At 38.7% G+C, this 72,089-nt stretch overlaps 4 protein-coding genes and 2 long non-coding RNA genes across 7 annotated transcripts in view; 4 read left to right on the top strand and 2 right to left on the bottom strand.

The window, feature by feature from the left end:
• Positions 1-20,415: 20,415 nt before the first annotated feature.
• On the top strand, positions 20,416-22,368 carry LOC112176875 (cinnamoyl-CoA reductase 1). Its single transcript, XM_024314978.2, has 4 exons — positions 20,416-20,603; positions 20,861-21,403; positions 21,605-21,797; positions 22,119-22,368. Exons 1-4 carry the CDS (start codon positions 20,486-20,488, stop codon positions 22,252-22,254), a joined length of 990 nt encoding a protein of 329 aa, XP_024170746.1. The 5' UTR covers positions 20,416-20,485; the 3' UTR covers positions 22,255-22,368.
• An 11,705-nt stretch (positions 22,369-34,073) lies between these two features.
• LOC112176874 (uncharacterized protein At4g18490) lies at positions 34,074-41,044 on the bottom strand. Its single transcript, XM_040511153.1, has 15 exons — positions 41,029-41,044; positions 40,003-40,121; positions 39,783-39,909; positions 39,259-39,507; positions 38,381-39,163; positions 37,862-38,050; positions 37,686-37,787; positions 37,344-37,475; positions 36,702-36,869; positions 36,433-36,610; positions 36,205-36,272; positions 36,051-36,087; positions 35,772-35,927; positions 34,895-35,188; positions 34,074-34,796 (listed from the first exon to the last, which is right to left on the bottom strand). Exons 2-14 carry the CDS (start codon positions 40,118-40,120, stop codon positions 34,922-34,924), a joined length of 2,574 nt encoding a protein of 857 aa, XP_040367087.1. The 5' UTR covers position 40,121; positions 41,029-41,044; the 3' UTR covers positions 34,074-34,796; positions 34,895-34,921.
• A 4,567-nt stretch (positions 41,045-45,611) lies between these two features.
• On the top strand, positions 45,612-48,017 carry LOC112176878. The gene is made up of 4 exons (XR_002927182.2): positions 45,612-45,807; positions 45,907-45,998; positions 46,110-46,178; positions 47,510-48,017. It is a non-coding gene; the product is annotated as an uncharacterized LOC112176878 (long non-coding RNA).
• A 1,398-nt stretch (positions 48,018-49,415) lies between these two features.
• LOC112176879 lies at positions 49,416-50,081 on the bottom strand. Its single transcript, XR_002927183.2, has 3 exons — positions 49,897-50,081; positions 49,751-49,809; positions 49,416-49,660 (listed from the first exon to the last, which is right to left on the bottom strand). It is a non-coding gene; the product is annotated as an uncharacterized LOC112176879 (long non-coding RNA).
• Positions 50,082-50,963: 882 nt separating this feature from the next.
• Positions 50,964-53,442, top strand: LOC112176876 (cinnamoyl-CoA reductase 1). The gene is made up of 6 exons (XM_024314979.2): positions 50,964-51,436; positions 51,522-51,694; positions 52,131-52,316; positions 52,466-52,637; positions 52,826-53,015; positions 53,129-53,442. The coding sequence occupies exons 1-6, from the start codon at positions 51,322-51,324 to the stop codon at positions 53,271-53,273; spliced, it is 981 nt and encodes a 326-aa protein (XP_024170747.1). The 5' UTR covers positions 50,964-51,321; the 3' UTR covers positions 53,274-53,442.
• Positions 53,443-69,795: 16,353 nt separating this feature from the next.
• LOC112178654 (RNA-binding protein 24) overlaps positions 69,796-72,089 on the top strand; it is a 5,219-nt gene continuing 2,925 nt past the window's right edge. The window contains exons 1-3 of one of the 2 annotated variants that reach the window (XM_024316824.2): positions 69,796-70,155; positions 70,315-70,438; positions 70,690-70,819. In XM_024316824.2, the coding sequence (XP_024172592.1) occupies positions 69,916-70,155; positions 70,315-70,438; positions 70,690-70,819 (494 nt within the window). In that variant the 5' untranslated portion in view covers positions 69,796-69,915. The remainder of the gene's footprint in view (positions 70,156-70,314; positions 70,439-70,689; positions 70,820-72,089) is intronic. The other variant, XM_024316822.2, reaches the window with a different exon arrangement.

The raw sequence follows: 72,089 nt of genomic DNA, 5'->3' as shown, positions 1-72,089 counted from the left end.
GAAAAAAATAAAAATACCTTGAATTAGGTCACCGGAAAATTTGGCCGAAAAAAGTCGCTGGAGGTGGCCAGAAAAAGTCGCTGGAGATGGCCAGAAAAAGTCGCCGGAGGTCGCCAAAAAAAGTGGCCGGAAACTAGTCACCGGCAGTGGTCTGCGGTGGCCTGAGGTTGGCTGACGGTGGCTGCAGGTGCTGTACAAGGCTCTTTATGTAGCAGGTATATTAGCAGGTGTTGTCAACAAATGCTGCAGGGGTTGTCAACAAATGCTGCAAGGATATTAGCAGGTATCTCGGCAGGTGTTGCAGGGTCTCGGCAGGTGTCGGTAACAGGTGCAGAGGCACGCGCAGGGGCAGACGAAGGCTTGTGAGGGCTGCCCGTAAATGTCGGCAACTGTTGGCAAGAGCTAGGTAGATGCATGCAGCGCTCTCGGCAGGAGTCGGCAGCTTTTCGGTAGGGCCTGGCAGAGGCTAGCATATCTAGTTCTGTAACTTCCAACAACCGGTTCAGGTAGATTCCGGCCGGTTTTGGGGGTGGTGCCTTCGGTTTTGAGCTCCTGGAGTCTGGGGCTTCAATATATGTGGCGGTGGTTGCTAGGGATTGAAGGCTACTAAATTAAGGTTTCAGGGTTAGGGCTTTGTGCTGATAACGTGTTTTAGGGAATCAATATTTGAGAGAGAATTGATGTATGTTCTCATTGATAATAGGGGCCGATAATTACAGTGCATAGAATCTGAATTGTACAAGGAAAGGTAATCATACATTGAATAGATATCTCTAAGATTCTCCAAGATTGTCTCTAATTAAAACCCTATTACCACTAGGTCAAGTAACCTAGAGTTTGGGCCAGACTCAATCTTGATTTACTTAAACAAATTGTCAGTTAAAATTCTAGCACAAATATTGACTAAGAGCATCTTCAGAACATCTTTAGCAGACTCTTTATTTGGCTCCGTAGCTATTTTGGAGAGCATGTGTCATGCCCCAAATTTTGAATAAAGAAATTCGAATCCGAACAGTGATAACATAACAAGCACAAGAAAACGCTTAGAAATTTTTTCATTTAAACTAAGCAACAAAACAAACCGAGCTCACAAACGTCAATACAGACTCGTTCTTTAGAGTCACATATTACATTACAGAGAGTTTACAAATTAAACCGAACAAAAATTCAATAAGTAAACACACTCACTATACAGAGAAAGACTAAAACCAAACGTACACGTCTATGTCCAAGGTACGACAACAACAAAACCTCAGCTTTGATGACTGTTACTCTGACCTAAACAGTAACCTCTACACCATGGAATAGTACACTGGATTGAAATAACAAACTCAATAAGCTTTTGCAAGCTTGTGTGAGTAAACTCAAACAACCGCAAACTCACATTTTCGACTCAAGAAAACAAATCAACACAATGATTATTTTCAAAATCGAAATCCTTTTTTTTTTAAGGAGAACACAAGTCACCACCGTGACAAACCAAATCATTTGAAATCTCAACTACAAATCCAATAAATCACTTTTCTTTCCTCTCGATAGGAAGCATTTATCACCACATTGTCATGATAAAGTATTTCTCCACTCACTAAGGGTCTCAAAAACAATTGTACTCACAAATTTAGACTAAATATAACCAGTAATCCCTACATAGAAAATTAGTTTAGGAGATCACCAAAAAGCACACAATCCAAAACCATAGTAATCCCTGCATACAGTTTAGTTCAGGAGATTACATTAAAATCAAACAAAAGAAAAGAAAAAGAAAAATAAATAAGGAAATCAAACAACTCACTTTAAAGCCAAGAAATCACTCTTTCCACTCGAGTGTAAACTCCCACAATTTAGTAAGAATCCAAGTCCCTCATGGACAATAAAAAAAAGAAACCACTTGAAACTCTCTTTTAAAAACGTGTACTCATGGGTTTCAAGTAATCCATGTGTTACCCCCATGCAATACAATGACAGACAGACTAGAGCTCTAGTTGATCGTAACCACTCACCCGGCCAAAGGCATGGTTCCCAATATATTTGCCTTTGTCATCACAGTGACACCAGATCTATAGACTAAAAATATTTAAAAAGTCCCACATGACTCAAAACTTTACACCAATCTCTATAAATTATTCCCTCGGTACGAAGACCAAAACATTTAAGGAGATCACACAAGACCGAAAATGTTACACCACAACTTACATTTCAAAACAATATAAATCAATATTCTCAAGTATATTGTTTTCCCTCGAAAATCAGGTCGCAAAACCATCAATAAACACATAGCGAAATTATACTTTTCACAATAACCGGTTTTACAATTGAAAACTAAATTAAAACAATGTAATTGACTGCAACCAAAATATTATTTTCAAAACTCAATTATTTATTTAGAACATCAAATTCCAACACTAGGATGGTTGATATCACAAAACATACTAATTCTACCTCACTACACAACTGCACCAATATATACGTAGTCATCCGCTTAGGAATGCTACAAATACCAACTATAGTTCACAAATACAAAACTCGTGAAAAAATATTTTTATAATAAAAACTTCATTTTAACTTACCCATGAACCGTAAACGATCAAGTTCATATAATTTAAAACAAATATTTAATTCCAAAAACGATTTCACAATTTATCAAATAATTCTGAATAATAAAGTAACTCTATTCATAAATGAACCTCGTGAGATTTACTCAGCTCTAAATCCCGCTACGTCTTCACACGCCACATGAGATAAAGCTCGAACCATCAAACTCCTCTCAACAACATCGTCATACCTAGTCACAACAAGTCACACTCAACAAAATACAACGTACGCAAGCCTTTAAATTTTGAAACCCACAAACTAAAAACCAAAGACTACGTCCAACAAGACGAAACTTCCTCTGAGACCTCCAAAGGTCTCCGGAACACTTCTAAGATCACTTTCACAAAATTATACAACAATCCAACGGTCGGATCCTCATGGATCGTAAATTGAGAAAAACAAAATTACATAAAAAAAAACCTAACAAATCAAACGGTCTCCAAAAGTTACAAATCATATATTAAAATGCTCTTATCAACAAGTAGATGACAACGAAGTAAGAAATTGCCCATATATGGCCGGACGAGCCGCCACAGGAAGGTCCATGTGGGCTCCACGCGTCGTTGGACCGACACCAAAAACTGGAGGATCAGCTCTACCAACTTGTAGAGCACATCAAGGGGAGCAACTTACATACCTGGGACTCATGCCAATTCGGCCTAGATCGAGCTAGAACAAGCTCGAAAATGCTCCACCATTGAACTTCAAATCGTGATTTCGGCCACCACACTTCGAATCACCTTGCAAGGCTAGTATGGATGTGATCAGGAGGAGGAGAACGTCACAACTTGACTGGTTTCGAGCTGCCGCCGCCGGAATCGGAAAATCCGACCGGGTTCGCCACCTCCTAAAAGTCAGTTTCATTCGGCTTCTTCCAGTGGACATCGATGCCAGAGAATGCCATAGGGAGGAAGAGGAGAGGCCGGCGAGTCAATCTGGACCGGTGGCATCATCGGAGGTCGCCGGATGGAGAAAATAGAACCGAGTCGAAAAGCCAAGTTCAGGTCGGGTTGGACGGAAATCAAAGAAAAATAGGGTTTCGGCTGAGAGAGAAAAAAAGAAGGAAAATTTCCAAAACATGAAATTTGGAAATTATGGGAAAAAAATTGGAAAAATCCAATTTATAGGAAAATTTCTGAAAAAGGAAACTTTTTCCGTCAGCCATAACTTTCTCATATGAACTCCGATTTTTGAGTTCCACATGTCCACGAATTGTATCAGCGCGTTTTACGACTATTGTGAATGAATTTTTTAGAGAAAATCAACGAATAAAAAGTCAACCCCTTGACTCCTAGAAAATAAAACGTTTTCGAGTAATTAATCGTCCAAAATACTTTCGCTCTACCCTCAGACCATGAAATCATTCTAACAAACACTTTATTAATTCCAGAAAATTTCAAGAAATTAATAACGAATTTCCCAGGTATTATAATATGTTTAGCTTTTTATCTATTTTAGCAGTTGCACAAGACTCCCGAGTGACTTTCCATTATAACTTTTAACTATCCCGCTCTTAAATATAGACAGCGAGATGAGATTCTCTATAATTTAAAACATTCCTTTTAAGTTATTTTATATAGTTTATAAATACATTTAAACTATTTAATCTTCATTTAAAAAATAATATAAATTCAAAACTAGCTAAAATAGAGAGCACTGATGCAGACATATTTCTAAAGTTGCTAGCTAAAATGACTTTTTAGCTACTTTGGTTAAAATTTGACTAAAAAATGGCTAGCATTGGTAAAGATGCTCTTAGCAAATTCTCTATTTTGGCTCTTTAGCTATTTTAGAAAGCATGTTTAACTTTTTATTTATTTTAACAACTGCACTAGACTCCTAAGTGACTCTCCATTAGAACTTTTAGCTATCTCGTTCCGAAATATAGAGAGCGAGATGAGGCTATCTATAATTTAAAACATTTATTTTGAATTATTTTATATAGTTTATAAATATATTTAAACTATTTAATCTTCATTTAAAAAATAATATAAATTAAAAACTAGCTAAAATAGATAGCACTGATGCAGACTTATTTCTATAGTGTGGCTAGCCAAAATGACTTTTTAGCTAGTTTGACTAAAATTTGACTTAAAATGGCTAGTATTGCTAGAGATGCTTTAACACCATAATCGTTTCTATATTGAAGGTATGCAAAAACTTCTTATGAAGTCTATAATAAAGGTAGCTGCGAATTGAAGAAGTAAAATTAGTAAAACATAAAAATGAACTAAGAAAGGAGAAGCCACACATTTGGAGAGAAAATGAAAAAAAAAACAAAAAACAAATAAAGAAATGAGAAGTATGTATTGAGAAAAAAGATAGCCATAGAAGGAGAGAAAGAAAGAGATAATTCAGTAGGAAAAAGAAGCAAAATGCTGAGATTATATGTGCTTAAACTAATATATTAGCAGTTTATAAAAGGTTAATACACTAATAATTAACTTTAATTAAAAAATAGTAATTTTAAGAAACCTTGTTTAGAAAATAAATTGAATGTTATATCATTAAATCTTGTTTGACCTTCATTAATTATGTTAATTAGGATGACAATTTATATCATTTATTACAAAATGTTCAAGTAAAATCCCTATTTTGTGTCTAGCCCAAACTCTAGGTTACTTGACCTAGTGGTAATAAGGTTTAATTAGAATAATCTAGATATTCCTATTCAATGTATGATTATCTTTTCTTGTATGATTCGGATTCTATGCATTGTAATTTTCTATATAAAGAGGCCCCTATTATAAATGAGAAGACACATCGATTTTCTCTCAACTCCTATTTCTCTAAAACATGTTATCAGCACGAAGCTCTAACCCTAAAAACCCTAATTCTGTAATCCTCAAAATCCTGCAACCACTGCCTCAAATATCGAAACCCTAGTCCCAAGGAGCCCATAACTAGCGGCGGAACCACCAGAACCGGCCGAAATCCCCCTAAACCGGCCGTCGGAAAATGTGAACCAGCCCCTGCCCTGTGCCTGCCCCTTCAGCATCTGCCGAGCCCTGCCGAGAGTCCCAGCATGTACCAAGACTTGCCAACAGCCCTGCACAGCCTTCACAACTACCCTGCACTGTCCTGCCTAGCTCCAGCCACCACCGCCGACCACCAATTTCGGGCCATGTTTCCGGCAACCTTTTCCGACCATCTTCAACAGCTGTTCCGGTCAAGATTTCCGGCTATTTTTCAAGGTAATAAATTTTTCTAAAAGTTCCCATTTTTGAAGTTTTTCATTCTTTTCTTCTTTTTCTCAAGGACTTGCAACCTCCCTTCTTCTACCCCCCCCCCCCCCCCTTCTTCTTCATAAGGGAGACCAAAAAGCCGAACTATGGGGGTTCATGCTCACTCCAAGCTTGGATCTTGTAGAATCCTCCAAACTTAGAGTTTGGTGAGATAAAAAGATCAACCACAAACATCATTGTTTCGATCTAATCCAACCCCTCTCGGAATCAAATTTCTTGAAAGTGACTACGCTAAAAAAATTTCAATTTCTTTTAAGCGACTACGCTAAAAAAAATTATTGTTTTCGTGGTAGCCTATTTCTCTCCGAAACTAATCCTACTTTCTTGTTGTTTTTTCAGGATGAGTAACCTGAACAAGTTGAGCTTCGCTCCACTAGAGACAACAGGCACAGGATACCACAAGTGGGTTTGTGATGTGCGCCAGCATCTTAAGGTTGATGGGATCCTGAGTACTATCCAAGAGCCAAGTCAGGACATGCTTATTCCTCAACAAGCTGTTGTTTTTGAAGCAAATAGAGCTACGAGAGAGGCGAATGAAGCTAAGGTAATCATTCTCATGACAAGGCACATGAATGACGCACTCCAAAATGAGTACCTCAATGAGGAAGACCCAAGAAAACCATGGGTAGAACTCGAGCAGTGTTTTAGCAACGTTCGTGACTCCCTGCTTCCAGACTTAGAAGTGAGATGGCATATCCTCCGCTTCTGTGATTTCAAGTCTGTACTCGACTACAATTCGGAAGCACATCATATCAAGTCTTTGATGGAATTCTGTGGGCAGAAAATCACTGATACGATGTTGATCGAGAAGACTCTCTCTACCTTCCCCGTCTCTGCATTGATGGTAGCCAAGAACCATAGGATTGATGTCAATGCTAGACGCATCACAAAATTTCATGAGCTTATTGGTGCCATGAACGTAGCTGAAAAGCACGATAACATACTTGTGAAGAACTATAACTCTAGACCCGTGGGAGCCAAATCAATTCCGGAGTCTAATTATAGTCGCACCCCTAAAAGAGGTCGTAACGAGAGAAACCCTAAGGGTAGGGATAATTCTTGCCCTAAAGAGGAAGGAAACCACCAAGATAGGCGTGCACGGAACCGTGGTTGTAAACGTGTGAAGAAAGAGAGAGGCCAAGCCTCCGGTTATGGTGGTGACGCCACCAAGGAAAGAAACTATCTCCAAAGCACTTCCAACTCGCCTCGATCAAGGGAACCTGACTATAAAGATGCTTGTCTTTGATGTAGACTACCTAGACATTGGGCAAGGGCATATAAAGCATCCCAGAATGTTGCAAATGCATACAAAATGTATCGTGAAGCAAGGGAGGCAAATTACATAGAACAAGAAGATCAAGATGGCGATCTCAATCTAAGGGTGGAAGACTTCAAGGATGAAGACCCAGAAACTGGCGATTTTGATTAAGTCCTTTTATTTTCCAAGAGATGTAGGCAATTGCCATATTATTTTTATAGTAGATGCCAATGGTTTAATCTTTCTTCAAAGTAGGCATACCCAATAAAAATGTGATGTCTAGGAAGGTTTTGAGATTAGTGGTACTTAAGAGAGCCTTGCTCCACCGACATCTCTCTACTCACCTGGTCACATTTGCGTTGGAATTACCGAAAGAATTTAGACGGCTACCATTGTTTTGCATTAGCTAGTTTTTGGGTTACATTTTCTCTAGTAAAAGAGACTGATGTAATCTTGTTGGCTTATTAATAAAAGTTGAGTTCTTTTCTTTATGACTTTTTTTTAATTACGAGCTTCTCTTTTAGGAATGGATTATGGAGAACTACAATGTCTTGTGGATAGTGTGACTACGCACACCATTCTACGCCATAGGCAATTATTCTTAAAGATGTTGCATTCATATTCCTCTGTGACTATGATGGTTGGGCCATCAGGTTTAGTTCAAGGACATGGAATGGCTTAATTCCTATTGTCAAATGGCACCTTGATTAAAGTCGCAGAAGCTCTCTATGCTCCTAAGGCGAATCGAACCTTATTGAGCTTTAAAGATATAAGAGCCAAAGGATTTCATGCGGAAATGCATACTGAGAACGGAAAATAGTTCCTTTGCATTACCTCTAATGATTGCGGACAGAAACGCATCTTAGAGGAGCTTATGTGTCAATCTAGTGGACTTTATGTCACTACAATTCGACTAATTGAATCCAATAATGTAATAAGAAAAGATCTCTTGGATTCAGACACATACTAGCTTTGGCATGACTGACTAGGACATCTTGGTCGTGATATGATGCTCCGTATACTAAAGACTTCACACAAACATCCATTCTTCAGAGTGAGAAGAAGCAAGAATCGAAAATTGATTCCTAGACTTAGCAAGACCTCAACAACCGCAGCCTCTGGCGCTGTTGCTGTCTTGGGCCGCCAGAGGGCCACCCACGTCCCTTATGACAACGCCATAAATGGCGCCCACCATGGCCATGACGCCATGGATGATTCTCTCCATGGTCATGACGCCATGAATGCCACTTTCCATGGTTCCAACGCCATAATGGGTGATGTAATCACATATTTTGCTTCTAATAGTGCTACAAACGCTCATGCCCAACCAAAATCCTCATTAGTTGCCTCTAAGGTCCCTCGCACATTTTACAAAGCCTGTTCCTTCGGGAAATTAGGATCGAGACCGTCCTACACAAAGGATCCCAAAATACTCATTCCATTCTTACAGAGAATCCAAGGGGATATCTGTAGACCAATTCAACCATCATGCGGACCTTTTAAATACTTTATGGTATTGGTTGATGCGTCGACACGCTGGTCACATGTCGCGCTGTTGTCCACTCGAAATGTTGCTTATGCTAAACTCCTCGCCCAGATTATCCGTCTACAGGCTCACTACCCTGACCATCCTATTAAGTCAATTCGACTTGATAATACTGGGGAGTTTACATCGAAAACGTTCGATGACTATTGCATGTCACTAGGGATTGATGTAAAGCATCCAGTTCCCCATGTTCATACCCAAAATGGTCTCGTAGAAGCTGCTATCAAACGACTACAGATGATAGCACGGACATGGGTTATGCACACCAATCTCCCTGTTTCTGCTTGGGGAGATGCAATATTGTATGCAGCGATGCTAATTCGTCTACTACCCACTGCAACCCAATCTTACTCTGCGTTACAGCTAGTGCCTGGGTACGAGCCTGATATCTCGCACTTACGCATTTTTGGGTGTGCCATTTATGTGCCTATTACGCCGCCACAACGTACTAAGATGGGTCCACAACGACTAGGGCTGTCAATGGGTCATGTCGAGTTGGGTTCGTGTCGGGTCAAGGTATTTATCGCGTCGCAAGATACAAACCCAACCCATTTAATAATTGTGTCAAAAATTGAAACCTAAACCTAACCTATTTATTAAATGGGTTACCCATTTCCGACCTGCTTAACCCATTTAATAAATAGGTTGTGTCATGTTAGACAAAATGACTCATTTAAGGGTTAACAATGCAACTCATTTAACTAAAAAAATGCATAAATTGATTAAATTCACTAAAACTCCACAAGACGAAGAATATAAATAATTATATATAATTCATAAATAATTAAATTCAATAATTATAAAGCAAAATATTTCAAATTATCTAATCCTTTGATCAAATACTCCCAACGTCTAAAATTTCAAGAAGAAGTATAGCATAATTGGGTAATACGGGTTCACTTCGTGTTGGCGGGTTGACCCGTGGCAGACCCATTTATTAAATGGATCATGACGGGTTGACCCACGGGCGACCCACTTTTTAATCGTGCGAGTTCAACCCATTTTATTTTGTGTAGGTTTCAAGTCGTGTCGGAATTGACAGCCCTAACAACGACGAGTGGGCATCTATGTTGACTATGAATCTCCAACTATCATATGCTATCTTGAACCCTTGACAGGCGATCTCTTTACCGTTAGATTTGCGGATTGACACTTTAATGAGACAGTCTTCCCATCATTAGGGGGAGATAAGAACACAGATATTCAACAGGAACGACAGGAATTGTCATAATCTGTCCCCACTATGTCTCATCTCGATCCCCTTACCGTACAGTCCGAACTTGAAGTGCGACAAATAATCGAGCTTCAGAACATAGCAGATACTCTACCTGATGCTTTTTCTGATGTTGCCAAAGTGACGATATCACACATATCTGCTGCAAACGTGCCTGCAAGGATTGACGTCCCAAATACTAGACGTAACGCCACCCTTGTGACACCAGGAGATGGCGCCATTTCCTAGGATGGCAATGATGTGGCATCTATAGCCGCAGGTCCCGCGAGGAAGCGTGGTAGACCAATTGGTTTGAAGGATACTCGCCCTAGAAAGAGAGCGAATGAGGCACAAACAAATCCTTTGATCATCAATACTCAAAATATGTCTCATGAGAATGTTCCAGATTATGGTTATGTCCAAGAGATATCATTGGGAGACGCCTCAATGTCAGAACCTATGCCTGAGAACATAGAGATCTCTGTAAATTACACTAGTGTACATGGGACGTGGGAAAGAAGCTCCATCATCGTTGATGATGTATTCTCGTACTCCGTAGCTCGTGAGATTATTGAGACCGATGACATAGAACCATGCTCCGTTGATGAATGCCAACATAGAGTCAATTGGCCAAAATGGAAAGATGTGATCCAGGCAGAACTTGATTCTCTAGCGAAAAGAAAGGTATTTGACAAAGTTGTACCAATACCGCCCAACACCAAACCAGTTGGTCACAAATGAGTATTCGTTAGAAAGCGTTTTGAGAGAAATGAGATTATAAAGTACAAAGCTTACCTTGTGGCACAAGGCTTCTCACAACACCCTAGAATCGACTACAAGGAGACATATTCTCCCGTAATGGACGTCATTACGTTCCGCTACCTTGTCAGTTCGGTAGTTTATGAAAAACTGAACATACAGCTTATGGATGTGGTTACTGCGTATCTATATGGGGATCTAGATATAGAGATATACATGAAGGTCCCAGATGGACTTCAGTTCCCCAAATCAAGTGGCTCTAAACCACGGAGCGTGTTTGCTATAAGATTGAAATGCTCACTATATGGATTGAAACAATTCGGACGGATATGGTATAACCGTCTAAGTGACTACTTGATCGGTAAGGGATATGTCAACAATGAACTATGCCCATGTGTGTTCATAAAGTGAACAAGTTCCGGATTTGCAATAGTAGCGGTTTATGTCGATGACATGAACATAATTGGCACCCTTAAAGAGTTAAGGAAAACCGCTGAACACTTGAAATCTGAGTTTGAGATGAAAGATCTTGGGAGAACATGGTTTTTCTTTGGTTTAGAACTTGAGCACTTTAAAGATGGTATCCTGATTCATCAATCAGCTTATACTCAAAATATGCTTAGGCGTTTCAACACTGACAAGATTAAGCCTTCGAGCACCCAAATGATCGTTTGCAGTCTTGATCCAAAGAAGGATCCATTCTATCCAAAAGATGAGGATGAAGAAGTGCTAGAGGCAGAAGTGCCCTACCCAACTGCAATAGGCGCATTATTGTACTTAACACAATGCACAAGATGGGACATTTCATTCGCTGTGAACTTGCTAGCTAGATATAGTTCTGCGCCAACACGATGCCATTGGACTGGTGTTAAAGATATCTTTAGACACCTAAATAGTACGATTGATATAGGCTTGTTCTATTCCTACATAGAGAAGATGGATTCAGACCCATCAAGTGCCAGGGACGCCATACATGGTGAACTGCGTTCCCTCTCCCCATCCCAAAATGATATAAGTATTTTGGAAGGTGATAATGTCTAAGATTGAGCGGTGACCCAAATCTCGGTTAACGCTGGTCCAATGGGTTGGCGGACTGATCTGCTTGGCCCTCAGCATTTCCCCCACTACCATTAGTCATGGTGATTGTTGTGGTGAGATGGCCTTTTGTTCAAGGATTCCCACAGACGGCGCCAATGTTAATGTCTAAAATTGAGTGGTGATCCAAATCTCAGTTAACGCTGGTTCGGTGGGCGGACCGCTACTTATGATGTTCTCAGAGCTTCCGCTATCTGTCAAGTAAAATACAAAGGGTATCAGAGGGAGACCGCGTTGGGCGATCTTTTCTTCTCCGATGCCTAAGTTAGTTAATGTATTTGTGTTGATAGAATAACAGTAGGTAAGTAGTAAATGCGTAATTAATGAGGAGAGATGAGAGAACCTTTTATAGGTGGGGAAGAGCCTAACCTCTTCCATGTTTTCGATGTGGGACTAATATGCTTCAGTTCCCAGCTTTTGGAGCTTCTGATGCTATCTTGGAGTGGCGCATGGTGGCCCGTCTGAGGCGATCTGGGGGTGAGCTGGGGCTCAGGCGGTAGCCTACTTGGCTGTGTTTCCGTAAGTCAGTCCGCTGGTAGGAGTTGGTACAGCTGGCGGTAGCATAAGCGTGGCTCATTATAGCTAATTATGCTTCGCAAATGCTCATGTAAGTACAGAAGGTTTTGCTTATGTTGGGTACCTCTATGACCCACACAAAGGTCGCTCCCAAATTGGCTATGTATTCACCATGGGAAAGACCACAATATCTTGGAGGTCTACTTAGTCGCTACCTCTTCGAATCATGCATAGATCATTGCTCTTCATGAAGCAGTTCGTGAATGTATATGGTTTCAATCCATAGTTACGCATATTCGAAGCAATTGTGGTCTGAAGTCTACCACAGATAAGCCAATGAGCATTTATGAGGATAATGCTGCTTGCATTGAACAAATGAAGCAAGGCTACATCAAAGGCGACAACACCAAGCATATATCGCCCAAATTCTTCTACAATCAGCAACAACAGAAGCTTCTCAAGATCAAAATAAACCAGGTTAGATCTGAGGACAATGTGGCAGACTTGTTTACTAAGTCATTGCCCAAATCCACGTTCAAGAAACATGTGGCAAGAATTAGCTTGCGAAAATTATCTGAACTCCTATTATCGTAGTCATCAGGGGAGGTGTAGACATCAGGGGGAGATGTCTACATGTAAATCTCGAAACGTGAAGGGTGTGTTGTGCTGTTTTTCCCCTTCGAGCGAGGTTATTTTTGTCTCACTGGGTTTTTGTTACTCGGCAAGGTTTTTAGCAAGGCAACGAGAGAAGCACTGTATTTGGGCAACACAAGGGGGAGCGTTCAAGTAAATCCCTATTTTATGTCTAGCCCAAACCCTAGGTTACTTGACCTAGTGGTAATAGGGTTTAATTAGAAGAATCTAGATATTCCTATTCAATGTATGATTATCTTTCCTTGTGTGATTCGGATTTTATGCATTGTAATCCTCTATATAAAGAGGCCCCTATTATCAACCAGAAGATACAACGATTTCCTCTCTACTCCACAATTAACAGGACCACATATAAAATTGAAATAATAGAAAATTGAAATAATAAAATATGCTATAATAGAAATGCAAAAATATACAATTATTTGGACAAAACTGAAAATGAAATAAATTCTATGTCGTAGGTGAGTCATAGGACCACAATTAACAAAACAAATGTGTCTGGATTTTCTCACCTAAGGGACATATTTGAGGGACTATGAGGGACAAATGCATCTCAACCACATGTATTAAGTATAAAAACAGAAATTATAACAACTTAAAACTGTGAATTTATTTTCAGCCATCAGCAATCCCTTAAAAACTGTCCCTTAAGTTAGCAGGCCTTTGACCTACCATAAAGTATCAAAGATATGTTCTTTTTTATTGTTGGTGCTTTTATGTTTATTGCACTATGTATGATTATTATTAATGTTGCTTTGAATTTATTATTGTTAGGGAAGAAAAACTGCAGAGAAAGGGCTTACAAGAGTGATTACTGGTTCTAGTTTAATACTATAATCTGTCACCATGAGCGATGCGATGGAACTATTGTGAGTATTCTGTTGTGTTTTTATAATTGAGAAACTTGTTGGGTGTGAAAACTTTGTCAGATGTACTTGGATATTTACTGGATATATTTAGAAAGACTCATACAAATTTTTTTTCAAAAGAAAAGAAAAGACCAGACAACAATCAAGCAACCCCACCTCCAGGCTCCAGCTATCACAACTAAAGGGAAAGAAGAGCAGACAAATATCACCTAGTAAAAATTAAAAATAAAGGGTGTTGCTATTCACACACCTCTTTTCTCTATTCACACACCCCCTCTATTTTTCTATTACTTTAATTCAAATTTTTTTTGTTTACAAATTACCCTAAAGGGTCTTTGTAATTTTGTTTCTTTTTCTTTTTTATATTTGGCAAGTCAATCATGAATCAAACATCATTATACAATAAATCAATTTTTTTTACCTATAAATGAAGGGGGAAAATACCTTCATTAAGTGAAATAATGAACTGTATTATTAGACAAGAAATATGTTTCCCAGGTAATTACATTCATCCAAATGAATCCAAATTGCAAAGATCTTCCAAGTAACACTAATTTTCTGCAGTAAATATGGTTTTCCTTCTCCACACTCTGATTGTTAGGTAGAAAGGTACCGGACCTAATTCAACATTGTGAATAGAATGTCAATCCAATATCTAGTTGGTTATTTAGAGTAGTAGTTACAGTTATTGAACTAAAATGTATAGATGGTTGGTTAATGGCATAGTAGTTACATAACCATAATATATCAAATTGAATGGAATCTTGTGTAATATTTATCCTTATCTTGTGAATGTCATTGCTAATTAAGAAGAAGAAGAGATAAAATAATAATAATAATAAATAAATAAAACCTAATTGGCAAGACAAAATGTTATCTGTCAAAAGTCCAGCACATAGTGTGGCAAAGTTTAGGGCTCAAATGAAAAATCACTATGTGACTAAATTTGGAAATTTAGGTATGTCATGACTGCTAGCTATACAGAATTGAAGAAAGGTATAAGCATATCACCTAAACTAAATGAGATCCAAAACCTCTCACATCGATCTGCTTCAACAACGTTGATTCAAGATATCATTCCCAATGTTTTAGCTATTGTTCCACCGGTGGAATAAAGCATTCTATCTCTAGTGATATGGCTAATTTGTTCAACTCTTAATTTAATCTATGTTTGGTGTAGCGAAAGTAGAAGACAATTATAAGAATGTATTATGCAAGGCCAGAATAATCAAAATATGATCAAGCATACAATTGTCAACAATAAGGGTTTAGGATTTGGGAATGATTGACTTGCCAAATAGAAAAAATAAAAAAAATTACAAGGGAATGTAGTTAGGATAATTTGTAAAAAAAAAAAAATTAAGTAATATATAAATAAAAGGGGTGTGTGAATAGAGAAAATGAGTATGTGAATAGCACCACTCAAAATAAAAGTAAGATAGGTTGCGCCCAAGGTTAAATCCAAGCCAAAAAATGGTCAAATTGAATGGGATGGCTGCAACAAGCCCGACCCACCAGAACACCACCACCAACACACTTAAGACTGAAACCCAACCAATCCAGACCAAAGTAAGACCCCCGTTCCAAACACCACCACCACACATCGACCCGCATTTCCACCCGACAATCACTGCCTCCTTCCTTACCACTCTCATAGCTCCACTGCCAAACAACTAGGCTGGACCATGATCATTCCAAACTAGAGCTAGACACCCGCATCAGACACCACCAACACCCATCATCCCTTGCTCCCAAAGCAGCAATCACCACCCACCATGTCATTCAGGAACCCCCAAAGCCACCGACATCGTTTGCAAAAAAATCACCCCTCATTTTGAAAGAAAGCACATAGCCTTGCCAACTAGTCAAACCACCACCATAGCAAAATGTCAAAGCATATGACAGATCAAATCTGAGCATATTTCTATTTCAAATCGCTAACTTCTCATTAATCTGAACTAGTTGAAAGCAAGAACTCGCACCAAGAGAGGGAGCGCGTACTAGGATTTTTTAAAAGCAAAACGAAAAAATTGCTTTCATCCTTCAATTCAGCTTACATGAGTGTTGATTTTGAGATTTCCAATTCCTCTCTTTTGAAATTTGTGCTCTCCCCTTTTCCTTTTTAGACCCCATCCTACCTACCTTTTCCATCCAATAATGTTAGTGAAAATAAACATGTAACTCATGCTGCTCTGGCTTATCTTGATGACATTTCTGCAATTTCTAGAGCAAGGAGGAGCTCCTGCTCTAACATTTAGTTCTTTTTATTGTTTTGTTTGGGCCTTTTAGGCCACGCTTGTAACAAAAACAAAAAGAAAAAAAAACAAAAAATAAACATGTTACTTAGTTTTTTTGTTTTCTCTTGTGAAATTGTTTTCTCTCTTGAAATTATACATATATAAAAGTAAAATGAGAATGGTACTGTTGAATGAATAGTAATACAGTGACATGCCCGTTTTGCCCCTGCATTCTCTTTGGCTTTTTACCTGATTGCCCCGACAGGTGTACGTCTTCATTGGCATCCGAGGCTTTCCGCGTGGCTCTGTTTCCTTGCTCCACGAAGAGAGAACAATGAAGGGGAAATCAACAACTGAAATCATGCAGGACACCACTACGAAGCTGAATTCCAGAATTCTACTCATCTAAATCTGCAGAAGAGAGAGTGAGAGATAGAGAGGTGATATTCAGGAAAGATAGAGAATTCTTGCCATTCCTCTTTTATGTGTGTATAACCAAAAAAACAAAAAGGAAAGAAAGGAGCCCTCCAGCTCGATCTCTCTCTCTTGGCCATCGTCCGGAGCTCCGCCTCCACTCACCCAGCCAACAACTTCCGGGAGTTATATCATCCATGCATACTGCTTAATCGAGGCCGCCTAAAAAAAAACACCATCAAATTGGCTCTAATTTCTGGTGAAATTGTCTGACAGTGGTAAGGGAAGCTGATTTGGTCAAGTGGATTTTCTACTTTCTGGGATGTTTTTGACACACAACAAAAGAGAGGAGACGAGATGAGGGACAAGGGGACTGGAAGAGCATGAATTTGGGTATTTGACTGTTCAATGCTCTGCTCATTGAAATATACCAAATTTGTGGGAATTTGAATGTTCAAGTGAATTGTTTTGTTTTGTATTTTCATTGTCTTCCCTTAATTTTACATCACTTTCTGAGAAAGTTTGGAAATTTAGAGTTCTGGGTTGAATTCATATGAATTCTGAATTTGAATTTGATATCTTAATGCATGTGGTTTTTGATTCTTGCTCTGTTTGGATTTTGGTTCTGCTTGCATCAATCCCTCACATTAGATATTTGCTTTTTGATGGTGGGGATGCAATTTCTGTTATAGGGTAGTCACAACAGTAGGTAGATTTCACCATCATAAATGTGAAGCTATTGTCCGTCAGTTTTTGGTATTGGCAGCATTGAGATATGGGACTGAGTCAGATCGAAGTGGTTTTCTTCAACTTTGGTATTCGCAGCACAAGTGTGAGATTTGGGACTGAGTCAGTTGGATCGTAATCGAAAAGAAAGAGCTTTCTGCTGTATTCTTGGAGGGTGAAAGAAGGAACAGAGGAAAGACCTCTGTTGTTTTGTAGATTTGATAGTTTAGGTTTGGATTAGGTGCAAATGAGCTGATATATTTTTGTTGTTTCTCTTTCTGTCGCGTGAGGACAAAGAGTGGAAGACGAAGAACTAGGATTTCATCAAGGCTGACGAAGGCAAGTTGTTCGATGTGATCTTGGTGCGTTTCTCTTTCTGTTTGTGATTGAAAGGTGAATTCAGATAGTGAGTTTGCTATGTTTATGCTTAATTAAAAAGTTCACTAATATGATTGATTGAATAAGGAAAACGACTTCTGAAAAGTGTATGGGAAAATTTGAATAGCAATTGGAGTGGATTGATGTGTGCACATGATGAATCTAAACTTTTGTCAAAAGGTGTAAACTCTTTATGAATTCTCAGACAGATTAGGAAGAGAAATAATGGTTTACATGGATGCATGTTAAAGTAAAGTTAGGAAGATGATTTAGTAATGTATTAGAGTTTGTGATTGAAATTGTTTATTCATGATAAGGTTTGTCTGTTGGGTTATTAAATTGAGTGTTGTACCACAGTGTTTTTGAGCTTATTGCAATGTTAGCTGGTATAATTTCAAGATTTGTTTGCTTCGTTGTTATTTTCATATTATTTTTTTTATACTTTCAATTGAATTCATAGATCATTTCTTGCATTTCTATTCTTAAAAGCAGCTTGCATGGCAGATATGTTAGCAAAAGTAAGTGAGATTTCATCTTTGTTCTTTTGCGTGAAGACAGAGAGTGAAAGATAATGAACATATTCTGGATCTCCTTAAAATAGGAAGAAGTAGGATTTGATCAAAGGTGATCTTGGTGTGTTTCTCTCTTTGTGATTGAATTTAATTGTCTAATTTCAGAATTTGGATTCCAAGTCTGATGAAAGTTGAAAGCAGATAGTGACTTTGCTGTGTTTATGTTTAATTAAAAAGTTCCTTAATACAATTGATCGCAGGAGGAACAATTAAAACCTTGATAAGATCTGCATTATAATTATGCTCATTCATAAATATATTATAATTATGTTTCATATTGTTTATTCACATAATTATGTATTGAGCTTAGTAGTGATTTAATAGTCATTTTGATGCCGTATCATTGATTTTCTACAATTTCTCCTTAGTTTCTTGGACTATTCTTCATGCCAAGTTGGCTGTTGCAACAATTTCTCCTTCGTCGATGAAGGGTACTTGCGCTTATAATACTAAAGGCTTTGGATCTTCCCGGAAAATCTCAATAGAGAAGTTGATTCAATATGAAGTCCAATACTAAAGCCTTTGGATCTTCCCGGAAAGTCTCAATAGAGAAGTTGATTCAATATGAAGTCCAAACACCTGCTTCACTTCAATCAACACTTTTTCTCCATTTCATTCATAATAGTCAACCCCGCAGCAACGCGCGGGCAATCTTGCTAGTACAAATAAAATTACAAACAACTGACACCTAAATTGGCTGACATAGAGAGGGAGAGCATGCAACCAACTCATGACATGGATCCTCTCCCAACCTTCTCATCATGTCTATTAAGGGAAATGATCCTCTCCCAACCTTCTAATCTTCCTAACCTACCTAAGCTTTTGATCAAAAGATGCCACATGGATAAAATCACATCTAATGGCTGCTATTACTTGAACTCAATTTTGGTTTGTTTTTCACCAAAACTCAAATACAAAGTAGACTTGGACTCTCTCTCTCTCTCTCTTCATTCATCGACAAAAACCGTTCCCAACCCAGCCATTCAGGAGCTGAGATTTTAGTCCAAGATATGGAGATTTTTGGTTTTCTAGCAATTAGTTGAAATCTACATGAGATTCTAGCTTTATTTTGCAGAAAGATATTTGTTTTTGTATATACCTGTTAAGTGTTTTGGATTGGAGAAGCTTTGATTGGGGAAAGTTTGGATTAGGAGTTGAGGAAATTTGATTAGGGATGTTGTAATTGCTCGGAGTTTCAAAACTTTTCTGCATCGAATTGACTTCGTGGTTTTTTGATTAGGAACTAGTGTGGCAATTAGTGGGTGTGTAAGATTTAAACTTTGTGGGGAAATAGAAAATTGCTGGCTTGATTTGGATGCGGATATGGTTTATGGGTTTTGTGATTTGAGCTTGGAATGGTGATTGTTCAATTGAAGAGTGTTGGTTTTGTGGTTAAGGGCAGAAGGAGGTTGCAGTTTGTAGTTGGGGATATGCTGCCTGAAGTATTATGAGTTGAGAGAATGAAGACCAACACTCGCCGATCGTGTAAGTGAAAGAACAAGAGGAAAAGAATAAGAGAAAGAAAGGGAAACCTAAGCCATTAAATGTTACATCTGGACACGTGTTAATTTGTTGTTCAAAGCTTAGATGGGTTATGAAGATTAGAATGTTAGGAGATGATCCTCTCCCGATCAACTAAGAAATTTGCCTATGCTTCACATGATTAAACATATTACTTAGTTATTTCATTTAATAAATAATCAATAGTACACACCGAAAACCCACATGGCTCTGCTTTTGCTCTCAAATCAAAACCATTCCATGGTTAGTGGGTAATGACGAACGCATGGACGTATTCCCTCTCTTTTCCTGAGCAAGACGTACAATACTACAATAGTCAGTCAAACTGTGCTTAATTAATCTGTGTAAACTCTTCCCCTCAATATTTTATTTTATGGTGTCGGTGATTTGTTTGTTTGTTTCACATGCGTTCAAGTACCTCATTACCTTGAGCTGCCATTTTGATTTATCGAACACCTTCTTTATCCTTGCCCTTGGGAAAGTACTACAGTATATGACTTGCACGTAGGTGGTATTGGTAAGGTCCCAGACTCACAATTTTATATGTAATCAGTCAACGGAAGAATAAAAGTAGAGACTAGGGGAGGCTATATCTATAGGAGAGATTATTCATAGCACCGCCGTGTACTTGCACCAATATAAATAAATGGTTAGATTGCATTAAATACACTTTTTGTTTATTAAAAATAAAGTTGATAATAAATATCAAGGGTTGAGATTATTTTATAAAGATTGGGTCACTTACACCGTCGGTGCATAGAATAATTTCCAATATCTATAGATGAATTCAAGGAGCTGTTTAAAAATTCTAGAATTTATACACCCCTGTATATATGAAAGAAAGAACGAAAGGGGGGGAGAGTGAGTGAAGCGATACATAGGTACATAAAATGGCGGGTGAGAACAAAAAAGTGTGCGTAACTGGAGCTGGAGGATTTGCTGCCTCTTGGGTCGTCAAGCTTCTTCTCTCTCAGGACTATCTTGTCCATGGAACCGTCAGACAACCAGGTCAATTAAGCTTATTGCTTTGTGTTCCTACGCATACTCATCACTAAATTCTTTCGATAATCATCGTGCATGTTAAATTGTTTAGTGATTAAGATGAGATTAAGGTGTTTGATGAAATACCTTATAAGATGGCCAATTTAATTATTGGGGCGTTTGATGAGATATATGTTCTTTAGTGTATGTTTCTTTATACATGTAATTATATATAGGTGATTCAATTTCATAGGCACTCAAAACATATGTAATTGTGCAAGCAGGTGATAGCAAGTACGACCACTTGAACAGCCTTGAGAAAGCATCAGAGAACCTGAAACTGATCAAGGCAGATTTGCTGGACTATGATTCTCTATGTTCCGCAATTTCGGGATGCAGCGGTGTGTTCCATGTTGCCAGTCCTGTACCAACAACCGAAGTAACAAACCCCGAAGCAGAAGTAGTTGAACCAGCTGTGAAGGGAACGCTTAATGTGCTGAAAGCTTGCTTGGAGAACAAGGTGAAGAGAGTTGTTGTTGTGTCTTCTGTAGCTGCTGTTGTGATGAACCCGAACTGGCCCAAGGATAAAGTCAAGGATGAAAGCTGTTGGTCTGATCCTGAATATATTAAAACCACTAGTCTTGAATCCATGAAAACTTCTAAGAAATGGTATTATATTGCGAAAACACAAGCAGAGAGCGAGGCTCTGGAGTTTGGAAAAAGAACTGGACTTGAGGTTGTTACTGTTTGTCCTTCTGCCATTTTGGGTCCACTTTTGCAATCTACCCTAAATTCCAGTACCTTGCTCCTGCCTATGGGTCTCAAAGGTACTTTGAATTTTATTCTTTAATGTAGATATATGGATAAATATATTGTCCAATACCTAATTGTCGAACTATGAATCTAAACCACACATATATTGTAATAATCTGCACCATATATTATTAAACTGTCCAGCAAGAGAACATTATCCGATGTACATACGAAGTTTGTTCAGTAATTGTGAAATGTGCTTGTGACACTGAAAGGTGGGTTCGGTTCGTTTGGATACAATTATTGGACTGTGGTGGATGTTCGTGACTTAGCTGAAGCACTGCTTATGGTTTACAAGAAATCTGACGCTGGAGAAAGATATATGTGCACATCACATGCAATTGGGGTGGAGGAAGTGGTGGAGAAATACTTGAAGATTTCATATCCCAACTACAATTATTCCGACAAGTAAGTACTTTTATCTATATATCCCAGCAAGGATTACATAGAGTTGTCTGTTCGTCGAAATAGTATGATTTTGTGTTCAGGTTCAAATGCGTTTTAGATTTTCAGAATTCCACTTTATGCGTTTAATGCTTAGTATTAGAAAGATACTAAAATGCTAGCTAGTCTAAAGTCTAAACAATGTATTTTAGACATAAACATAAGTTTAGACTTCTAATTTTCACCGTTATATGATCCATTTTCAGTTTGTGTCCCAAGTTAATATTTTGTTTGGTAGATTACTGCTGAGATGATATGTTACACCTTATACATTGTAATTGGCAGGCTTAGTCACACAGAGGAAGAAGAAGAGAAACTGAGTTCGGAAAAGTTGCAGAAGTTGGGTTGGAGTTACCGACCATTGGAGGAAACTCTAATTGATTCCATTGAATGCTGCCGGAAGATGGGGGTCTTGGATTAGACGAACTAATCATCATATCATCAGCGAAGATAGTTGTTTCACATGACAAGTATGATTATCTATGTGCACTTATGCCCATGTACTTTATTCTACAAAACGAAGTATTCGGTATTCCTGTTTTCTCTTCCCATGTCTTGGTAAAAGCTCTTATATGTGTAATACATGGTTAATTTTTCCTATACAAAAAAAAAATTAAAAAAAAAAAGACAAAACAAAAAATAGATGGTGTTCAAGTAAATCCAGATTATGTGTCTGGCTCAAACTTTAGGTTACTTGACCTAAAGGTAATAAGGTTAGAATTAGAGATAATATCGAAGAATCTTAGATATATCCAATTAATGTAATATTACATTTCCTTGTACAACTCTGATTCTATGCTTTGTAATCCTCTATATAAAGAGCCTCCTATTATCAATGAAAGTACGACTCAATTCTCTCCCAATTTCAGTTTTCCTTAAACACGTTATCAGCACGAAGCCGTAACCCTGAAACTTGTTGAATTCCTAGCAAGCACCGTCACATATATTGAAGCCCTCGATCCCAGAAGCCTAGAACAGGCGGTGCCATCCCAAGAACCGGCCGGAATCACCCTAAACCAACAGTCGAAAGTCACTGAACCGGGAAAATTAGTCTCGCTTGCCCCTGCCGAGACCTGCCACACCCCTGTGCCTGCGTTACGCTCATCTGCCAGAAGTCCCAGCGAGCACCTGCCGAGCCCCTGTCGAAATCTGCTGACAGATCTCGCAAACTAGCCTCGTGCGCGCCCCTGCGCTCGACAGCTCAGCGCACAGGCCCTGCAACCCGTATCGACAGCTGCCGGCAGCCCCCTGCACAAGCCTCGGCAGCCTCTGTACAAGCCTTGCACAACCCAAGCTCGCACAGCCCCTGTATAAACCTTACCAGCAGCCTTGCTAGCGTCGCCTGCAGCCACCATCAGCCAAGCTCCAACCACCGCCGACCACCAAATTCTGGCGATCTTTTTCCGACGACTTTTTCCTTCAATTTTTTGAAACCTTTTTTGAGGTATGTTTTACTAAAAGTTCCCGTTTTTGAAGTTTTTATTCTTTTTCTCTTCTTTTCTCAGGGACTTGCAAATTTCTTTCTTCTACCCCCCTTCTTGTTTATAGGAGAGATCAAAAGCCGAATTGTGGGGGGGTTCGTGCTCACTCCAAGCTTGGAGCTTGTTTGCACAAACACGCCATTGTTTCGATCTAATCCAATGCCTCTTGAAATCGCATTTCTTGGAAGCGACAACGCTCAGAAATCCCTAATTTCTTGAAAGCGATTACACTCGGAAATTCATAATTTCTTGGAAGAGACTACGCCTCAAAATTTTATATGTTTTTAGTGGTAGCTTTTACTCTCCGAAACTAACCCTAATTTATTGTTCTCTTTCAGGATGAGTAACCTCAATAAACTGGACTTCACTACATTAGGAACAACTGGCTCTGGATATCATCACAAATGGGTTCGTGATATTGGCCAGCATCTCAAGGCCGATGGAATCCTGGATACGATTCTTGAGCCTAGCCAGGACGTGTTAACTGTTGAGCAAGCTCAAGCTTTGGAAGCAAATAGAGCAGCCTTGGAGACAAATAAGGCGAAAGCCATCATCCTAATGACTGGTCATATGGATGATTCGCTCCAGTAAGAGTATATGAACGAAGAAGACCCTAGAAGGCTGTAGGTGTCACTCAAAAAAAAATTTGACAACGTCCGTGACTCCCTGCTTCCTGACCTAGAAGTGAGATGGCATAGCCTCCGCTTCTGTGATTTCAAGTCAGTTCTTGACTACAACTCGGAAGCACTTTACAATAAATCCTTAATGGAATTTTGTGGTAAAGAGATCACAGATGTGATGTTGATTGAGAAGACTCTCTCTACCTTCTCTATCTCTGCATTGATGGTTGCTAAGAACTATCGAATCGATGTTACTACAGGACGGATCACAAGGTTTCATCAGCTCATTAGAGCTATGAATGTCGCTAAAAAGCATGACAACATCCTTATGAAGAACTATAATTCGAGATCCGTGGAAACAGAGCATATTCTGGAGTCCAATTATAGTCGTACCCCTAAGAGAGGACACCAAGAGCGAAACCCTAATTTGAGGGATACTTCTGGACGTTCTGGTCCATATAACCGCTCTACTAAGGAAGGTAACCGCCGAAATAGGCGAACACATAACCAAAGAGGTCAACGTGGAAAGAGAGAGAGAGAGAGAGGCAAAGCCTCTGGCCATGTTGGTGGCACCACTAACACTAAGAGCCATCCTTATGACGCTTTCAGAGCGCCTCAATCAATGGAGTCTGTGCATAAAGCTGTATGTTCTTAATTTGGAGTGCCCGATCATTGGGCACACATTTGTAGAGCTCGTGAAGAAATTATCACCGCCTGCAAAGCATATTGTGAAGCAAAAGAAGTTCACTATATGGAACAAGAAGATCAAGATGACGACCTCGCTCTAAGGGTTGAAAACTTCAAAGGCCAAGATCCAGAGACTGGTGATTTTGATTAAGTCATTTTATTTTCTAAGAGATGTAATAGGAAATTGCCATATATTTTTGTAGTAGATGCCAATGGTTTAGTCTTTCTTCAAAGTAGGCTCACCCAAAGTAAGTGTGATATCAAGGAAGGTTTTGACATTAGTGGTACTTAAGCGAGCCTTGCTCCACCGACATTTCTCTACTCACCTGGTCACATTTATTTTGGAGTTACTGAAAGAAGTTAGACGACTACCATTGTTTTGCATTAGCTAGCATTTTGGATTAGATTTTCTTTAGTCAAAGAGACAATGATGTAACTCCTTTGGCTTATGAATAAAATTTCGAGTTCTTTTCATTATGACTTCATTTTGATTCTGAGCATATTACTTTGTGACTACGATGGCTGGGCCATCAATATTAGTTCAAGGACATGGAATAGCCCAAGTTCCCCTTGCCAAATGGCACCTTGATTAATGTCACAAAATTTTCCACGCTCCTAGGGAAAAATGCACCCTATTGAGCTATTCGAGCCAATGGATTCCATGCAAAAGTGCATGCAGAGAACATAAAAGGGTTTCGTTGCACTACCTCTAATGATTGCAGACAAAGGGGAATCTTTAGAGAAGTTTATGTGTCTCTCTAGTGGACTCTATGTCACTATTCGAGCTATTAAATTCAATAAAATTATGAGAGAAGATCTCTTGGATTTAAGACAAATATTGGCTTTGTCACGACATGATAGGTCATCCTAGTCATGATATAATGACCCGTCTACTAAAGACTTCACACGGACATCTATTCTTTCGAGTGAAACGAAGCAAGAATCAAAGATTGATTCCCGGACTAAGTGTGACCGCCGGCAGCTACACCAAACATAGGGCCACCATTGTCCCCTTGACAACGCCATAGAAGGCGTCATCCATGGCCATGACGCCATGGAAGTCAATCCCCATGGCTATGGTGCCATGGATGACACTTCCCACTGTCATAACGCCATGATGGGTGATGTAGTCATAAATTTTTCTTCAAATAGCGCTTCAGACGCTCAGGCCCAACCAAAATCTTCATTGGTTGCTTCTAAGGCCTCTCGCTCATTTTATAAAGCCTGTTCCGTAGGAAAATTAGAACTGAGACAGTCCTATGCAAAGGATATGAAAATACTCTTTATGTTCTTACATAAAATCCATGGGGATTCTGTGGACTGATTCAACCAACTTACGAATGTTGAAATATCTCATGATGTTGGTTGACACGCAAACATGCTGGTCACATGTTGTGCCATTGTCCACTTGTAAATGCTGCTTATGCTACACTCCTAGTACATATTATATGACAACGGGCTCACTCCCCGGATCATCCTATTCAGTCAATTGGATAGACTTGACAATGCTAAAGAGTTTACATCGTAAACTTTTGATGGTTATTGCAATGGGACTGATGTTGAACATCATATTCCCATGTACACACCCAAATGGTCTCGCAGAAACGACTATGATGATAGTTTGGAAATTGGTAATGTGCACCAATCTCCTTATATCCGCTTGGGGTGATGTAATATCGCAAGCAGTTATGCTAATTTGTCTATGACCCACTGCCATTCAATCTACCTCTGCGTTACAGCTAGTGGCTGGGTACCAGTATCTCATACTAACGCATATTTGAGTGTGTTATTTATGTACCAATTGCGCCGCCACAGCGCTCTATGATGGGTCCTTACAGATGAATGGGCAACTATGTTGGATTTGAGACTCCAATAATCGTTCCCCACTTAATGCCCTTGCTAGACGATCTCCTTACCGCTAGATTTGCGGATTGTCACTTTGATGAGACAGTTTTCCCTTCGTTAGGAGGAGATAAGAACACGGATGTTCAGCAGGAACGATAAGAATTGTCGTGGCCTATGCCCATTATGTCTTATATCGATCCTCATTATAGTGACGAGATCATACATATCTGCTGCAAATATGCCTGCAAGGATGGACGTCCCTACGAAAGGACGTAAGCGCCACCCTACACAAAGGTACGCATGGTGCCAACGCTATAGATAGAGGCACTTTGGCGTTACAGGTCATGGCCCCAACTAGGATGCATGGGAGGCCCGTGCATTCGAATGATACTTTGGCACAACACCCAATCATTTGATCATCGACACTCAAAATCCATCTCATGAGAATCTTCTGGATTATGGTTATCATTGGGGGATGCCTCAACGTCAGAACCTATTCCTAAGAATATAGAGCTCTATGAAAATTATACTAGTGTACATGAGACGTGGGATAGAAAATCCATCATAATTGATGATGTAGTTTCGCATTTCGTTGTACATGAGTTTGTTGAGTCTTATGCTATCGAACCACGCTCCGTTGATGAATGAGTGTCAACGTAGAGAAAATTAGCCTACATGGAAATATGCGATCCAAGTTAAGTTGCATTCTCTAACGAAGAGGATAGTTTTCGAGTCAATGATGCCAACACCTCCTAACATAAAACCTATTGACTAATGGGTCTTGGTTAGAAAACGTGATGAGAAAAAGATATGGTAATCTCTCCTTATGGCACAAGGCTTCTCACAGAACGCCCTGGAATCTACTACGATGAGACATATTCTCTCGTAATGGATGTCATTACACTCCACTACCCTGTCAGTTTGGTAGTTTTTTAATAAATGAACATGCATCTTACAAATGTGGTCACTACGTATCTCTATAGAGATCTAGATACGGAATATACATGAAGGTTCATGGTTAACTTCATTTACCCAAGCCAAGTGGCTCTAGACCACGAAGCGCGTTTACAATGAGGTTGAAACGCTCACTACAGTGACTACTTGATTGGGAAGGGATATGCCTGCGCGTTTCCATAACAAGTTTTGGATTCTATCGTAGTTCATGTTGGACATGATCTTTATTGGAAGCCCATAAAGAGTTAAGGTAAACCGCTAAACACTGGAAATTCGAGTTTGAGATGAAGGATCTTGGGAAAACAAGATTATGTCTCAATTTGAAACTTGAGCATCGTGTTGATAGACGCTTAGGCATTTTGACAGGGTCAAATCTTCAAGCACATTCATGATCGTCCGTAGTCTTGATCCTGAAAATGATCTTCTTCGTTCAAAGGATGATGACGAAGATGTGCTAGAGGCATAAATGTCTTACTTAAGTATAATAGGCGCATTATTGTACTTAGCTCAATGCACAGGACCGAACATCTCATTTACCGTGAACTTGTTAGTTAGATATAGTTTTGCTCCAACGCGACGCCATTGGATTGGTATAAAAGATATCTTTCGGTATTTGAGATGTACGATTGATATGGGCTTGTTCTATCCCTACAGAGAGACGATGGATTCGGACCCATCACACACGAGGAATGCCGCAACACTGGCATGTGCTCCCCCCATCCCAAAACGACATGTGTTTTGAAAAGTTTTGCTCATGTTTGGTATCTCTCTGACCCACAGAAAGGTCATTCCCAAACTGGTTAAGTGTTCACCATAGGTAAGACCGCGATATCTTGAAGATCTACATAATAGACCCTAGTCGCTATATCTTCGAACCATGCAGAGATTATTGCTCTTTACGAAGTGGTTCGTGAATGTATATGGATTGGATCTATAATTACGCATGTTCGAACAATTGTGGTTTGAAGTCTACCATATATGAGCCTATGAGCATTTAGAATAATGCTACTTGTTTTGAACAAATAAAGCAAGGCTACATCAAAAGCGATAACACCAAACATAATCAGCAAGAACAGACTCTCCTCAAGATCAAAGCGAACTAGGTTCGATCTAAGGACAGTATGACAGACTTGCTCACTAAGTCATTGCCTAAATTCCACTTTCGAGAAACATGTTGGTACCATCGTTTGCGGAAGTTATCCGAACTCCCATGACCATAGTCATCAGGGGGAGATGCAGACATCAGAGAAGATATCTACATGTATAGTCTCGAAACGTGAAAGGTGTGTTGTGCTCTTTTTCCCCTTCGACCGAGGTTATTTTTGTCCCACAGGGTTTTTGTTACTCGGCAAGATTTTTAATGAGGCAACGAAAGGAGCACCACGTTTGGGCGACATAAAGGGGAGTGTTCAAGTAAATCCAGAATATGTATCTAGCCCAAACTCTAGGTTACTTGATCTAGTGATAATAGGGTTAGAATTAGAGATAATATCGGAGAATCTTAGAGATTGTAATATTATGTTTCCTTGTACAACTCTGATTTTATGCCTTGTAATCCTCTATATAAAGAGACCCCTATTATCAATGAAAGTACGACTCAATTCTCTCTCAATTTCAATTTTCCTTAAACATGTGGTTAATTTTTCTTTTTTCCTCTCATGTAGAAGTATGAAGTTAACTTGCACATGGTAAAATTGTTAGAGAATTTTTATCTTGTGGTAATTTGCTATTATATTTATGGGATTTTGTCCATTTACCCCATTTCTAGGGATTTTTTTCCCACTTACCCCATTAAGTTTTTTTAATTCTCTCTTACCCAATACACTCTAAGGGAGTCTTCCCTAATACCTTTTTTTTTGTTTTTAATTTTTTTTTAATACCATTTTACCCTCACCCCCTTGTTACTTAGAGAGAGAGAGAGAAAAAATAGAAGAGAGAGAAACCATGGGAGACTTCGCCGGAGCTCGTCACCTGCCGCCGGAATCCGGTCACCGGCTGCCGGATTCCGGTCACTGGCCGCCGGATTCCGGCCAACGTTCGCCGGATTCCGGCCACCGGTCGCCGGAATCCGGTCACCGGTCGCCGGATTTCGGTCACCTAATAGAGGGGCAATAGACGTCTATTGCCCCCCAATAGACGTCTATTGCCCCAATAGTCTATTACCCCCTAATAGACGTCTATTGGCCCCCAATAGACGACTATCAGCCATGTATTTCCCTCCAGTAGACGTCTATTGCCCCCCAATAGACGTTTAGATTACCGAAATGGTAATTAATCTTTCTAAAACTACACAAATAAAACTTTGATTAAAGAAAAAAAACGAGGAGATTACATCAATTCAAAACATCTATTGCCCCCCAATAGACGACTATCAGCCATGTATTGCCCCCCAATAGAACTTTCAGTCACCAGAATAGGAACTAATCTTCCTAGATTTAGACAAATAAAACTTTGATTAAAGAAAAAAATGAGAACATTACATCAATTCAAAAAGTCTATTGCCCCCAATAGATGCTTTAACAGACTTCTATTGCCCCAATAGAACCTTTTTTCCTTCATTTTTTCTTTCTTTCTAGGAATTCTGCACCATTTTATGAAAAAAAAAAAACAGATAAATTGATCTGGGCACCCATGTCATCTTCTCCATTTTTGTTGCAGTCGAAACTGTGCCAAACCTGCCAAACTGGACTCGAATATAAGGAACCAACCATGAAGATCCGAATTCCAACAAGGTGAAGCCCTGACCGGGTCGGGTCGGCACCGTCGTCTCCAGCATAAGAGTGGTTGGTGATGATTTTGTGGTGGTGGTCCTTCTTGCGGTCCTCGGCTCCATGGCTGGCGTTGAGATTGTCAAAGAGGGAGTCGGTGCAGTTGACGATGTCGCAGGCGGTGAAGTAGAGGCGGAGACGATGTCCATAACCGGCGCTCGGAGACGATCTCCAAAACTGGATCCGACGAAATCTCCTGGCCTCCACGACGACCCAAACCAATCTGGCGATGTTGCGAGCCTGGTGAGACCGGCGGCAGAATTTGAAAATGACGACGGCGGTGAGAGATAGCAGATCGGAGAGGGATGAGAGAGAGAGAGAGAGAGAGAGAGAGAGAGAGAGTGCATATCGTAGAAGGATAGGGAGACAGGAGAGAAAATTGATGGCATATGATGTAATTCATTAATTAGATGGAGGGTAAAATTGTTATTTTAGTTCAAATTGGGTTAGTGGGAATTAAAATCTGTTGCTGGGGTAAGTGGGATAATTTTTGCTCATTTTGGGGCTTTTGGTCAAGGACCCTATATTTATTAACTGAGGCCAACGCAAGTCTTCTCCTTCGAGAGAGGATTTGCATTTTGTTAGTTATGTGCTTTCGTTCTTTTTATTCCTCCCATTATATGGGCTCCATGATCTCACCCCCAAAAAATTTCCTCTGGGAGAGGAAATGGGGACTCGGCCATTTGAATTATATATCCACACTTTTATTTGTTAGCTAAAAGAAGCATTGAGTCATGATCTTATGTTACACAAAGAGACATCATAATTTGAATTATATAGATTTTTATTGGAGTCTTTACTTGACTTTGTAGGAATTAGATCAAGGATGGGATGTTTCATCTTTGTCTCGTTTAGAGACAATCTAGCTTGATTCAATTTTTTTTTTTATCAAATTGAGACATACCAATAGTATGCTCCGTTCATAGATTAAGAAATAGTACAAAGACTACTCCAATAAAATAATTATGCTCTAAGTAGTCTATGCCACATACAAATACCTCGCCTTGCAGGCAATCTATTCTATCTAGTCTCACACGCCGAACACATAATTGTGGTACGCTAAAACTAAATTCCACAAGACTTATAGAGGCATCTCTACCGGCATAGACAATAGTAACTATCATCAGCCTATCAAACAACTATTGGCTCCTTACCCTTTGATGGTTGGAACCATGAACTGCCTCCACCATGGTGAATTCCGGTAGTCCATTCACCAGTCTCTCCTCCTTCCTAGGAGTCTTGAGCTTCTTTGCCAGTGACTTCTTCATTGGTGAAGCATGCACAACCTTAAGTTCCTTTGCCTTATTCTTTGCCCCCTTTGGCCTTCCCAGCCTCTTCTTGTATACTTCTTTCACAGCTTTCACAGAACACAATCCCATTGTCATAGCATCCAAGTTTGTCCTTCCCACTGCTAGACTCAACCACAGCTTCTTTGGAGAGATACCTTCTTCATCCACACGTTTCCTACGCATACCACAACTAGGCACTGCCTCCATCAACTCCTTGTCAGAAGAACTGCCACTCCCAATCAGCTTCTGCCCTAAACCTCCTGGAGATGTTTCATTACCATTCTCCACCTGCTCGTTCAGAGGTGCAGTGTGCACCCCAGAACTTCCTTCACCACCACCGGTAGCAAGCTTACGCCTGATTTCCTTCCTCCCCTTTGGCTTAGCTGCCGGCAGGAATATCTCCAGCCCGACCTATGGACTGGTTTGGGCTCCAAACACCATCGACTATCTAATATGAGGAGACAACTCCACACGGTTCAACACCCTTTCAAGATTTCTCAGTGCCGACACTTGTTCAATCCTGGCCTCTGCTTGGAGCGGCATCCCAACACATGGTAAGCCCACATGAGTAATCAAACCACACTCCGACATCTGCCATAGAGATTTTCAAAGAAAAAGTCCAAATCCACATTAACCCCATCATTCACAGTGAAGCTCCGTCGGAAAATCACAGGCTGCAGAAGATCCATCTCAACTAGGATCCGAATCCTTCCTTCTCCAAACTCTGTTGTGTCTTTCTGCACATGCCACCCCAAAGCGCTGCTAATTCTTCTCAAGCAACGATCAATATGGAAATCTGGTGGCAAACCACGTACCTTGATCCAGAAAGCTAAGGTAGAGAGCGGAACATCCTTGATCGCTCCCACCCCATCATACGATGCTAGAACAACCCGAGCTCTATCAAAACCCCAAGGACCACCTCGAAGGATCCGGTTACGATCTGTTGGATCCGTCAAGGTGAACAGAAAACGATCTCCATGTTCCTGAGCAATGTATCTTCCATTCAACCTCCACGCACGCCGGAACATGCCCATGAACGATCTTTTGTTGAAAGCCCTAGCCGTCAACAACTTCCCCACCAAATACGTCTAAGAACGACCCAAACCCTCTCCATGAGCCGGACGAAGATCCACCGGCTTGCGAACATCTGCTAGTCCAAGAGAAGCAGCCAATCGAACAGCGCGCCATCTCATCCACCTCCTCCATGCCGTCAAACTTGGAGGTTTTCGAAGCTAGGTTTTTCTTCCCTCTCTCTCGCGTCAGCGGCTAGGGTTTTTGTTAATTTTTATCTAGAGACAATCTTGATTCAATTGCAGATAATCAAACTTGATAATTGTATCATAAGTTAAACGAAATTATGGTCAATTAAAGCAATACCACGTGCTTGATCTACTGCTTCAGATATTTTCATCCAATTATAGAACATAAATGCAAAGAACTCACACGATTGTGCTTTTATGTCTACAATCGGTATAGAGAAAGATGTCCGATGAGATGGAAACAAAAGAAAGAAAAAACTAATACGACGCTCCATAGAATGTAAAATTCTCCACAATACTTGGCCGACATAACATGAAAAAATAGACGGGGTTGATAGTGTGATTATTTAGGGTTAAAGAACTTTGAGTCGAGTCAATCAGGTAGTCGTGTTAAACCATGGTTCTTTAACCAAACACGTGTACGAAATCTCATATTAGCACCAAATTGAGCTCTTTCTAGAACCAGTTCCTTTGTTACTAATGATGACAGTTCCTAGACACGGAAGGAAATTAGAAGACAAAAAACTAAAAACAACTTATAATAACAATTTAAAAGAACTAGAATGAGCCTAAACTTTCTGTATACTCCACACTGAAGTGTGTGTTAAATTTACAAGTGTGACAAGACCCAAGTGGTTTTCTGATGTAGCTATTGTCTAGGTAGGAGATTGTACATGGTCCTGTATTGGACTGTTGCCTGCAGCAAAATCAACCTCGGATTGTACATTCTCTCCTGGCAGAGCACATTCCTCGTCTTTATTGTCCAGCTTGTTCATCACGCTATTAGAAAAAAAAAAAAACCAAAAGAGAGAAAATTTGGTCTTCTTGACACATAATGGGTACAAATACCTGGTATATATTTCATTACCTGAGTCTCAATGTCCAGACTTTGAACAGAAAATAGGTATCTCCTATAAGAATTCAAGAGTTCTTACTCTTACATAGTTATTCGAAAATAATATGATCGAAGTCTCAATGAATAATGACACCAGAAAACTAAAATGCCAAGTGTTTGAAAGTCTTAAACTCAAAACATATGGAAGATATGGATGAAGCAAACATCGCGCAACCAAACCTAAATGATCGGAAAATTAATTCCAGCGTTTTGTAACTGCCTTGTGGTGCACCAGATAGACTGGCCTTTTCAGCGTATTAGTGAGGATCTTAGTTTTAACCAATAATGAACATCGAGTATATAAGTTAGATACCAGAAAATGTTACCTCTCGACGAACTTCAGGTACAAATATTTTACCTCTTCATTCACTATAAGGCCTGACCAGGAACATCTAACAGCTTTTTAACTAACTGTGATTAACTGAAAGCAAACAAAGGACTAATCTAAATGCGCAGTCATAAATTTCCAACATGCACCTGTCTCTAATTCTTTTAAGAAAGGTCAAATGAGGGGCTTTTAAAGGAGGCTGAGAGTTTATTTTTAAACTCTAAAGAACTTTCAGGCAATATTGCTAAGCATTCCTCCCACTTATCATGTATAATTTCAATTCCTTCATGCATTATAGCCTTCATATATAGGTGATCTCCTAGTGATAAATCTTTTTTATCTACATCAATTATGTGTAAACAATAATCCTGAAGTACCTTGAAACAAATCTAAACATCATATGATCCTTTGCATCATCCATATGAAACAGAACGCACAACATATTCATCCACACAAGAGAAAGTGATATATACATTAGCACTCTTAAAGAGTACATGCCCTGATTTTAGGATTATTCATTTAACAGAATCTAGTGAAACCTGATTATGTCCTAGCTCGTAACAACAGAGTAAATCTGATAAGCAAGGGAAAACATGAACAGAGAGCACAACTAGAAAGTCTAGAATACAAAGGATGCTACTAACCACTGTCATTATATTCAGCCGGTATGATATTGTGCAGATTCCAACAGTTCAATTTAAGAGAAGAAATTGTGAGAGCGAGATTGCTAACTAATCCCTATGAAGCATCCCATTTGAATTTTTGCCCATGTTGGCTGGATTGTTCAGAAGAACGGTTTTGTCTCAACCAAAGCAGGCAACATGATATAATATGTACCTGATTTTCGAATGACTCATTAGAACCAAAGTTTTGAAAAGCAGTTTTAAGTGTTAAAGAAAATAATGAAACCAAATACCACTGCATAAGGAAAATACCTTTATCTGACCCACTGGTGGTCCTCTTCAACATGCTTGAAGTTCCTTGGATGCCAGTGTAGCAGCAAGTTTCTGAACTTTATGAATGTTCTCAGTTGTGAAGGAATGTTCAACTTTATTTTTATACCAAAATGGCAGACAAAAAGACAACACAGTAACAGCTAAAAAACTTTTAAAGGATATCTTGGCTTCATAGATGGGATGGTTAAGCATCAGTAGATTATTGTTGTTCACAACAGCTCTTACAAGCATTTCTTTGGCTTCCTCATGTTTCTTTTTCAGCATATTGCATATCTGCAAGAGAGAGAAAGAGAGACCATTGTACCACATGATTGCTTACTGTATTACAGTACTATATACTGGGTTAATGGCCCCTGCATAAACATTCAGAATGATACCATACAAAACTGCAGATAGTTAAAAGGTGGAAAGAGCATATCTATAGATGCTTCTATTCTCCCTGTATCATTACTTACAAGTCATAGATTTGATCAACATGCCTTTAAAACACATAACTCAACTATAACATCAAATTTGGTTGACTAGTCTGTAACTATAGATTTGATCAATGTATTCAAATAAGAGTTGTACCTGTATGGAATTCTTCTGTTTCTCAGTATGATCTCTATCAGCTCTATTTCCCTTTATCAATTCTCCTATCCTACCTAGGTCTATGAATTTCTCTATTAATTCCATTACCTTATCCTTACCAATGAGGTTCCAACATTTGATTCCCTTTCCCATTAGGTTAAGAAGATAGTTATGCCATGCAATCCTAATTTCTTCTATAAGTTAAGTGAAGTTATCGTCAAGTGTTTGAATCCTTCATTTATATTGCACAAGCAAGACAGCGCACTAGATGTTATAGTTTACTCACATCTTCAAGCACCTTGAGATATGCTTCAGCCTTTTCAACATTTTCATCAGTCTCCATTGCTGAAGTAAATTCAAGTTCCATCACATTCACCATTCTACCAACTCTAGAGCTTGGGCTCTTAGTCTTGATCTCCAAATGGTTCTCACGAATGCAAACCTATCCAAAACATAAAGAAGATTGTATTAAATAGTTTATCCAATAGGCTTCCACTTATTTTACTTGTATACATTTAGCAGTTAATATGAAACATTGATTCGACAAAGTTTTTTAAGATTGAACCTGTTCAACAGTTCCTTTTGAAGGTTCTGTGAAATTTCTGCATGTGTTTTGGGATAAATAATGTGATAAGTCAGCAAATCACCGCTACATAAGTAGTAATATATCTTTCTACAGCTAAAGTAATTTGCCAATATATGAACTAGTAGAAGACAACCTGGTTTCTCTTGGCAACAGAGAGAGGCGTTTTAGAGGCTTCAAGGATGCTAAAACTGGATTTAATCCCTGCAAAATTACCTTCGTATAAGAAATTTGGAAAAAGCAATAAAAAAAATTCAAAAAGCTTTTGGACAGAATAGGCTGAAGCTCCGATTTGAAATGTTATGGTCATAATATCTGAAGACAATACCCTAAATTAAACATATGGGTTTGAAGTATATATGACCTCAAATGCTTTTCGTTTCAGGGAAAGGTTTTGTGGCATTTTTTCAATGCCATCAACAATCTGCCTAGTTTTCAATTCCACATTGTGATGCAGCTCCTTGTTTTGCTCTGAACTCCTCTGGGTTTTAACTTCTTTTTGAGGTGGAGCATTCAAAAAAGGTTTATTGCCACCAATATTCCTATATATACATATCAATAAAATTCAAAATGACAATCAGAACATTTCTAGAGAGTAACTGAAAAAGAGAAACAATGATACAAGCATCGTACTTGGATATTTTCCAGTTTGGTTTGTCAGGACAATGTTTATTCCCTTCAGCAGAAATGATCTTTGATTTCCTTATTGGCTCCATGCTTGGGAGCATGATTTTAGGTTTGACAATTTGACTACTATGTTTTCTTGTCTTATCAGTTGAGCTGGAAGAACTCACTTGAACCCTGCAAGAAAGTAACACATGGCCAGAAATCTTATATCAACAATCAAATGTTTCCCTTGAAGGTTCTGTGGACAATTATGTTGCAGTACACATAATAAAAAAAAATTGTCTTGTGCCCGAATAAGATGAGCACAGTCACATCTTTGAATGATAACATCATTGAAAAGCCCCGTTTTCAATAATAAAGTTTAAGAATAAGTATAAAAGATATGGCAGTATCATATCCATCTCAAAGAAACTATGGTTCAATAATATTGAATGAACACAAAAGTAGCTGAAAAAGAAAAGAAAATCTGTCTTTAAATAAATTGTCAAACTGAAATAGGTGACTCAGTTTCAACTAGGCAATAATTAAATCATAAAAAGTGCTCATACATCATATTGAAAACCTTGCATTTAAAGAACTACGGAAGCTCAACTTCAAACAGTAACAGCAAATTGTAAGATGGAAGAGGATCATATTGAGAGGCCTTACCTGAGATCTTTAGGATTTTTTCTCTGCTCACTTCCTACTACAGGTTCCCTTTCTGTTACTTCTTTGTCACACAGCTGTGGATCCCCAACTAGTTTGGTCTCGTTTGGTACACCGTCAGAATCAGAGCCCTCCCTGTTGATGATCACAAGGACATAGAAAGCATTAACAATGAATTCATTCTAGTTTCAAATAGTTAAAATGAGACTCCCTTTCTGTGTAACTCACATATCATAGAATGTCAAAGTTTAGAAATTCCAGAATATTTTTCTTGTAAAGATTATGGGAATACTGTGCCTCAAGCTCAATACATATACTATTTTTTACTTCTTTAACATTCTTTACCTTCCAGGTATTACAGGTCTGACTTTTGTTTCTTTATCAACTAACACCGGGGTAGTGAGCAATCTGGTTCCATATTGTGCAGCATTAGCATTGACACCCACCCTGTCAAAGGTAATTGGAACAGTTTATAACTTAAATGTCAACTATTGCAATTGTTATGGGAGAGCAAAACTCACCCTTTCTCAAGTGCAGGGCTTATATACATGGAACCAACTTTGTTGTTTCCAGACGAAAGAGATTTTCCTCCTATTAATGGTGGTTGATACAACTGAGGTCCAGTGTTTTCCAATCTCTTAGAAATCTTCGAGCAGAGTTCTCCAGCCCTGCTTTCCTTTCTCAACGTAACTTTATCAACTGTAGATTCACTGCATCAACCAAAGTGGGAAAAATATAATATATGATTTGATGCTGAAACTCATATATGATGTTCAATTAAAAGTTATATACACAGTTCATGAACATACTTGCTGAATGCAATATCGAATTTGTTCATCACAAGTATTTAAAGAAACACACATAGTTCTACATGCATTAACTCATAAGTGAAATGATCCATGCAACCATGACATGGATATGAAAGACTAAGAATTCAATTATTTTTAGTTATCATACTTCAAATCAAAGTAATTGGCTTCAACAACAGAATCAAAAATAAAAATGGTGGCAACTGGTAAAGGTTCACAGATTTCTCTAACCTGGCCTGTGTAGACAAAGGAAGCTTTAAACTTGAGTTTTGGGTTCCCTTGATACTGTTGATGTTGTGCGGTGTCTTCCTGGAGACCACTGAAGCCAAAGTCTCTCCATTATCTAAATCACCTTTAGCTGGTTCATCATTTTCTGTCAAAGTATCACTGTCTGACATGCTCCTATCACCATAACTGCTCCCCAATCTACCAATATCTAATGGAGATGAATTTTTAAAAGGAAAGTCTTCAAGATGAGGACCATCTTCTATCATCATTTTGTCATTAACAGCTTCTTTTCCACTTGAAATGATATTTACTTTTTTGATCTGAGGACAGCCACCATTCTTTCCGTCTACACCAGCATCCCCATTCAAATCAACTCCTCCTACAAGTTCAGCAGGCAGATCATGTATTGTCTGTTCAGTATATGGTTCTATGGGCATTGTCTCCTCAGGTAAGTGGCTTTGTTGATTTGACCCTTCTATGCTTTTAGACATTATATTTTCTTGACATCTTGGACCAGAAGGCAATTCAAAATTTCCAGAGGTCTCAGACTTTGAGGCAAGTTCATTCATAGAATTAGTATTCCCCGGATCAACTAACAAAGTATTAATCTTTGATGTGGCCACTGTCTCAGATTCACCATCAAGTGTACTAATCCCTTCAGCTAGATCGAATTTAGAGCCTCCACACCCAGCTCCATCATAGACAACCTCTTTGCTGCTATCTTGGTTCTTTTTAGAACCCTTTTCTCGTTTCGACAAAGTTGAATCGAGATCAAAACTATCCAACCTACTTACAAGATGAAATAGTTCAGGTAACTTGTTGTAACACAGTATATTACATTTAACTTAAAATAACTATAAGTAAGTGTATCCAAAGCTTACTCATTGAAATCAAAGGAGAATTTAAATGTGTCTTGTTTCCCTTGACGGCTTCCTCTGGAGGGTTCTTCTTCGGATCTTTCCTTGGTTTTTGCAGCTTTTTTGGGAGGGCTTGATAAATCAAGGTCTGACATGTCAACTTCCTTGGTTTTTGCATCTTTTTTGGGGGGGCTTGAGAAGTCGAAATCAGACATGTCCATTTTGAAAGATGATATCTTGTTGAAGTCACCATCTAGATTGAAATCCATATCCCTGAACAGGAAGCTCATAAGTATTGTCTGGAATTTGCAAGGAGCCACTCGCACATGTAGCACAGAAATATGAAAAAATTGCAAAAAGCATGTTTGAATCCCAAATTTGTATCCCCATTTCAAAACAGACTTTCAAGGAATAAACCAATTACACCAAATATGAAAAACTGCACAATAGAAGAGATGAAAGTAACTGTCACATAAAAATTTTAACAATTAAATGAGAAAAAGATGGTTCTATAGTTTTTGTTAAAGATAAGAATTTGTAGCACTTACAGCTTATCAAAGTCAAACACTTTCTTCTTGCTTTTGGCCCCTGTATCAAGGCTGAAATCCATCCCGTCATCTTTCATTACTGACATGGATTTCCAGGAGCTGAGGAAATCGTCACCATTTTCCTCATCTGCTATTAAGAGGAATCGCAGAATTAGATTTTGCTATTAATTTCAAATGAAAAATTCAAGGCTGGTAAAGGTAAAGGAAACCAAGAGAGTACCTAGAAATGAGCTTTTTTTATTTTGATCGGCAGAGGAAGATTTCACCTTGGATGGTTCTGCCATATTCACAGACTTGTAGATATTACTAACCTCTGCATATAGACAATAACTTGTCATTCTGGATCAGAAAAGAAAAAGGAACTTTCAATTCTTGTTTACATTACAAGTTTTCATGCTATTTATTAATCCAACTAAGCTTCAATTGTAGGATGAGAAATAGAATAGGAACCTCTCTGTTCAATATACCAGTAAAAAGAAAAAATTACACACACACACACACAAAGCTGTAACCATTTCTTGAGAATGATTAATTTAACTATGACAAAAAAGTGACTGAAATTTTTTTTTCCCTAGAGTCTCTCAGCAGTCATATCTGTAACAAATGATGACAAGCTTAAAAATAAATTACATGATGAAAGATAACAGATAACCTAATCAGAAACGTGAAGTTAAAACCAAGAATTGAAAATAGAACCCCAGGTTTCATCATCAAACTAGTGTAAAAATTGTCGACTGCTACACAGTTTTTCATTACATGAGAAAAAGAAGCCTTTTATAGGACCTTCTTATCTAGCGAAAAATAATTGACAGCAAAATTCGAATCAATGACAATCAAACCAGGCAACCCCAAACTCTAAACAGAATCATCTTTTTTCATTTCAAAAGACAACAGAACATTATAAAATAGAAAGCACAAAATCTGAAGGCACAGGCAGTAATTTTGAAATCATACTAGTCCGGCCAGCAAGAACAGTACCGATTTTACACTAACATTAAACTCGAACCATCGGAGCTAAACAACCAAGCAATTGTGCAATCAACAAGAAGGAGGAATCAATTACATTATACTAGCTACTTTTATGCAAAATTACAAGAACCTAAGAAAATTTTGAAGGAAAATAATCGTAACCGATCGAGAAATGCAAAAAGCGAAGGGCGACTGGATTAGAAATCGAACTGATTTTCTCGACTGCGGAATCCAAAACCCTAAGCATTACGAAACGATTAGTACCGAGAAGACTTACAGATTTCGAAGCCGGCTACGAGAGAGATTGCAGAAGATGGAGAGGAGATTAGAGAGAGAGAGAGAGAGAGAGAGAAGGGGCTCGCCTTTCGCTGTGAATGAACTCAGTGTGTGCGTTTTGACTATTTATACTGGAGGGATATAGATTAGCGCGCTCTTTCTAAAGCTAAAGAAATACATTTGGGCTTGAGGGTAACGGGTCACTCTATTTGGGCCCAAAATTGGAAACCCGGCCTGCCCCCCTTCTCGCGCCAATTCTAGAATCTAGACGACCAATCAATTTTGAAAGAGAAAATGATGAGGATAGCACAACCGAAGCGGAAAACAACAGAAAGAGAAGGAGGAGATAAAGATGCAAAATTGCCCATAATAAACATTGAAATTTGCACCAACTCTCAACTCGACATAGAGGAAAACCAGAGCAAAGAATATTCTATAGATTGAAAAAGCGATATTGGAAAGCTCAAGTTCAAACTTTGAGTTCCTCCCTGTGTTACCTAAAATTGGGTGAATATATATATATATATATATATATATATATAAACTAAAGTGAAGATTCTTGTTCAAGCACATATGATAAATACGTGCTTATTGTAATGAAGAGATTCCCGCAGCAATATGCTCATATCAAAATCTCAACTAGTTCAGCTCAAACTCGGTAGTCAGTTCATGTCTTGGTTATATCTTGACAACTGCTATTCCTCACTCTAAGATAAGAACTATACATATTTTGAAAGGGATTTGGAACTCAGAACAACTATACATATTTACCAAAAAAAAAAAGCTATGTATGTGAGGCGTGAATGTTGAAAGTTGTATTGTAACTCGTGAAGGAAGACTTAAATATAAGCAAGCTTAAATTTTTTTACAAAGAATAAACATCAGCAATTCAGCATTACCAACCGGGTGATGGCTCTAAACTTGAGAATGAAGTACATGTGCTCATGTCCACTCCGCCTCCCAAATAGTGAATACGCTTGAAAATTTAGGATATGAATCGTTATCACTCATCAGCAGTGTCTTGTAATGAACCAAAAATAGTACAACACGACTTAAAAGGCTGGAGTTCTTTTTTATTTTTTTGAAAAAATTAATAGAAAATTACTCATAAGTATCATTTTGAAACTTAACTTAGCAATAAGGCCACCTAACATTTTTTGTCTTGATAAGGCCACTTGAATTCTCAAATTTTACCATACCTGACGATTCTGCCCTTCTACATAAGAAAACCAACTTGATATCAGATTAATCATTCTCTCTCTCTCTCTCTCTCTCTCCTCTCTCTCTCTCTCTCTCTCTCTCTCTCTCTCTCTCTCTCTCTCTCTCTCTCTCTCTCTCTCTCTCTCTCTCTCTCTCTCTCTCTCTCTCTCTCTCTCTCTCTCTCTCTCTGAGACTCCTCAAAGGAAGCCCTCTCTCTAACTCTTCGTCCTCCGACGAACCGATCATCGCTTTTGTTTCTCTGGCTTCCAGCAACAACGGCCAAGACGACTACGGCCTTCATCAAACCTAGCTACGACCTAAACGATGAGAGATCTTGGCATTCCAAGCACGGAGGCGGCAGTTGTCAAATTGAAGCATTTCGATGTCCCTCTGACGTCGCCGGCGACCAATTCTCCAGTCAATTGCTCCGCCTCCAACGGGATCTACGTTACACCATCGGCCGGAGCTCTCTCTCATGCTCGTCTCAATCAAACTGAATTGAGTTCTATTATAGGCGAGAGGAGGAAGAAGAAGATGTTTAGGATACACAGGAATAGGCCGATGAGGTTAGGTAAGAGATTCAATTTCAAGTTCACTCAGTTTAAGGCCCCTCTTTTATGCTCGTCGCAATTGAACTGAATTGATTTTGATTCTCAACACTGAGCATATATGTATGATTGCGCTTTGTTTCATAATTTGCTTCAATCTCTGTATATGGACAAGTTGAATGCATTTTTATTCATTCTTGTGACAATTTTTATGTAGGAGAGGTTAAACTGTATCAGAAGAAGCTACAACGTTTCATAGATTTGAGCAAAGGTATACATACTCTTCTATATTTGTTGTCAAATTTCAGATTTCAAATTTTGTTCATAATTTCAAATGGCAGGACATAATTAGAGTACTGTAATTTTAAAACAGATTCATACTTTCTTGTATAATGTCGTGTGTATTATATTCAATTGAAATAATGTATATTGTAATATCAGAGAGCATATTGATCAACCATTTGTATCTTTCTACAAGGTTTGCTAAGAAATAAAGACAGTCTAATTGTTAAGAGTTTAGTTGTGGACGTGTATGTTTTGATGCTTATGCAATAATAAGTGTGGAAATTTTATGTGATTAATTAATGAGGAATTTCTGGGGAGGATTTTCTGGTTTGGTTAGTGTGATGGTGATGTCTGTGATTATAGGTGCTGAGAGAATGGGACAAGCTGTTTGTGTCCATTATGTATGTGGAAATTGGGAAGATGATTGCTAAGTTGAGGAAAGCAGCGGTGCGAAATGGGAATTGTCAATGGAGTGAGGCACTTTCAGAGTCTATATGAGATGGAAAATTGTTTCTTAAGCTGGTGGTTGCCATGGTATTATTATTATTAGGTTTTTCATTTTGATTGATTTCGAGTCTGTAACTCTCTATAACTATTATAGTGGCTTTTCAATACAGTGATGGTAGCTTTTTATGCTTATGTTAGTATTTTTTCAAGTTGATGTCAGAAACTATGTTTTCATTTTGATTGATTTCAAGTCAGTAGCTCTTTATAACTATTATAGTGGTTTTTCAACACAGTGATAGTAGTTATCTATGTATATGCTAATATCTTTTCAAACTGAATGAAATTCAATTTTCTTCTTATTGTGATTTTGTATCTCTAGCATTTCTTGTTTGGAATTTGTGTTACATTGTCAACATGTATAATCAATATTTATGTCAGTAACTTTTTATTACTGGTCCAGTAGCTTTTGTTTTTGTTGCTAGTAACAGTAACTTTTGTTTCTGGTTACAGTAGTTTTTGTTGTTGGTGACAATAGCTTTTGTTTCTGGTGACAGTAGTTTTTGTTGCTGATGATAGTAGTTTTTCGTTTCTGGTGGCAGTAGCTTTTGTTTCTAGTGACAGTAGCTTTCTGATGTTGGTGACAATAGTTTTTGTTGTTGGCGGGAGTAGCTTTTAGTGTTGCTGAGAGTAGTTCTTATTGCTGGTGATAGTAACTTTTATTACTGATGACAGTAGTTTTTGTACCTCGCCAGAGAACTCATTAGAATAGTTTTTGTTGCTGGTGACAGTAATATTTGTTGTTGGTGGGAGTAGCTTTTAGTGTTGGTGACAGTAACTTTTGTGACCTCATAGAAGGTCTCAGAAATTTCATCAGAGTAGCTTTTATTGTTGGTAACAGTAGCTTTTGTGGCATCGCCGGAGGTTGCCGGAAATCTTATCAGAATAGCTTTTCTTGCTAGCGACAGTAGTTTTTGTTATTGGTGACAGTAGCTTTTGTTATTGGTGACAGTAGCTTTTATGGTCGACGGAGACCCGCGGGAGTTGGCCTGAGGTCGGCCGGAGTTTACCGGAGACCTTGCAGGAGAGAAGAGAGAGAATGGTTGTTGACTTTTTACTTTAGTGGCATTTTTGTAAATATGTTGGTTTTTATATCTAAAATATAACACTATTTTTAATCTAGTGGCCTTATGAGGGAAAAAATTAGTTAGTGGCCTTATGACTAAAAAAACATTTAAATATGCACTTATATGTAATTAACTCAAAAACCGGACTTTATACCAAAACAACAACAAAAATAAAGCAAATACAGAAAAACAAAACAAAAGACGGATCCATCACACCCAAACAACTCCAAGCCCGAGCCCAAAACCGCACCTAGATCTGAAAACCCTAGCCCAAAGCCTTGCTGCAATACCCCCACCCATCATGGCCCAAATCCAACCTCCCTGGCTGTTGAGACGTAAAAAAAAAAAAAAAAAAAAAAAAAATTTTGCTACATATATACAGCTGCCGTGGCAAAGAAAAAAGAAATACATGCAGATAAGCTTTATCACATATATTTGACCAAGTTCAAATAGCAAGCAACGGGGTTATTCAATTATATTACAAAGTCCTTTGGTTTTGAATGACGTCAAGGATAGGTTCTGTTGTTTAACAGATTGGCCAGTTCAAATATATATGAGGATAACAAGTGATAAGGATAGACTTGTTATTCAAATTCAAATGCAAAATACAAAGTGGTTATCACCATCCGGTTGAGCCTATCCCATGACCACTATATAGGCTGCAACACCGAAGAGAAATACACACAGAGAGACACGGAGAGAGGAGAAAAATATTCAGAAAACAAGAGGCCAAGACTCTGCCAAAACAAAGAGCGAGATCGAAGCAGCTCGAAGGGAGAAGTTCAGGTACAGAAAATTACACAGTAGCACCTGACCAAAGATATAAACACAGAAAACCCACCTTCAATTTGTTTTATACAAATAAGGACACAAGCTCAGGCCCAAAAACCAAATGAATCAGGCCTGCTTTGAATTTTGATAGAAAATGACTAAAATGACCAGTTTTCATTACAAATTACACTCATGCCACTGGGCATTATACTCCACGACCGAAACCGAAATCCCAAAACGCAAAACGCCCAAACCCAAATCAGAAACCCTAAAATCATATTTCGGATACTGTGGAATTGAGGTGGCACACGGATAGTGTGGATCAGCTGTGTTGGGATCCCAAGCTTGCTGATTTGGTTGCCACTGCCTCCGGTGACAAAACCGTTCGGCTATGGGATGCGCGGAGTGAGTCATTTGATGTGTCAATTTGATAGGTTTTTGGGTGTAGAGGTACGATTTTTGATGCTATGATGGTGTATGTGATTGTGTATTTGGGTGCTGCAGCTGGGAAGTGTGCGCAGCTAGCGGAGCTTAGTGGCGAAAACATTAACATTACATATAAGCCGGACGGGACGCACATTGCTGTTGGTAATAGGGTATGTTTACTTGTGTGTGAAAGCTCTGTTGTATGAGGGATGTTTGATTCCTTAGTAGATATGGATGTTTGGTGTTCTTATGGTTTTGTTTGTTTCGTACTTAAATTGTAGGACGATGAACTAACGATTTTGGATGTTCAGAAATTTAAGCCAATTCACAAGAGGAAGTTCAATTATGAGGTAACTTATCAAAGAGATGGTTTTTTTTTTTTTTTAATGACTTGTCTGTTGCATGTTCTCGAGAGGCTTAGCTTTCATAGTACTAGGCATTTGGAAGAACTTTTGAAGCTCAAACTTGAGAAATTCAATGCTTGGGTATAATATGCAAAGGTAGCTTTAGAAAACTGACATCAATAAGGAATTTATCTAGAATACAAATCACAAGAGGGTTTATCAGCATATGTAAAATGTTAATTAATCTCTCTTTCTTCTGAAGTTCAAGACCGAATCTTTTCATTCTATCATTACGGGTGTAATATTACAAAGGAATAAGTTATTTTCTACAAATCGAAATATGATTTGATATCACATGCAAAAAGCTGTAGAGAGTTGAAATGAAAACGTTCATCTATGTTGAAATGATAAGGAAATGAAAACGTTCATCTATGTTGAAATGATAAGGATAGTGTTGTAGAGAGTTGTGCAAGTTTGATTCACTAGTGATCATATTTTACTCTATGGTGGAGTAATTAGAGTGGTACTCTTTGTTCTGCAGTGGTCTTAAATGTCTATTGAATTTGAATTTTGATTGTTGACATCTGGTGGTATTCTGCCATGACAGTTACTGCATTGATCAAAAATATTTGTGCTGATCCTTCATCATGATATGATAGTCATTGTGATATTTGTTATTGTTTTGTGGTTTTTGATCTATATAGAAGTTAATGGAAAATGCTTTAGAACCCACATTTTGGCCAATATCCGATTACGACGATTTGATAGGTTAGTATGAGCTTTTATCTGTTGTTATAGGTTATGCATAGTTGTTTTTTTGTAGTGGGTAAAAGTGGATTGAGAAGTTAACAAAACATTTTGGTGTGGTAAGTGCTACTGACCTAGAAGCGTACTAATGATGAGCAATGTTAGAATAAATGTTTTGTTAGATGGTTAGTTAGCATTCAGCTATGAATACATGTAATTTCGTAGCTGCTTTTGTTGAAAAGAGAATCTAATTTCCAGTCCTTGTTTTTGTTATAGTTAAGAGAGAAATTTTACAAGAAAGTAAGAACTGTTGGTTACAGTATCAACATGCATTTATCTATGAATGAACCATTGTATGAGCTAATTACTTTCCTTATTATGGTAGGCTTTTTGGTTCCTAAAGAAGTCTATACAGCAGGAAACTGTGTTTTGCTAAGTTCATGTGGTTTTGGTCACTTTGTAGTGACTATGGATATATTAGTGTTCTGAGTTTCAATTATACTTTTTAGACACCAGCAATTCGTTTTTATGAGTGATAGTTCTACCTAGAGTGTTCAGTACTTAAGGAGATAAAATTGTTAATATTGCAGTAGCAACCTGATACATGATTGATCCTTTGATTTACTCATTCTTGATTTGGAATGGGGGAAACTATCGATGTAAGAGGAACCAAAATATGGCGGGCTATCGAGAGTTGCGAGAGGAAGCAAGCTTAACTAGAGAGGCTGTGGGATGAAAAGGAAAAAGTGACAAAGAAATACAAACAATTGAAGATAAAACTGAAGAAGAAGCAAGAAGAGATCAAAAACTAGAGAAACAAATGCAAACAACTAATGATGATGCAGCGTAAGATAGAAGAAGGTGCTGCTGGGAATGAAGATATTTTAGCTGTACAACTAGAGACCAACATCAACATACCTTAATCTTCATTAAAATATAGTACTTATATGTAATAACTAATATTGAATGTAATATCATATGCTACTGCTATTGTTGAATATGCTACTGCTAGATATGGTACTGCTCAGATAGCCATATTGCATGACCTAAAGTTGTGGTGGCCAAGTTGATCACTGAAATTAAATTTATTCCTGTAAATTTTGAAAATCTTTAATTTATCACAACAATACAATGTCATCTGCTACTGTTGAAAATGCTATTGCATAAAAACAGTCATACATGACAATTTATCCCTACAATACTCATTTCCTTAAGAGCTCAAAAAATTAATTTGAGGCACCTCTACAATATATAATTGGAGTGTGAACATACATATAAAAAATAAAAAAAAGTTTCAAAGATGTATTAAAGATTGAATGTAATGCCATGTGCTACTCTGCTACTGTTGAATATGCTACTGAAGATCTATTATGGATTGACAAATCCAATTGCTCATGCTCATGCTACTGCTACTGATCCTGCTCCTGCTCTTGCTATTGCAAATGAAGCTGCTATTGAACCAAGAACACGTTCAGCAATAAAGAAGCAAAAGAATCCTGCTACTGCTATTGTTCATGCTACTGCAGTAGCAGGATTAGGCTATGACGAGTGCAGTAGTAGAACACGAGTACAAGTGCAGTAGCAGAACTGGACGAGTATGAGTGTAGTAGCAGGATTACGCGATGACAAGTGCAGTAGCAGGATTAGGCGATGACGAGTGCAGTGGCAGAACACGAGTACAAGTGCAGTAGCAGAACTGGACGAGTATGAGTGCAGCGAGTGCAATAGCAGGATTACGCGATGACGAGTGCATTACCGGAAGAGGGGATTTGTGTTGGGAAAAATACTAGTGAGACGAAGTTTAGAAAATTTTGGTACTTCAAAATTGTTGAAATTTCAATGGATATTTTACTTAAATTAAAATTTAGAAAATTTGATGGAAGTTTTGATATATGGGGTAAATATTCATATCTAAAACTAGTTTTGAAGACATTTTGGAGAGTTTAAAATATCGATAAAGCTAAGTTATGAAAAAAAAAAGTAATATAAAAAATATTATTCTAAAAAAAAAAGTAACATAAAGGGATTATTCTTAAAAAAAAAAAAAACTAACATAAAGGAATTAGAAGTCAAAAGAAGTAGTTAAGGGTAAAAAAATATATTAACTCATGACATGTGACAAGTGGAGAGCAGATTGTCCTTATTTGTAATATTTAATCCTTATAAAGGGATTAGAAGTCAAAAGAAGTAGTTAAGGGTAAAAAGGTAAATTAACTCATGACATGTGGCAAGTGGAGAACACATTGTCCTTATTTGTAAGATTTAGTCCTTATATGTTTAATTCAATCTTTAAAGGATGTATTTGTTATGTCATTTTTTGTCAATAACTTATATGTAATTTGTTAAAAAAAAAAACATGTTCAACTTGCAACTTGCAAAAGCCAAACGGTGGGATTCAATTAATTGCTTCAATCTGATACTTGCTAGAAGACAAATGATGGCAATGTTTAATTAGTGGTGTCTTTGAAACCATGAATGCAAGCTGGAGCAAACATGAACTTAAGCCAAAAACATGGCTTTGCTTTATGTCATAAGCAAGAAGACAAAAACATGGTTTATATTGCCAAATATAATTGAATGTGTGAAGTGGTGGCTTATGAAGACAACAACAAAGGCAAACTGCAGCAATATTAATTGTTTTCGGTGAGTAGCAGTAGAGAAAGTTTAACCAACAATTGCTTTGACTTCAAGAATGGTGCTATGCAGTCGAGCTACCTGTCCGAGACTTTGATTCTAGAGACCTGTAAATAATGACAGATAGCTTTAATCATATAAAAGCTTGTCAATAAAAAAAGGGAGCTGCAAGTCAATTTAGCAAGATGAGTGCGTACAAGTTGTGGAAGCACGCGCCAATTGCTTGAAGAATCGTTCCAAACCCGTAGCAGAAAATCTGGGTAACAATGATCAATCAGAGCAATCAGCACATGAACAAGAAATTGGAGCTACAGAGGAGAAGTAAGAAGTGAGAAGCCTTTACCCAATTTTTGCGAACAAGGGAGTAATTTCTGATTCTTTGTGTAGAAGCAGGGGTGTAGAGCATTGTGACAAAGCCCTCCTTTTATTGGGAATACAGGAAGGTGTCTCCTTCTCCAATTCGAATTGAGATTGACTCCCATCTCTGATTTGGTACCTATCCGTTTGGGTTAGCCACAAGGACTCCAGCTGATCAGTTTGGCCAAAGTGAAGACGGAACCTACCAATTTAACCTCGTGGATTTCAATGTAGATTACAATTGGGCCTAACACATAATAGAGCTAAAGGCCTGGAAAGAAAGATGGGTGCCCAAATCATTCGGGCCTGACGCGAAACAAAAGCTAAAAGGCCTAGAACGAAAAGATGGGTGTCCAAATCAGTTTATGGGTTTGCCTACGAATTTCGAAGCACTACAAAGCCCACTTCAAGACAGTTTCCCTTAGGGGTTCGGGCCTGGCTAAATTTGTTTGTCAACAACACAAAAGCCCATTTACACGGCCCAGTAAAATATTCAACACATCAAGGTGCCCAAATTAAATTCCGGCGTCTGCAGAAGAAATACATTCGACGGATTCAAAATGTGTACATCCGCCAACACAAAAATTCTCCTAACACCAGAAATACAAATTTGCTGAACTACAATGGTTTGATCCCTTTACAGGGTATGTAGGCAATCTAGCGACCCACTAGATGCAACCGCAAATCCAAACAAAATCCCTGACTCCCTGGTTCATTCAATTCGAATCCCTGACCTCATCAGTCAAATTCCACCAAACACCAGGAAACGTCATAGCTTTTCCAAACAAATCCAAAATCGAATCCCTGGTTCACTTACACCAAATTCGTCCAAACACTATTCCTATTTCCAAAAGCCATACCCTCCAATGGGTCATTCACCCATTGGAAATCTTGAACTACGAATGGCTTGATCCCTCTCCCAGGGTACGTAGGCAACCCATTCAGACATTCGGGTGCAGCCACAAAAATAAACAAACACACACATCCCTACAATTGATTTCTTCATAATAGGAATCAAAGGGTGTTTCCCCGTAATGGGGATTGTAATTAAAAGACACATTCTGTCTTGAATGGGTCGAACCCGAAATAATTAAAACTCTATTCTTTTAATGAATACGAGTGAAATTATGTTGGGTGACATTTACGCTCACTGTGTGCAATTTTTGCTCAACACTGGCTCCCTTCAAGCCCTTTCCCAGCCGACCTGCAGAAAAATAGTAAAACTTAAAATAAAGGCACAAGAAGAAACGCCCCTAGTGTCGAACAAGCCTTCTGCATGCCTTAAACTTGGCACTTATTCCTCTTACAATTTCCACACAAAGTGACATGTCATCTGTGGTCTCCGTCTACTGCCAAAACTCTTTAACAAGTTCGAAACTCTCAGAACAAATCTTGTTCATGTTTGCTAACAATGGGAGAGAAAGATACAGTGTGTGTAACTGGTGCCGGAGGCTTTGTGGCATCTTGGGTCGTCAAGCTGCTTCTCTCTCAGGGATACAAGGTTCATGGCACTGCTAGAGACCCAGGTAATTATTTTCCTTCTTCTATCTCAATTTCTGATGTACTACATATGATTGCACATTTGCACTTGATTCCCATGCAAAACTTCAGGTGATGAGAAGAATGCCCATTTGAAGAAACTGGAAAACGCTTCTGAGAATTTGCAACTGTTCAAGGCAGACTTGTTCGACGTTGAAGGTCTTTGTAATGCCATTTCTGGGTGTTCTGGTGTTTTCCATGTTGCCTGCCCTGTTCCATCGGACGAAGTTTCTAACTCTGATGAGGCAAGATTTTGATCATTTCGAGTAATCATTGTTTCACCTCGCTGTTTTCACTTCATAGACTTGAACCAAATTATTTCAATCTACTTCTCTAAATGCATTGATGCAGTTTAAACTTTTGCATGATGGAATTAAACGAAAACATAACATGATAACAAAGTAGTGTTGGACATGTCTATATGCATGTCTTCTCGTAATTGAATAGTGAGTACATATAAATTGCCCTCAGTTTATTGGCTCATACTCTAGACAAGACTTTTACTCTATCGATCATGAGTATCCTAATTGATTTGGCTGCTTTAGTATCCATCACTCGAACCCCTGAATTTACAAAGCCAAAATCTAGACCAAGTATTGGCCATTACACTTTATCTAACTTTTAAAATTAATTCCAACAACTTAGTTGAATAATAGGGGAAAAGTTCTAATTTCTATGCAGAGAGAATTTATCGAACCTGCTGTAAGGGGCACACGGAATGTACTAGATGCATGTATCAAGGCAAAAGTAAAGAGGGTCGTGGTGGTTTCATCTGCTGGTGCTGTTATATACAACCCAAAATGGCCCAAGGATAAACCCATGGATGAAGAATGTTGGTCTGACCCAGTGTATTGCAAGAAAGCTAAGGTATCATAACAATGCCTTGAATTTCTGGAACATATATACATGCTAGCTAGTTCTCCAGAAGTGAATGTTATTTCTCATTCGCATTATTTTTATCTTTATTTCCATTTTTCAATTGGTTCAACTCTTGTGTGGTATAATGAACACTACAGACCCAGTTTGGCAACTATTGTCTTGCCAAGACAATGGCAGAAACTGAAGCTTTGGAGTATGCAAAGAAAAGTGAATTGAGAATCATTACTGTTTGTCCATCCTTTGTTTTTGGTCCAATGCTGCAATCAACATTAAATGCCAGTAACTCATTGCTCATAACTCTTCTAAAAGGTTATTCCACGCGTTTTATCCTGCTTTTCTTTCTTTCTTCCGATGCCTATTGTCTCTGGAGAAATGATTCTAATAGTGCGTGGATGCACATTATGTTGAAATGCACTAGGATTATTGAATAATTACCTAGTGTCCTTGTTTTACTTCCTTTTTATTAATTTATTTCAGTTTCAATTTCAAATGATTAGATGGACTGGAATCTGTTGAGAACCGTGCTCGTCCTGTTGTTGATGTGCGTGATGTAGCTGAAGCTCTACTTCTGGCATATGAAGAGCCAGAAGCAGAAGGCAGATACATTTGTACGTCTTACGTGATCAAGGTGCAGGCTTTGGTGGAGATGTTGAAGGGCCTGTATCCAAATTATAACTACCCTAAAAGGTGACCAATTGGTGGTATTAAAAAAGTATTTCTATAATCAATCACTTTGTCATTCCTCTTGTCTTTTTTGTTAGATTATAATGATTAGTTAGTTCTTTGCATATATATGACAGAATCATTGGAGCAGTTGAAGACGTGAAGATGAGTTCAGAGAAATTGCAGAAACTTGGTTGGAAATTTAGGCCATTAGAGGAGACTATTGTTGATGCTGTCAACAACTATATGAAGCAAGTGGTATCCTCTGCAAATAAAGACTAGCTAGTCAACTGGTTAGTTTTGCTAGAAATTGAAAATGTTCCCAAAAACAGTTTTTCAGCTTGAACCTTTAATTTAATAATGTGATCCATTGGGTTTTGTACTCATTTAGGCATGTAGTCTTGTTATCGGTGTGATGTACAATTGAACCTACGAATATGAACTTATGAAGTCGAAGGGCTAACCTTCTCAAAAATAAGAGCTGAATTGAAATGAACGTTACAAGGAGAATTCGCTAACGCCCATTTGGTAAGAGTGTGAACCACACCATTACTTTTTCAGAAGAGATGAGTGCAAGAGCATCCAGGTAGCTGAACATATATGGCGGTCAACAACGTCCTTGTAAGCAAAATATAATAGCAGCGCGTGGGACGGAGTTAACAAAGACGCTGCCTGAGCTAGCTCAAGGGAGTTGGTCTTGAACTTGACCAGAGAGTCCTGTCGATCACAAACCTGCACGCTACCAAAGCCGCTAAAGCTTTTACATGATCAAGTGATTATACTTGCGTAACACTGCAAGCTAAACTCGTAATAAAAAGCCCAGACCAATCTCTAAGAACCACACCTAGCCTGTCTCTAGTAGCAGAAATCAAGTCAAAGACACCATCCATATACAAACACTATATACCATCTTGAAGGTGGTTTCTCCACTTGTGACGTACCAGAGCGGGTTTGGGAGGAGAGGTCCTAGCCTTCAAAGAGTCAGACCAGGACGTGGTAAGCGGTTGGCACTTCCTAAGTTCCTATCATTCCATAATTGGTGGTTTCTAGATTTCCAGAGAAAACCGAGTGCAGCAAGGAGCTTATCAAACTGGGAGCTTCCAAGCTGAGCCATACACAAGCGTAACCACGTACTCCTTAAAACTTGACGGAAGGGAGAGAGACAAGTGAGCAGTAAGAGGTTCAATTACGTACGGTCCTAGTAATAGGAGAATCAATGAACAGATGCTCAATGGTTTCCGGATCTACGTACTCGCGCGTAATATATCGTTAGGAACATCGACCTGCTTTAGTAAATGTTTGCTTCTGGTAAGCAGAAAATTCAGAGATACTTTGCAAAGACAAATCTTCACTTTGGTGAGAACTTTAGCTTTCCAAAACTTTATCCAGAAACTAGAGTCAATCGAACCATGAGTTGAAAGGGAAGAGGATGGAGAGTTGGAGACAACTCAACTATGAGAATGGAAGTATGCTTTGAGGTTATATCATAAGTTTTGTACGGTCGTAGTGAATATTACTCATATAATAGAACATGTTCTATAATAGGACCGGAGTCTAATTTTATCAGACACAGCCAGATTAAAACTATGTTAAATGGTACGATCAAACATTTGCCTCTACTAAATTGGACATTTAGCAACAAGCATGTTATTGGAGTTTCACTTTATTAGTTACTGGAACATATTTAAATTAACGTATATATGCATTCTTGGTCATTCAGGAAGAGAACGGTGGCTAGCTAGTCATGGGTGCCTGAATGGACATGATCTAGAAAAGTTTTTATACCACTCACTCATTTTTTTTTCACTTACCTATAATAACTCTTATAAGTTGTTCCCTAATACACAAGTAAGGTTTTCTATGTTTTTCATTTATTTTTGAGAATATTTTTCTCTCACCCTTTTGTCACATAGAGAGAAAATGGAAGACAAAGAAGTCATAGGAGACCTCGCCGGAAACCTCACCGGTAGTCTGAGTTTGCTGGAAACCTCGCCGGACTTTTGAGTGATTGTCGGACTTCATTGGATATCGCCAAAGAGATTGTTGGAGATCTCATAGTTCACCGGAGAGCTCGCTGAAGACTTTTATCATCCCCCTCCCCCAATAAACTTTTATTGGGGGACAATAAAGCCAATAAAATTTTGACATTGGGAAGGGGGACTAATCTCCCTAAAAGTTGACAAATAAAATTTGATTGAGGAAGAAGATGAGAAGATTATGTAAATTCAAAATATTTTATTAGGGGGCAATGAAAGTTTATTGGGAGAAGTACGTAGAACTAATCTCCTCAAAGTTACATAAATAAAACTTTAATTAAGGAAAAAGATGAGGAGATTACATAAATTCAAAACTTTTTATTGTGGGCAATAAATTTTGGGAAATGTTTTATTGCCCCCCAATAAATGTTTTATTAAGAGACAATAAAACATTTTTTTTTTCTTTTTTCTTTCCTTCAGGGCCTTCTGCCCCCCATTTACCAAAAAAAGAAAATGTTTAATGATAGCATTCAAACCTTTTGCAAGTCCACCAACTAAAGAAATCAGTTGTCCATGCCAATGCCAAGTAAATTGTGAGGGTCCTTTTTGAATTAAACAGAGATTAGGCCAAAATCAACCCAATAATCCGATTATTGGGAGGACTTTGTATGTGATTCAAATCATATGAAAAACAAATAAGGCTTGGAAGAATGAAGCATGGTGTGGGAGCTAGAAACACATTGCTGTGAGAGAATTTGGGGGTTTTTGGATTTGGGGTTTCTGGGAAGGTTTGTGTAGTACCCCCGGAAATTCGTTATTATTTTCCGATGATTTTCCAAAATCTAAATTGTGGTTATAGGACGTTTCGTGGCTCGTGGACTGAGCGGAAGTGTTTCGGACGAATTAATTATTCGAAAAATATAGTTTTAGGGGGGTGGTGACAAGGTTGACTTTTGATACGTTGGGATTCTCTGAAAACTTCCTTCACGAAAGTTGTAGAGCGCGTTGATACAAGTTCGTGGACATGCGGAATGCATCAATTAGAGTTCGTATGAAGAAGTTATGTTCATCGGAAAAAGTTTCCATTTTAGTATATATAGGGATTTTCCAAAAATTATTTCATAAATTCCAATTTTCCATTTTTGGAAACTCCCTTCTCTCCGTTCTCTCTCCTCCGCGCAACCCAGACCCGACAGAAACCCGCCGACCCGACCCGACTGGTTCTCTCACCTCCGGCCACCTACGGCGACGGGACAAGCCCAGACCGACTCAGACTAGTCTCCCGCGTCGCCCTGTGGTGGTGGTTTGCACGGTGGTTCACCGAAAAGCGAAGATTGGAGCGCCAACAGTTGAAGCTATCAGGACCCGACCGGAAATCCACTTTTCTGGCGACTTCTCGGCCGATCATTCTCAGTTTTGGAATCTCCTCCTCCTCTTGATCATCCTCATACCGGCCTTGAAGGACGATTTTGTGTGTGGAGTGCAAGATCAAGGGTTGAAGATCAGCGGTACACAGTGAAACTGGAGCTTGATCAGATGGCAACGATTGGCCGATCTTGCAAGTTTGATCTAGGACGATCTAGGCCGAACCAGACTTAGCTCCAGATATGAAAGTTGCTCTACTCTTGATGATGAACATTTCTGGATGGCCCGGTGGCAGTGCACCACCGCCTGTGGAGGCGTTCCGGCCATGAAAGGGATAGCTTCTGGTTTTATATATCATCTACTCATCGATACGAGCGTTTTGATATATAATACGAAATTTTTGGAGATCGTATGAATATGTTATGATTTTTACGGTTTCGAACCGTTCGATTTTCGATCCGTGTGGATTCGATCGTCCGATTGACTTGCGATTTTGGCATATCGATCGTAGATGTATTATGGAGATTTTGGGTGGTTTCGGATGAGGTTTCGCCTCGATTGGCGTTACTTTCGGGTTGTGATTCGATTTGGGGATTCGAACTTTAATCACTTGCTTTGAAATTAGATGTTTTCATACCACAAGTGGTATTAAGATGTGACCTTGATGTGATTAGGTACGTGGAAAGTGTGTTGAGTGGATTGCGGCGATTTGTGCTTCTCCCAATTTGTGTGTGAAGACGCAGCGGGATTCAGAGGTGAGTAATCTCACAAGGTTCATTTACGAACGGAATACCGGCCCTTATCTTTTTTAGAGTTATTTATTAACTGCAAACTATAGTTGGTATTAGTAGGCATTCCTGAGCGGATGACTACGTATATATATATTTACGTGAAATATATATGTTTTAGTGGATTTGTGTATGAAAACAATATGCATGAATGTTGCTCATTTATTGTTTTGTGTTATGGCTTTTCGGGAAACAAATGATTGTAGAATTGTTGATTCGATTTGTTTTGAAAAACATTGAGATTTGTGTATGAAAACAATATGCATGATTATGCTTATTTATTGTTTTGTGTTATGGCTTTTCAGAAAATAATGATATCTTATGGAAATGTTGATTTCAATTGTTTTGAAAAGTGTTGAGATTTGTGTAACATTTTGAGTCCTGTCCGACTTCTTTAATGTTTTATTCCAATGGACTGAAAAGTTTGAGGAATGAAGGTCTATGACCTTGGGCAGAATATCAGGTAATCACGTCTTTGGCCGGACGAGTGGTTACGAATTCAGTTAGAGCTCTAGTCTGTCTGCCACAATTGTGATTCATGGGATAACGGGACAAGGTTATTTATAACTCATGAGATTACGTGTTTTTAGGGAACAATGTGTGAGTTGCTTTCCTTATTAACGATTTTTAAGGTAACAAGGTGCAAGTTGTTTTCCTTATTAACGATTTGATAGAAATCAAGTGTGAGTTGCTTTCTATGGTACGATTGATAGAAATCAAAGTGTGAGTTGCTTTCTATGTTTCGTTTTAAAAGAAACCAAGGTGTAAGTTGCTTTCTTTTATTTCGATTTGAAAGGAAATTAAAGTGTGAGTTATTCTCCTTTATTTCGTGTTTTAAGGAATCAAAGTGTGAGTTGTTTTCCTTATCTTTTGGGTGAGTTGCTTCCTTGAGTTGCATTACCATGACTTTGGATATTGTGATTTGGAAATCCGCTTTTGAGCATCAAATATGATTTCAACACATTACTTGAAGGGTTTTGTTTTGGACTATCATCATGATTTTGAATGCTGAATTTAGATATGAGCATGTCTTTCTGTTGTTGGTTTTGAGTTACTCATACGGGCTTGCAAAAGCTTACCAGGTTTGTTATATGGCAACCCAGTGCACCATTCAAACGGTGTAGAGGTTAATCCTGCAGGTTAGGATAATCGTGGCTGAAGTTGGAGTAGCATACTTGCAGCTTAATGGTAGGAAGTCAATTCTGTGATCTTACCGTTATTTAGACTTCCGTTGTAGTAAGTTCTGAGGAGCATTTACGTTTTATTTCTTTGTTGGCAATTTAATTCATAAGCTTATGTAATATATGACTCTACTGAACGGGTCAATATGTACATAGTGGGTTCAGGGCATCAATATGTATTAAGTTGAAAGGGAAAAGTTTCTAGGTATCTGGTATTGATGATTGAACGATCACGTATATATAATTATGGGGTTGTATATCGATTTTTATTTGTGTTAAAAATCAGGGGCGTGACCGTTTGAAGGACAGTTTGGAAGGGTAGCTGAGGACTGGGTATATGCTTGAAAGCTTGAAGGCATGACTGTTATAGGTGTTTCTAAGCTTTCTAGCTTTTTGCTCGATTGTGCTCCCTGCCCTTTGCACTGGCAAATTAAGCTGCCTTTTTAAAGGCTCCATTGAAGGGCTTTGATGTTTCAGAACACTTTAATTTCTGGGCAAAGAAAGGTCTTCTTAATTTATACATAATATTTGCCTAGGAAAGAGATGTTTTCTTGGGAGATGAGGATTTTGAAGAATGCAGAGGTGTTGTAATAGTCGACATGTACTATAGTAGAAGCCACCGCAGTGACAGAAGACAGGGAATGAGGTATATTGGAAGTTTGAGTTCTTTGTTTAAGGAAGAGGGAATGATTCCCTTAACTGGTCACAAGGTTTCTCTTTCAATGACTAACAGAGAGAATCAATTGTACTCAGAGATTTTGGCTAACTCTCTTTGTATTAGGTTGATGCGGGGAAGAAGGCAAGATTAGAATGAAGAGGAAGAAACTTGGGCTTTCTGTTTGTTTGGGATTTGAGTTTTAAGGAAAAATGTTGGTCCAAATCTCATATTCACAATTTCACTATTGATTTAAGTCATATGAGCTTGGATCTCGGACCCAATACCGAGATCACCAATGACGCTAAATCAATAGATAAGCATTATGTATTTCAGTAACCTTCCACACCACACCAAATTCTGCAAGCCCCAAGAGCGTACTTGTGGCCGGATAACGGTTCGAGAAGATATGCAACTTTTTGTATTTTCAAAAGTGGTTTGCATATGTATCTTCTCATTAGGCTTAAAATGGGGAGGGTAGGGTAAGGGGATTAAATTACCATCCTCATACCCGACTTCATTCTCCATCCCCGTACCCTCCCCAATCCCCGTAGTAAGATATTGGGGATTCCCCGTCCCCGTCCCCATTGGGGATTAGTTCCCCGTACCCGCCCAAATCCCCGTTAACAATATTACTAATTTATTATATAAAAATTTATACAAATAATTATGGATTGTAAAATATGAAGTTAAAATCAAACATCAAAATAAAATAAATTTCGTATTTCAATCAAGGAAAATTAACATGTTGTAAAGATCTTTTATTAAAAGAATCTTCCTTTTTTTGAACATATTTATTAAAAGAATCTTCCTTTTTTTGAACATATTTATTAATAGAATTTAAATATTGACAAAAAGATGAAGTTTACATAAACATTTATTTATAAATAATATCAAATATATATATATATATAATAATAATAAATAATATATATATATATATATATATATATGTATTTAAGATAATTCTTATTGGGTGGGTATGGGGATGGGGATCAAAATACCATCCCCGCCCTGTACCCGATTTTAGAATTCGAATACTGGGGATCCCCATCCCCGTTACCCGATTTCCCTCGAATTTCTCCCCGTTAGGGTCAAATACCCTATGGGTACCCTACCCGATGGGGATTTTTGCCATCCCTATAAGGAATGTCTCATGCTTTTTTGGGTATCAACATAAATAAGCAAACTATAACTAAAATTACTCGTCTTTAACCTCACTGATCTAGTAAAAACACAGTACACTATACTCAAAGAGTCATCACATTACTAGCTTAGCTCAGCCTCCGATGGAAGCTTCACCTCCGTCCTCCCTACCAAAGCTCGAAGTGGCGAAGATGATTTTTCTCTGATGGGACTTCACAACATCTGAAGAGGCCCGAGAGCGGATGAAATTCGAAGGCCACCGTGACGAGGTCGATCGCTACTTGCAAGCCATTGATGAAATCCAACGCTCCATGTCCGCCACCTCCCTCGCCACTGCTTCTAAGGATGTGCAAGCCAAGCTCAACTTCGCCATCCAGATCGCTATGGCCGAGCTCAGAACTCAAGTGTGTGTGTGTGTGTGTGTGTGTGTGAGAGAGAGAGAGAGAGAGAGAGAGAGAGATGATGATGATGATGATGAGAGAGTGGCATATGGAGTTCATTAATTAGACCGGGTAAAAATTATTATTTTACTTTTAAATTAGGTTATTGAAAATAAAAGTTTGTTGCTGGGGTAAGTGGGTTGATGTTGGGCAATTTTTTTTGTGCTTTAGGTCAAGGTCCCAACAACTAATGGATGAGAAATCATAAGAAACTGAAGTAAAAAAAAAAAAAAAAAAATGGAAAACCAAATACCCAAATTCATGTTCTGCTTCCTCATCAAAACCCAACTATAACTACAACAACAAACCAATGCATGGGAAATCAGAAGGAACAAAATAAAACGGAATCGAAAATCAAATACCCAGATTCATACTCTTCCCGTCATCTTGTTCCTCATCTCTGTTGAATCGAAAACCTATCAGCAATCCCTAAATCTCTTCTCTCTGTTTGTTTTTTTTTTCCTCGTCTCTTCTCTTTTGCTCTATGTTGGCAGAACCCAGAAATTATCCTCTCTCTTTTTCTCAGGAGTAAGTCTCACTTGCAAAACTAACATGCAACCACGAATCAGCAATACGCAGATGAGAAAAGACAACAAGCAATAAGAAGCATTACCTTTTTTTGTCTCTTCTCATGGAAGCCAAATGCTAAACGAAACATATGCACCAACTTCCTTTTTCACTTTTCCCTTTTAACCTTCCCTATACAATGTCACATGTGTTCCCAACTTCCTTGCGCACGCTTCTAATTGGGCTTGGGCACGGGTCGAGTCCGTTATGTATTTCACTGGGCCCAGGACGGAGCCCGACAGTTCGGGTCAGGCCCATATTAAGTTTTCACCATCCAGGGACCGGGAATGCCCAGACTGTTTACAAACGGGCCTGTCCTTCGGGCTTTTCGGGCTTAAATATGAATTTCTGAAAAATAGCCTGAAAGTATGTTTTCCTGTTGATCATGGAGAACTTGTTTCTTAACAAAACTTGTACTATTAAATCAAAGTATCAAACAACAAACCTGAAGAAAGAAGTTGTTAAAAAGCCATAAATAATCAAATAACCTTGATGGCTTAATGTCATGGAATCAACAATCACATTTAACAAATCACAATCACATCTCTAAATAATGTTCCAAGCACAATCACATCTCTAATGTTTCATGTTTCCAACTTCCAACATCAGAACCAAACTGTCCAAACTTCAAAGTCCAAAACATAACAAATCCATTTGTTCCAAGTTCCAACCAAACAGTCCAAACTTAATAAATAACAACTCAACTCCAAACTGCAGTTGATCTCTAAAGTGGAAAATGTTCCAAGTTCCAACCAAACCAAATGAAAATACTCAAAATAGCATATGAATAGCATGAGAAGTAAAGGAAACCAGCAAGTGAGCAAGGGAAACAACAACTCCAACTTCAAAACCAAAGAAACCAGCAAGTGAAGAAGAGAACCAGCAACTCCAACTTCAAAACCAGTATGGCAGTAGGCAGCAACTAGTACCACACTGAAGCTAATTTCTGATTTTTTGAACTGCAAATCACACATCAAGTCAGCTGATTAACAGTAGCACACTCACACCAAATCAATCAGTAACCAAAATACCAAATCAATCGGTAACAAAAGAACTCAAATACCAAATCACACCTTTAGAAGTAGACTTTGCAGATTTTGGAGGCTTTGTAGCAGTACTAGTAGACAGTGTCTAAGTTAAGATTTTGACTGTTTTGTCTTGATATTCTGCAATTTAAAAGAAATACAAAAGGTTACCAACTTCAAGTTGTGCAAATATTGAACATCAAGAATTGAATAATTAAAAACTGACCTTTCTCAATGTCTTCATAGAGTAGCACCTCCTTGATGGTTGAAACATAATCTAGACCCATTATTCCCGGACTCTTAAGCCAATTTTGCAAGCATATAAAGGCTTCAACACTCCTAGGAGTTAAGGAACTCCTGTGTGGATCGATTACTCGCTTGCCTGTGCTAAAGCATGACTCAGAAGCTACTGTGGAGACTTGAATGGCTAGCACATCTTTTGCCACAGCTTGCAAGTTGGGATATTTCAATCCACTGTGCTTCCACCAAGTTAAAATTTCAAAGGTTTCCCCCACTTTAGGCTTCTCGAAGGGATCAATAATGTATCGATCAACTTCACACTCCACCATAATTTCATCACTATTCTCAAGTTCTTTAGCCTAATTATCCATCATTTCAGCCATTTTGCTACTGACACCTCTTGTACCAGAATGCCTCGATCCATTGGTGACCTTCTCCTTTTAGTTTGAGGTTGAATTCATTGAAGATGCATATGTATCAGTCAAGGCTACTAGCAGATCTTTGACCTTTGCTTCCCTCACTTTAGCTGCACCATCATCTATGCCCAACTCAGTCTTGCAAATATGAGTGAAATTTTGAAATTTATACCTAGGATCAAGAACTAAGGCCTAAGCTGATTGACATCATCGATGTTGCCAAAATATTTTTGAAACTTATTCTTCATCCTCACTGCCATCCAACTCATCAACGATTCTGTTTCATTCTCATAAGCCATTCCAGGCTGCAAAAACAGTCCATTAATCTCACGCTCTATTGCTACAATGTCATGGAAAGCTGAATGGGCAGTAGGCTTCAATGTTGCACTTATCCTCAACGTAACGTCTAGAAAATTCGTAAAAACTGGTAGAAAATGGCAGCCCTTTCCCAATCGTCATCATTAGGTGGTCCCACCCTCTTCATACGAGTTTTGGACTTCGCTTCCTCCACCACTTCTAAATTTCATCTATCACATCATCTTCATCGAAATATCCATTATATTGATGCACATTCTCTTCACCTAACCGAACAAAGGCCTTTTTCAACGCAATTGCTGTGTCCAACATTACAAATGTGGAGTTCCACCGAGTCGGAACATCAAGAATGCAAACTTTGTTGGAATCCAAAATTTTATTCTCAACACACAACTTGAACTCATCGAGTCTAGAAGAAGAAGACCTCATATACCTCACTGCATTTCTAATTGATGCAACCGACTTGTCCATAATAGACAAGCCGGATCTAACTACTATGTTCAAAATGTGAGCCAAGCACCTCACATATAGATGCTTCCTTCCCAAAACAGGGGAACTTGTCCAATTCAACATCTTCTTTCGAACATACTCCACTGCATGTTTGTTGGCATCAGCATTATCAACCGAAATCGTCAATACTTTATCCATCTTCCACTGCACCAAGCAAGTTTTGTGATGCCTCGAAAATTCGTATTTATTTTCCGAGGATTTTCCGGAATCTAAATTATGGTTATTGGACGGTTTCGTGGCTCGTGGATGGAGCGGAAGTGTTTCGGGCGAATAATTAATTGAAGAATATGGTTTTAGGGGGGTTGTTAAAGGTTGACTTTTTATACGTTCTGATTCTCCAAAACCTTCCTTCACGAAAGCTGTAGAGCGCATCGATACGAGTTCGTGGACATGTGGTTCGCGTCAATCGGAGTTCGTATGAGAAAGTTATGGTCATTGGAAGGAATTTCCATTTTGGTATAAATAGAAGTTTCCCAAGTTGGAAACTTACTATTTTCATTATTTCCATTTCCGGAAAACTCACTTCCTCTCTCTTCTCTCTCAGCTGCACCTTCAGAAACAAAATAATCCGACTGACCTGACCCGAACCCGGTCGACCCAACCGGCTTTTCCGGCGAACTGAGGCGGTCTCCGGTGATGAAACTTTCCAGATAGGATCGTCTCCTTCGTCTGGTCGTCCCTCTGGTGTCCTCTAGCACCGATTCTCCTCCACGGCGGCGCTACAAGGCAGCGCAGTTGAGTGTTTTCAGACCCGATCGGTTCTCCGATCTCCGACGTCGGTGAGGCTTCAAGTTGAGCTTGGGGAGCTCAGAGCAGCCTCCTTGATCGATCCTTGGTGGTTGTTTGGATCGATTCACGTAAAACTTGGTTCAACTCAGATTGGATTACTGTTCACGGCTTGTGAGGTAGTTTTCGACCCTTTATGCTTGTTTTCTGACTTCGAGCTAGTTATGAAAGTTCACAAGCATGCTTAGATGAAGCTTTTTGATGTTGGGAGTTTTGTGAAATATTGAGTTTTGGCCGGCGGCGGTGCGCCACCATCTGTGGAGGCGTTCCAGCGGTGTTCCGGCCACTTAAGGAACTGTTTTTGGTATTATATATGTTCTACTCGTTGATACGAGCATTTCGATATATAATATGCAAATTTTGGAGTTCATATGGAATTGTTATGATTTTTGCAGTTTCATACCGATCGATTTATTCTATCCATGAGGATTCGAGCGTCTGATCGACTTGTGGTTTGGTCACATCGATCGTGGACGTATTCCGGAGACTTTGGGAGGTCTCGGATGTGGTTTTGCCTTGACTGGCGCCACTTTGGGGATTTTAGTTCAAAACAGGGGTTTCGAACTTAAATCAAATGTGAATCGTTACTGATTTGAGATCATTGGTGAATAGGTGCTTCTAAAAGGTGAATTGGACAAGTTGTTGGCGAGAGTGTTAGTTCGGTTCTGTATAGAAGACGCAGCGGGAGTTTCGAGGTGAGTAATCTCACAAGGTTCAAGGTTCATTAATGAATGGATTTCCTTTATCGTTTTGAGAGTTATTGATTTAACTTCAAACTATAGTTGGTATTAGTAGGTATTCCTGAGCAGATGACTACATATATATATATTTTCGTGAAATATATATGATTTGGTGGTTTGTGGATTTGTGAAAACAATATGCATGAATGATGCTTTTTATTGTTTTGGGTTGTGGCTTTTAGAAAACAAATGATTGTGGAAATGATTGATTTCGATTTGTTTTGAAAAGCGTTGAGATTTGTGTATGAAAACAATAGGCATGAATTGATGCTTTTTATTGTTTTGTGTTATGGCTTTTTCGGAAAACAATGATTATGGAAATGTTGATTTCGATTGTTTTCAAAAGCGTTGAGATTTGTGTAACATTTTGGGTCCAGTGCGACTCCTTTAATGTTTTGCTCCAAGGGACAGTGTGGCCCGAGGATCGAAGCTCTATGACCTTGGGCAGAATATCAGGTAATCACGTCTTTGGCCGGACGAGTGGTTACGTTTTCAGTTAGAGCTCTAATCTGTCTGCCATATAGGTAATTCATGGGGTAACGGGAATTGGTTATTGATAACTCATGACATTACGTATTTTTAGGGAACAAGATGTGAGTTGCTTCCTTATTAATGGTTTTTAAGGGGACAAGGTGCAAGTTGTTTTCCTTATTAACGATTTGATAGAAATCAAGGTGTGAGTTGCTTTCTATGTTTTATTGATAGAAATCAAGGTGTGAGTTGCTTTCTATGGTACGATTATGGCACAACTGATAGAATTCAAGGTGTGAGTTGTTTTCTATGTTTTACTGATAGAATTCAAGATGTGAGTTGTTTTCTATGTTTTACTGATAGAATTCAAGGTGTGAGTTGTTTTCTATGTTTTACTGATAGGAACCAAGGAGTGAGTTGTTTTCTATGTTTTGATTTGAAAGGAAATTAAAGTGTGAGTTACTCTCCTTTATTTCGTGTTTTAAGAAATCAAAGCGTGAGTTGTTTTCCCTATTTCTGGTGTGAGTTGTGTTAATTGTTTTGAGTTACTCATACGGGCTTGCAAAAGCTTACCAGGTTTGTTGTGTGACAACCCGGTACACTATTCAAACGGTGTAGGGGTTAATCCTGCAGGTTAGGATAATCGTGGTTGAAACTGAGGTAGCGCCTTTGCAGCTTTACGGTAGGAAGTTATTTCTGTGACCTTACTTTTGATAAGGACTTCCATTGTAGTAAACTCTGAGGAGCATTTAAGTTTTATCTTGTTGTTGACAATTTAATTAGTAAGCTTATGTAATATATGACTCTATGGAGCAGGTCAATATTGACATAGTGGGTTCAGGGCATCAATATGTACTTGGGTTAAAAAGGGAAAAAGTTTATAGGTATTTTGTATTGATGGCTGAACGTTCACGCATATGTAATTATGAGATTATATATCGATTTTCATGTGTGTAAAATCAGGAGCGTGACACTTTTCTAAAATCTTCCTAGTGGTGAGACCCGAATGATTAGGAATGCAGCAAAAATTCAGTATCCTTTTGTGCAAATACCAACTTTCATCTATAAAATGCGATGTCATCACCATGTAATTGACATTCTGTAACGATGTCCAGGTATCGGTGGTCAGACACACTCTATGTTTGCACAACTCACCCCTAAGCTCCTCTTTTTTGGCATCATACATCGCTAATAATTTCTTCACAATGACCCTTCTGCTAGGGATTTCCCACCGAAGAATGGAAACCGAACAAAAGTACTTAAATCCCTCCTTTTCTACTTGACTAAAAGGTAATTCGTCCATAACTATCATCACAACAGCTGCCTCTGTACAAGCTTCTGGACTCCATTGTCTCATTACTACAGAATTGGTACTCCCATCACTAGTCAATACCCTCTATCCTTCCTCCAAATCTAATCTACCATGATATTTTTTGCACACATTCTCTATATGACGTCTAAGAGTTGAAGTACCATTAAAAGATGAATTAGCTTTGAACACAGTATCACAATACTTACATCTCACTTTGCTGCAATGTCCGACTAGATCCTCCTTCCCATCCTGTTTCGAACTCGTAAGTGAACCGTCAAACTTCTCAAAATTCTCCCAAACATTAGACTGGCAACTGCTGTTGTGAGTTTGACTCGAATCCTCCCTCTTTCTCTTCGGTGTCTCCGCTTGGCTTGAAGCCGCCTCACCTCCATCAATCGCCGCACCGCCCTCAGTGGATGGATTCACCAGTACCATCTCATTCTCAGAAGTGGCCATTTCGAACAAGAACTGGATTGTGGTTTCTGAACAACATATCGGACGTAAAAGGCTTATGAAGGCGATACACGAACTGATCGAAGCTTGATTTTAGAAATAGGCTGGGATTGAAAATATGAAATTGGGGGTTTTAAGGTTCGAAGAAAAGAGAGGTAGAGAGATGAGGTCGTGCTAAACTGCTAATTGCTAAACGAGTCATGTAGATAAGTAGGGGTCGGTGATTACCTGTGGTCAATTTTACTGTATACTCAAATAAATGACCTATCACAGAGGGACATATGGCAGTAATGGCACTATGGCTTATACGGGCTGTAATCCGGGCTTTTACGCATTAGAGATACCAGGCTCGGGACCGGCCAGTTTTATTCATAAACGGTCCGGGCCTCAAATTTTTTTTTTTTTCTCATAGTCCGGCCCGAACCAAGTGGTCTGGATCGGTCCGAGCGGGTTTTTGGGTCAAAACGCCCGGCCCTACTTCTAATATTAATAAAAACAACTTGAGTGGTGAGATGAGTCTCGTAATTTGACTTTATTATATTGAAATTCAGTGGTGTCTTTTTGCGTCGGCCTAAGCGTCACAACATTACGACGAGTAACTATGAGTGTCAGGATAACTCTTGTTTATATCATCATCATTGCTACTCCCGTAGCACGTGGTCCGAGCTGATTAAAATTGTGAATGATCCTCCACAACACTAGAAATTACCATGAATCTCAACTACGCACCACCACCAAGTCAGTGTTCTAAAACTCGAGTCCTTAACGCGATTGCCTCCCAATACGGTCTCAATTTTGAATTTTAAAAAATATAAGACCGTTTGGCCTGAACTGTGTCAAATATATTTTCTTTTTATTCTTTCCCTTTCTTTTCCTCTCCTATGCCATCGTTTCAAACACCTTCCTCAAAGGCGTCGAAGATTTTCTGATCATCCCAGTTGAGGACGAGTAATGATCTAATCAGGACATCGTGAGTATAGTCATTGTCGTCGAGGAAGAGGAAGCTCTGATTGGAGCGCTAGAGTTGAACCCGGCTAACTACGTCTCAATGCGTAGATTGCTGGCACACTTCTAGATCTTTATCTTCGATTCCAATATCTCAATCCCAGACTTCGTCTTCGTCTCCACCAATTCTTCTTCTACATTTTGGGTTCTTCATTTGCAATTAATCATCTTTGGGAAATGTTTTGGTGGCAGTCCAAGTTTTGACACCAATTGTATATTGAAATTGGGGCTGAATTTCAACCATCTTACTTTTTCTCTTAATATACTAAATGGCGGTCTTATCCTCTAGAGAGATTTCAAGAGTACAAATTTAGAATGATAATTGAATTCCAAGTATTCTTTCCAATAAGCTTTGACTTTCGGATTCTTATTCTATTGAGTTGGTTTAACATGACTACTTTATCATCTTTATCATGGAAGTTATTTTCTATTTTGTCTGCACCTGTTTCTTCTAAGAATGAGGCAATTTCTACTATTCCACTACTTCTACCATCTTAGCAAGATCGACTAATCTAGCCATTGGAGAAGTTCGGTGTTTATACGGTATGTTTAGGGTATTATTTTTCTCATCAATCTTCTGGTTTTCATTCCTGAACGCATCCGAATACTTCTCATGTTGTTTCTCTAAGGCTTTAGAAGTCCATTTGGAAGATTTATATTTTTTTCTAAATTATGCCAATTCCTTTGATGATTCTTATTTTGGACGCGATCTTGGAATTGGGGCTGAATTTCAACCATCTCAGCAATGCAACCACGATTGATTCTACATCTGTGGTCTCCACAAATCACGGCTAGAATTTGACGACAGTTTTTTTTTTTTTTTTTTTTTTTTTGAGCCTCTTTGGCTTGAAAACCCAGCCCAAAAAAAAAAGTCAGGCTTGATTCAGTCGCAAACATGCCCGCCCTGAAAATTTCTGTCAGGATTCGAGTCCTTAAAATTTCACACATGACCTGACTCGTGCCCAATTCTAGATTGAGTTATTTATTAATGACTCTTTTTGTCACCTTTTTGTTAAGAAAATAATTTCATTTACTAGTTTTGATATATGAGGTATGCTCATCTAACAGACAGTTTTTAATGAATTGTGAGGAACAAGTGAATCTGACAACAAAAAATAAATGGACGGCGCCCGTCTACATTCAAAATTGCCCACGTTGTCGTATTTTCCTCTAGAGGTAGAAATCCAACCAATCCGCGTTGGTCCCGCGTAGAAATCCAACTAGGGTTTAAGACGAGAGAGCCGCCGAGCAGGAGTAGAGGTGGAAGGGAGGCACCTGGGTCCCACCCTCTCAAGCTGTCAGCTTCGTTTGAGAACTCTCCATTCTCCTCCAACCTAAAAAGTCGCACATTTTTTTTCTTTTTCTCTCTCTTTCCTAAAATTTTCAACAAATTCAGCAAAATATAAAAGAAAAAAGAAAAAAAGAAAAGACACTCTCTCACTTATTACAACGAGGTACACGAAAACCCTCCCTGGTCCATTATTAAGCCCTGCCTTCACTGTCAACTTCACCACCGACCTCCTCCTCCGATTCATGGCGTACCAGCCGCTTCCGGGCCGGAACTCCGTTTCCAGCTCCAGCTCCGGCGCTTCCGGATTCCACTTCATCAACTCCCCCTTCGGCGACACCACTTACACCAAGCTCTTCGTCGGCGGACTCGCCTGGGAAACCCAGAGCGAGACCATGGGACGCTATTTCGAGCAATTCGGCCAGATTCTTGAGGCCGTTGTTATTACTGATAAGAACACCGGCCGATCCAAGGGCTATGGTTTTGTGAGTGCACCGTTTCTTTTCTTGTTTTCGAAATCATTCACTGAGGTTGATATGATAGTTCACTGGTGGTAATTAGTGGTGGTATATGATGAATCAATGGAGGTTTCTGTTTCGTTTGGCTTTTTAATGAACTGTTTTGTGTTTATGTGGAGGATTTAGGTCACTTTCCAGGAGCCGGAGGCTGCTGCCAGGGCATGTGCTGATCCAACTCCAGTTATTGATGGCCGCCGCGCTAATTGTAATCTGGCTTCACTCCGTCGCCCTCGGCCGCATATGAGTTATGGTATGGTGTCTTACATGTACTTCATTGTGTGGTTGATGATTCTGCTATCAATTTCTTACCTGTGTGCCACCTTGAATCTGTTTTAATGAGAAGAATGAGTCATGGAGTTGGAGAAAATTGAACTCTGTTGACGATTTGATGTCAATCGTCTTCAGTTTTACTCTTTGTTGAATGCACATTTGTCCATATTAGTCAAGTTTCTCTCTAAGTACCAAAGTTTAAATACTTCTCTTTGCATTTGTTACTTACAGTACGTACAGCACCGGCTTCTCCATACATTGGAAGCATGCAAGCTCCTCGTGGGGCTTATGTCGGAGCATATGGCTACCAACAGCCTCTTCCGTACAACTATCCACAAGGGATGATGTTTCCTCCTTATGGGTAAGTTGCACTCTCAGAGAATATTCTTCATTAGATGTTCTGGGCAATGCAATGCCAAGTCCACTCAGGTGGCTGAGTTTTATGTATCAGTAGTCAATCTAATAATTATGAGAGTATATCGTTTTCAATTTTATTGGATAGGTTGTTTTTTTCAAAATTTTAAGAACAAATTTTGGGTTTTGTATCGTAGAAATGATATAGGTATAGAACAATTAGAAACTGGATCTTATTTCCTGTTTCTTTCGCATTCATTGATACTTAAATGTTATTGCTCTCTCACATGTTTTATAATTTGTTACCATTTGATATATCACATTACAAAACTTAGAGGATTATGTGACTGGTGCAGACTTACGTTGTTTTATGTTTTTTATTTCTTTTCAACTTTTTTATTAGTAAATAATTTAGGTATATGTTTCTGTCATCTAAGCATGTCATTTCTCAGATGTTGATGGCCCAAAATGAGAGTGTTGCCTAAGATTGTACTTAAATGAGAAATATTTTAAGGGATAGAATTGATCTAGAGAATAAATGTGGTTTATGGCTGCTCTACCTCTAGAGAAAGAAAAAGATGGAGAGAATGTAAAAGGAAGAGAGAGGAAAAGGTAGAGGAGATACCAAGGCACCAAGCCTTCACTAACACTTAATTTTATGCATCTGATTTCAGGATTCAAATACATCCTCAAACAAATATTTAAAGCACCAATGAATGGTTAAATTATTAGGCTTTGTTTGGGATTGTTTATCTAGGAGTGCTTTTGTTGTGAAGTGCTTCTATGGAACCAATTTGTTAGAACCATATTGTTTCTTGTAAAAGCACTTGAAGTGCTTGTTTTAAGTAGAAAGATGCCAAGTGCTTCATGTAAAAGCACCAAAAAACGCTTCTATAACTGAAGAAGCACTTCTAACTTCTTTTCTTGTCAAACACCAGCTAAAATGCTTTTGACATTCTGGATGATCTTTTACCAGTTTTAGAAGCAAGTCCAAACACAAGACTCATTAAGTAAGTTAATTACAAGAGACCCTTAATGGCATTGGTCACAAAATTCTTAATAGCAGTAGAGGTTAATCTCCAGAAGTTCTCTTGGGCTAATGAGCTTAGTCTTTGGACTTCGGAAAAGGTGGTTTCATTCCTAACAAAGCTGTAGTTACTGCATTACATGTGCTTATACGATCTTAGAGCCTCAGCTGTTTTAATCAAAATTTAGATAGGAGATGGCCAAAAAAATTAATGTCTTGTTTTGTACTATTAGTTGACTGTCCAATTATT

This window comes from Rosa chinensis, chromosome 7 (assembly GCF_002994745.2).
Source record: "Rosa chinensis cultivar Old Blush chromosome 7, RchiOBHm-V2, whole genome shotgun sequence".
NCBI lineage: Eukaryota > Viridiplantae > Streptophyta > Magnoliopsida > Rosales > Rosaceae > Rosa > Rosa chinensis.
The sequence above is the reverse complement of the archived record's forward strand: the minus strand, read 5'-3'. Positions and strand labels throughout refer to the sequence as shown.

Bases quoted from the DNA above. Each gene is read 5' to 3' on its own strand.
- LOC112176875 (XM_024314978.2), top strand. From the start codon at position 20,486: ATGGCGGGTGAGAACAAAAAAGTGTGCGTAACTGGAGCTGGAGGATTT. The intron at 20,604-20,860 runs GTCAATTAAGCT...TTGTGCAAGCAG, and splicing joins TGGAACCGTCAGACAACCAG to GTGATAGCAAGTACGACCAC. The intron at 21,404-21,604 runs GTACTTTGAATT...TGACACTGAAAG, and splicing joins CCTGCCTATGGGTCTCAAAG to GTGGGTTCGGTTCGTTTGGA.
- LOC112176874 (XM_040511153.1), bottom strand. From the start codon at position 40,120: ATGACAAGTTATTGTCTATATGCAGAGGTTAGTAATATCTACAAGTCT. The intron at 39,508-39,782 runs GTAAGTGCTACA...CTTCCTGTTCAG, and splicing joins GTGTTTGACTTTGATAAGCT to GGATATGGATTTCAATCTAG. The intron at 35,189-35,771 runs GTGAGTAAACTA...TCTCTCTTGCAG, and splicing joins ATCTCAAGGTGCTTGAAGAT to ATATGCAATATGCTGAAAAA.
- LOC112176876 (XM_024314979.2), top strand. From the start codon at position 51,322: ATGGGAGAGAAAGATACAGTGTGTGTAACTGGTGCCGGAGGCTTTGTG. The intron at 51,437-51,521 runs GTAATTATTTTC...GCAAAACTTCAG, and splicing joins TGGCACTGCTAGAGACCCAG to GTGATGAGAAGAATGCCCAT. The intron at 53,016-53,128 runs GTGACCAATTGG...TATATATGACAG, and splicing joins AATTATAACTACCCTAAAAG to AATCATTGGAGCAGTTGAAG.